The 72,089-nt window shown below is 39.7% G+C and overlaps 2 protein-coding genes and 1 pseudogene across 3 annotated transcripts; 2 read left to right on the top strand and 1 right to left on the bottom strand.

The window, feature by feature from the left end:
* The first annotated feature begins 905 nt into the window (after positions 1-905).
* Positions 906-19,643, top strand: IFNGR1 (interferon gamma receptor 1). Of its 2 annotated transcripts, none has more exons than XM_055137005.1 (7): positions 906-1,065; positions 10,580-10,706; positions 11,791-11,954; positions 13,764-13,921; positions 15,359-15,551; positions 17,567-17,691; positions 18,753-19,643. In XM_055137005.1, the coding sequence occupies exons 1-7, from the start codon at positions 981-983 to the stop codon at positions 19,236-19,238; spliced, it is 1,338 nt and encodes a 445-aa protein (XP_054992980.1). In that variant the 5' UTR covers positions 906-980; the 3' UTR covers positions 19,239-19,643. The 2 variants fall into 2 exon arrangements, with proteins under 2 accessions (XP_054992980.1, XP_054992979.1); XM_055137004.1 differs by having other exon boundaries at positions 18,681-19,643.
* Positions 19,644-33,231: 13,588 nt separating this feature from the next.
* LOC101546974 (protein Mis18-beta-like) lies at positions 33,232-37,119 on the bottom strand (annotated as a pseudogene).
* IL22RA2 (interleukin 22 receptor subunit alpha 2) lies at positions 37,118-46,776 on the top strand. The gene is made up of 5 exons (XM_004609076.1): positions 37,118-37,178; positions 40,941-41,091; positions 44,493-44,671; positions 45,553-45,722; positions 46,627-46,776. Exons 1-5 carry the CDS (start codon positions 37,118-37,120, stop codon positions 46,774-46,776), a joined length of 711 nt encoding a protein of 236 aa, XP_004609133.1.
* The last annotated feature ends 25,313 nt before the right edge of the window (positions 46,777-72,089 follow it).

Genomic DNA, 72,089 nt, shown 5'->3' with positions numbered 1-72,089 from the left:
AACTTAGTCTAGAAGGAGCTGAAAACTTCATTCAAAGTGTTGCAGCCAGTGGCACTGGCACGTTTTGTTGCAAATCTTGTTACAAATGTAGATCCTGACCCAACAGAAGTATGAGGAGATGAGTTGCAATTTCAATAGTTGATGCAAAGAATTGACAAGCAGGTTTTGAGGCAGGAGAGTTTGTTAGTTCCATTGGGTACTTGAGTTTAAGCCTGCAGGTGTTTGGTAAACGCAGAGATCAAGGACTCTGTGGAGTGGGTGAGTGGACCGGGAGAGATTCAAGGTAAAAGATGTGATCAAACAGGAAAGGGAGAAGCTTCGGGGTACCCAAAATACAAAGGCAGGAGGCATTTACGGGTTCCTTCTGCTCTTAAACAGCACGTTCCCAAGGATTTTAATGACCAAGACGTAAAAGGTAGACTATGAACTGTGGCTGACTTGTGGCTTAGGGCAGTTCTCAGTAACCCCAGAACACCGCAAAAACAGGATGAGCAGAAGGCCGTTGAGCCAAGCAGAAAAGATCATTAACTGTTGAACCCAAGTTTCCTCCCAAAGCCGTGAGCTCAAATCGCGACTACAGACTCATTCCCAAAACGCCGTGGACTTGCATGGTCCATCTCTCCAGGGTTTCTGCACTAAAGACCGTACCCCAGGGCCACGCCGGACCTAGCCGCCGCCGTAGTGGATGCCCAGAGACAGACCCGCCGTGGGCCCCGCCTCTCCGCCTCCCCGCCCCACCTCCCCTTTCTGGATCGCAGCCTGTACCTCACGCTTTTCCGCTCTGGCCCCGCCTCCCCGCCTAAAGCCAGGCCTCCAGGATCTATCTCCGCCAATCCGTGGCAGTATTTAGTCTACTATCCCCGTCACGCCCCATGCCGTAAGGCCGCAAGCGGAAGTGACGCAAGCGACCTGCGGAGGGGCAGCGCCGGGGACCTCCGGCACTCTCTCGGGGCCGCACCCGGCGAGCGGTCCGGAGCAGCATGGCTCTGCACCTTCTTCTTCTTGTCCTTTTGCAGCCCGGGAGCCAGGCTAGGATGATTCCCTCGGATCCGGAGCCGACCAGGGGTACCTATTGTCTCTGGCAGCGGGGCGGCGGCCGCGGAGGGCGGGGAGGGACGGAGGGAGCCTCCGGCTACTCTGCTCTCGGGCGGCGGCCGGGAAGGGCGACCGCGGCTCTCCGCGCTTTGCTCTGGCCAGGGGTTTGGTTTGGTTGTGGTTTCCCCTCTCGTCTTTTCTCTGTTGCCCAAGCAGCAGCCCGTCTCTGAGCTCCTCTGTTCTTATCATTCATTTTAAAATAAATGAGTTTCTTGATCATTCTTTGTAGCCGGTGTTCACGCCTGCGACTTAATTGCTCTAGCCTTAGGTTGGAGCCTCAGGGTTTGTGCCCGCAGGGAGTCGCCCACTCAAGGATCCTTAGAAAGTGATAACTTGGCCGTTTAAATTCAGATGTAGAAGTGGTACCTTAAGAAACATCCTCCAGCCTATTTGATGTCACCTTTGTTTTGCCCCTGGGGCATTTTGCTAACTCCGTTTTGATTTTTCTTTCTTTCTTTCTTTCTTTTTTTTTTTTTTTTTGAGTTTTCCCTGGAGAGGAGTGCTGAGAATGAATGCCCTTTCCTCAAACTCCGTTTCAGGGTAATGAGGAGCGCCAGGGAAATGAGTAATCTACCCTTGAGAAAGATAACCCTAAATTATCAGAAACTCCACCCTCCTTCAATACCTTTTTGCTGTCCACATTTGGTAGCTACTAGACATCAGCCACCTTCACCCTTCGTGGACTCTGGGTTAGAAGCTCTGTGAACTGTTACGCTTGCCCTGTCCATGGCCAGCTCTTTAGATAGTAGGTGTGCGAGGAGGTGCTGGAAATAGGAAGTGGAGTTTATATTATCAGGGATTGTGGTTCTGCAACCTGCAACTTCTTTTTGTTATTTCTTAATCAGATGTGTATTCTGAATGGACAGAACAGAGGTCAGTGATGTTATCCCTTTTTTAGCGACCAGCAGAGATCTGCCTGGCTTGTCTAGAGAGGTGACTGATGCTGAGCCTGGGACCTTGGGTGTTGGAATCCAAAGTTCAGGTTCTTAACCTCTGTATAAATTGTCTTTATCTGGAGTAGGTTCTTCATTCACAGTTGCATCCTATGACACTGTGTTAAGAGCTTGAACTTAGACAACGTGTTTTGAGAAAGTGGGATAGTGGGTGTCTGGCTCTGACAAGGGGAGAAAGTAAAGAAATCACAGAAATGCACCTGAAACTGGAAATGGAGAGGCAGAGATGCTTGGGTGTGTGAAAGGGAAGAGATGTGACTGAATGTTAATTAGTGAAATTTAAATGTTTTGTTGTACAACGTGTCCGTGATTTTACAAGGGTAGGTGATGATACAAGATGGAGAGACAGGAAACAGATCAAGAGATGCCTTGTCATGTGTAACAGGCAGCAGAGAAGAGAAACACAGCTTCGGTAAATTAGGCAAAAAAGAGAAGTTGACTGACTCAGAGACGCCAGGCTAGAGTTGGATGGAGAGGTGGAGATGCTCCCTGAGTCCCAAGAAGCAGGAATTCAGAACTGCCTGAAGCTCTCCATTGCTCATTATTATTTGGTTTGGGAGCACATCCCGGAGTGGAGGCTTACTTCTACCTCTGTGCTTAGGGATCACTTCCAGAGGGCTTTGGGAACCATATAGGGTACTGGGGATCGAACCCAGGCCGGCTGTGTGCAAGGCAAGCACATTGTCCTGCTGTACTATATCTCACTTGCCCGTCCTCCTCCCGCCCTGCCCTTGACTGCTTTCTCTACTTAGCAGGAATCTTGGCTGTTGATGGCTTTTGGGATATGGAAGTCTTGTAGCTTTGTCCAGCTAACAGAACCTTGCCAGGGAAACGGTCTGATTTGCCCAGCTTAGATCTTGTGTCTGCTTGCTGTCAGCTGGGAAGGACACTTTGACAGGAGGTTTAGGGGAATTCCCAGAAAAGTAAACAGTTGTCCCTGAAATAAGTACTGGGAGTGCCCCAACAAAATAACATGCTTACTAAACTTTGCTGAAGCTGTGGGCAGCCATTGGATTTAGGGGTGGAGGTGGAGGTAGGGTTTGAGTACCAGGAGTCCACAGCCCCAGCTTAACCACTGGTCATTTTAAAGAGAGAGGGTGGGGCAGGAGATGTCTCTTGAGTGCTGGAATGTGTGTGGTTTGAATGAGGGAGGCCCAGTTTGATCCCCAGCACTGCATGGTCCTCCGAGTATCACAGAGAGTGACACTGGTCCAAGCACTGTACAGTGGTCCCTGAAACGACCCCAAGTCAAAATCAAAACAAATTAAGAAAAGGGAAATGATTTCTGCTGAGTTAGATAGGTCATTTAGAGAGCCCATGGGTTTTGCTGATTGGTTTGGGGGTAGCCTCAAAGGAAGGGGACAGGTTGGGATGCTTGGCTTAAGCCTGGGAGAACACTGAGAAATGACAGATTATTTTCCTTTGTCCCCCCATCCCTCCCAAGCATTAAATTTCCCTCCTTCCTTTTGTTGTTGTTGTTGTTAGTGGTGGTGGTGGTGGTGGTGGTGGTGGTGGTGGTGGTGTGTGTGTGTGTGTGTGTGTGTGTGTATGTGTGTAGGAAGAGTGGATTTGCACTCTCAACTGTGACAGGGCTCCCCACATTTAGTTGTAGTGCTCTTTGGGTCAGGTTGGGGCACATACTTAGGTTGTTACCAAGGATCACAGATGCCACCAAGACTCAACTCTGCACCCCACACATGCCAGGCTCATGGTACACCACTGAACCTCAGCCCTGGGCCTCCACATAGCAGACTGAAGTGGAGTAGAGCAGCTTCACAAGGTGGCAGGGCCAGCAGAATTCAGCAGCCAGTGCTGGGAGGATGCTTGATGACTAGGTTTCTGGCTTGAGCAGGGCTTCAACCAAGTGCCCGGTTCTTCCTTCTTAGTATACGACTCTCCCAAGCCAGGACTTCTTTTGCACAGTTTGAATATCCTTGACACCAGCCAGAAAATTACCTGCTTGCAAGCTACCCAGTAAAAAAATCTCTGGCCTTCAGTATATATACCCTACTATATGTAAACATGGGTGTCCCCAAGTGCCCCCTTTCTAGTGCTTTTTCAAATTATTTGTCTCTTATCTTTTCAAAGTATGTCTCTAGCTAATGTGTTCCCCAAGAATTTAATGTTAAAGTGTAAGATCTCCAGAGTTGATGGGAAACCCGTAATTACAACCAGCTCTTGTTTATCTTCTCTCTTACCATTGTCAGAAACTTAGTACATAATTTTAACTCTCATTGATGCTGGCTTTTGGAAGTTTATCATAGTTGAGAGGAATAGGAAAGCAGGCAAAATAATCTTTCCTGAACATCTAGGTGGCTGAGCATGTATTGTGTTTCATATATGATGCTTAGTTGAAATGGTTTATAAAAATAGTTGGAAAATGTTTAAGGTATATTGATGTAGTTTAAGGTTTATTGATGCTTATCATTTAGTAGGTGCACCATTATTTTAACATATTTTTAAATATTAGATTGTTTTAATAAATTACAAGTTGTATTGGCCTAAGAGGAACTATTCAAATTAATATAAGAAGTTCAAAATAGGCTCAGCAGGAAGCTCATTATTTCATCTTTTTTTCTGCTTTTCATAGACTCAAGGAGTCTGTTTAGTTTTTTTTCTTAATTTCTAAATTGTTTTTCAAGTTAGAACAAATTAGTCCAGAAAGTCTTGACAAATCATTTCATGAAGATTTGGTGTGTTTTGTTCAAATCTATTGCTGTTAAATAAACCCAGTTAGATGTAATTGGACAAGTAGGTGTGAGAATAAATTTCTACTTTCCAGGTAAAGAAAGTAGATGCTAATACAATAAGCTCTAGTTTTATTTGAATGAAAGATACGGGGATTTTCCTTTATTACAAAGCCAGCTACTACTTAGCATAACCAGCTCTACAAAATGAGAAAGTATTTCATTCATACTTGTTGCACCACTTCTGAGGTGAAGAAGAAAGATTGAGTGATTAAAGGATAAAACCAGAATAAAGCTTTACAGCAGATGAGAAGAAAGACAAAGTACTAGTGGTATCTTAACCCAGCTGAGGAATTATAGAGGGTAAAATCAATGTGAAATATTATTGGTGACCTCACTTGAGCCCTTCCTTCTGACATTACCTTTTCCTGACTGTGTAAGAACATATGAGAAGTTGAAAATGAATTACTTTCCTATAAGGTTCACAAAGTTATGGACATATGATTCTTTTCAAAGCCCCCAAATACTGCATTTTTCTCTAAAAATCTCTGTGAGCACTTGAAACATAATGTACTAGAATTCTCAAAATATGCTTTACGCATCTTAAATTTTGAGAGTGCTGCTGAATGAATGAATTGGAAAGTACTATAAAAGACCGGAGATAGATTGTGATTACAAATAATTACAAATTATAAATGAGACGTCAAAAAACTCAAAACCACCTGGCCAGAGTGTTAATATAATAAGTAGGGCATTTTCCCTGCAAGTGGCTGACCTGAGTTCTATCCCTGGTGTCCTGAAGTGTTCCTTGAGCCCTCCAGAAGTGCTCCCTGAGCACCACTGGGTGTAGCCCCAAACCAACCCAAAACAAAAACTCCTCAAGGATCTTGATGTGATATTTTATTCAGGAGTTTGCTAGTGGTAAAAAGTCCCCTGGCCCACATCTTTAGCATGGGGGCTCTGTAGGATCTTTCTTCCTGTTCAGTTGGTTCAGAAAAAAGACTGCTTGGATTTGGAGCACTGATGTTTTGAGTTCGGTGTCAGATCACTTTAGAATCCCACCGAAAAACATAATGTGTGGCTCCTGATTTTCTGATTCTGTTGCATGTCTGTTTGTCCTTTCCACAGAGAGGTGGGTGAGCTCCTTGTCAGTTGGAGCCACAGAGTGAGGAGCTCTGGTGCACTGCAGATGAACCCGTCTTTATACCGCCTTTGAATGTATTGAATACATTTAGTGACATGCTCCTGTTTCTGTCTGGAGAGGCTGTACAGGTGATTAGGGAGCATAGGAGGCCATGGGTACTGTCCCCAGGCCTGGAAGTCTGGACTCAGCCTTACAGTGGTTTGCCTCCCACGCTGTCTCCTTTCCTAGCACTTGTACAGAGTTCTTCTGCCAGCTTTGGTCTCTCCGTTTCCCTCTCCCCCTCCCAATCCCCCTCTTTCCTCTTCCTCTCCTCCCTCTCCCCCTCTCCCTCGTCCCTCTCCCTCATGGGCACAGGAGCCCCCCCATACCCATGTACATCCAGTGCCCCCCACTATCTGGTGGCTCTACTTCATTCTTTGCTGATATTCATGGGCTTTTGTCTTCTCCCATATGCTGTTTTCCTACCTTGATTCTATCCTTTTACCCTACAAAGAGTTGGCTGACGGGTGCTGCTGCTGTTTCTTCTACCTTCCCCCCAACCCTCCTCCCCCCACATTGTTTTTTGAGCCTAATGAAAAAATGGTTCTTTGGAGCTGGGCTCTATTAACTCCTTAGCTGCTAAGTCTAGAGTTCCTGGAAGCAGATCTTAAAATAGTTAACATTTATTCTGACTAGCATGCAGGTTTTCTTCATCAAATAGCCCTGAACCCATTTCCAAAGACAACATGAGTTGAGATGGTTAGGCTTGAATAAGGACATCAGTTGTAGTTTTCAAAGTCCTTGAGGCCGGAGAGGTGGGGAGGAAGAAGAAATTTCAGTGGAGTGTAACCAGCAGATAGTACTACTAGCTGAAAGGACAAACTTAAATGTTTGAAAATGCTTAAGTGTATTTTAAGTATCGGGATTTTCAGGTGAGGAAAAATCTAAGATTTCTGTTTTTTTATGAGATGCTTTTGGAGAAACCACATACATTTTTAATGACATTGGGTAAATTTCTTAGGAATAGTAGTTTGCTGTAAATCTTAAGTTTATACTAATATAGCACAATTTAAATTTGTTTTTGTTTCGGGCCACATTCAGTAGTGCTCCTTTGAGTAGTAGTAGTAGCCAGCACTACTTCTGGCTCTGCACTCCAGGATCACTCCTGATAGGGCTCAAGGGAACATATAAAGTGGCAGGGATTGAGCCCCGGTGAGCTGCCTGCAAGGCAAGTGCTTTGCCTGATGTGCTATCCACTCCCAATTTAAATACTAATAAAGGTAAATAATTTTGAAATGAGAAAACAATTCATGTCTGTCATGGTCTTGGCAGCGATGTTAAAAGGCTGATGCCTAATAACTACACAGTTTCTTTTTTGGTGGCATTAAAACTACAGATTACATCCTGAAGTATAAATATTTTAAGTTTCTCCTTTTAGCTAGTAGTAATTTCTGCTCTGATCTGTTGAATTGTCTCCCACCTACGTGTCTGTGTTGATGCTTTGAAAACTATGATGTAGGTTCTTGTCATGATCTAACCATGTCAAGCTTTTACCATTTAATTCATATTGAAAATTAAAAACTAGTGTTGTACAAGTCAAATATATGTAGTTCTAGAACATATGACTCAGTAACTTCTTAAATATTTGATATTCTAGCACTGAGATATATTGAGATAAACATATATACATACATATATGCCTATCTGTACATATATGATTTTTGTTTGTTTTCCTTATTTACAAGAATTTCCTTTCAAGCATATGTAGGTACATAGTGATAGTCATTTCTGTTAGGAATACTTTTTGTAGGGGGCCTTAAAAGAAAGTGAAGAGCTTCCCATTATTGGAACCTGAGTGCAGGATTCCTAATAGTGTCAGAGAGTTTAGCAACCCAATGGCTTTGGGTGACTTGAAAATTGGGCGGCATACTAAGAGAAGTGTACCACAGTAAGCTGTGCCCCCTAGCTAAGGGGGCTTCCTGGCCTAGATTCACTTCCCAAGCAGTGTTGAAAGTGCCTGAAGTTTCTTCTTGTTCCTTAAGATAAGCTGCCATGGAAAAACTGTTAAAGGAAAGCATGACCCAATGATCTGATAGTTCTCAGCCTCTGGAAAGGCAAAAAGCAAGAACCAAAATGCTCCAATTAATAAAACGTCTTTGGGAAAAGAGGAAGGAAGTCTTGCAATTTGCTGCAGCTTGAATGGAATTGGAGGGTATCATGTCAAGCTCAATAAGTCAGAGGGAGATATTTTACTCTCACTTATCTGCAGTACATAGGGAAACAAAACAAGGCAATAGCATATCAAATGATGACAGCCTTGGCTTTTGGTTGCAGAACTGACATTACTAAGTAGGGTGGGGAAGAATCAAGAGGTGTACAAACAGGAACAGGACAGTGGGAAAGGCTCATGGCCCTGGAGTGCTGGCGAGGGGCTGTAGCTGTCTCCCAAAACCATAGCTGTTAATACTATTGTAAATATGTGACCTAAACTAGAACAATAATAAGACAAAAAACAGAATGTCTTCTGACAGGCATCCAGACCAATAGTTTTCTTAAATTCAGGCACCTCTCATCTGACTGCAAATTTATCTTTGAACATGCTATTATTATTTAGTATTAATATAGAATTGAGTTACAGGGGAGGGCACCTTTGATTTCTTCTTCAACAATTAGAATATAGGCTGTTTGGGAGTAAGTTGAGTTAAGAAAAAAATTCTGGTATACTAAAAAGACTGCGTACTAAAAGGAACCCTAGTGGAAGAAACCTTGGTGCACCCTATGTGCTCCTGGAACCGAGGCAAGAACAAGATGGATCTGGCCTCAGCGGTGCTTTCTGGAAGGTACCAGCAACCATCACTAGTGTTTCCGGAAGAGTTTGTAGAGACTGTGACTGGAAAAGGGTGAAGTAATGTAGCATGTGGCTCTGAGAAATATCCAGCTTCTGAATCTCAGCCTCCGGGTACAAATTGTTGCACAACTTTAGTAAACACTGTTAGACTTTCTGGAAGGAACTCAAGCCTATTTAGAAGAGGAATTCTTGAAATATATTGGTTTATCAAAAACTTGTTTTTAATGTCCTTTTTTCTCCTAAATTTATGAGCGTGTAAATTGAGGCTTCTCGGCTTTGGCACTCTTGGTCGGTCTTTGGACTGGCACATCCCAGAGTTGTGGGGTGCATGGTGGAATATTAGTGATGGCTCTGGTGTTCTCAGCCCCACGCTGTTAAGCATCAGAAGTGAGAAGGCAAAAAATGTCTTCAGACAGTGCCAGGTGCCAGATGCCACTTGTGGGACAAAAGCACTTTCTGTTAAGAACCACTGATAAAAGGGAAAACGGATTTTAAAAAAGGGGAGTGGGAGGCGGAGATAATAACCTAACTGTCCACGGGTTCATATTTTTAACATAAACAACTCAATTCATGTTCCACTTTGCAACTACTTGTTAAATAACGGAAAAGCAAAGTAATGTACTAGTTTGGATTCAAATGCTGGAGCTTGGGGGGTGGGGGATGAAGTAGATCTTTTCTTCAACAGAAAGCAAATATTTGTGCACGTTTAATTAACTCTTGACAAATAGGAAATCTGAAATAACACAGTGGTATACCTAGGAAGGAACCCATACATCAGAATTTCCAATTCAGAGGATATTTATTAGAGGTATTTTTATTTTTATTGGCGCAGGCCTCTTGATGTGTACCTAAGTACTCCTCATTATAATCTAGGGGACTTTATATAGAAATGCATGTATCATGGGAATTTGAAGATTGTCATAGTTATGTTTGGAATCTGACCATGCTGACATTTATTTGTTTTAATGTATAGAAAATGTTTGATGGAGTTTTTCAGATAGGTAGGATTGAATAACCTTTACTTTGGATTCATATTATTATCTACCATTGTGTTTTTATTCATAAAGGAAGGAAGAGAGGGAGAAATTTTCCTAGGCCCAATGAATAAGACTACACTGAGCAGGGGGAAAATGACTTCTCTTAGTAATTAGATTATCATTTTGAATAGGGTCTGATTGCAAGATACTCACAAGGTTTCAGCATATTCATGTATCATTAATGTGTTTCCTAATATTGATTAAAAGATCAAAGGCAAAAAAAAAAGGGATTTTTTTTTTTTAATTCTTGCACACCCCAGAAAGCAAACACTGATGTAATTGGAATTGCCCATGGCTCCTTCAATTATTTAGCATCTATTCCTGTGCTACCGGAAGGGTATTAAAGGTATGCAGCGATATTTGGTGTAGGACCGAGAGCCTGATTTGTGAGAGTGAAACTTATCCTACCTGGGAAAGCCACTTCTCTGGTCATTGAATATAATCTGGGGTATCAGTACTAGAACATACATGATTAGATGAATTGAGGATTATTATTATTATAATAGGCAATGCATTATAGGAGACAAGGAGATTGTATAATGGGCAGGTTATTTGTCTTGCACACAGCTAACCTGGGTTTGATTCCCAGGATCCCATATGGTCCCCCAGAGACTGTCAGGACTAATACCTTCGGGCAGAGCCAGGAATAACCCGAGCATTGCCAGATGTGGCACAAAAACCAAAAAAAAAAGTTTAGAAGTCTCTACTTGAGTAATTTTTTTGGTTTTGGTGAGTTCCATCTTTCTTCAAAGTATGTGTTTAGCTAACTTGGTTTCTTACGATAAGACTTCCTAAGGTTGATGAAAGTTTCTTATTTATGTCCCTTTTACTTTTAGAATCTCTTACAGTGCCAGTACCGACCAATCTCACCTTTGAGGCCTATAATTTAAATACACTGCTACATTGGGATTACCCAAGCATGCAGGAGACTCCTGTTTTCATTGTAATGGTAAAGAGCTATATGTAAGTGTTACTCTTATATTATTTAAGTTCCTTTTCATCTAGGTATTTGTGTGTTTCATTCTGAGAAAGAACTTCCTGTCCTGTTGGTAGCATCTCCTGTCAATATAGAGGTAGAGAAGTTTCACTAACTTGTGATGTTTTAGGATGTGAAAAACAAAGCTTGTGGTTCTGTCTTAAGAGAATGCTTTTCTCTTATTTCCTATGGTATGTATGTTGCTGAAAGATAAAAATATTGAAAACATTTTTGACAAATACTGGGATGATATGTTGAATTCTGTGATTAAATAATGATGAGTTAATGGAATCTGGAGTGATTATATAGTGATTATCTGGTTATTGGGATCTAAAGTTAAAGAGCAAGTTTTCAAAATACACACGAAACATGATGTGTACAGGTCTTGCATTTTTAAGTTTTGTTTCTTGTTTGCTGTTTGACTTTGGGGCCATACATGGTAGTGTCAGGGCTTTTTCCTCACTCTGTTCTCAGGGATCAATCCTGGTGATGCTCACAGGATCATATATAATGCTGAGAATTCAAACTGGGCTTGGCTATATGCAAGCACCTTACCTCTTATACTAGGTATTTGATCCCAGGAACTATATTTTGAATTGAGTTTTAAAGGAATTTGTATTAATCCTTACTGAAGGATGCAGAATATGTTATTTTTGCCCTTCTCTCGGCAGGAGTGGGAGTTGGGGGTGCATTTGGGTCACACTTTTAGGTGTTTAGGTTGTTCCTGAGCTCAGGGTGACCTTTAGTGATTTTCAGGGGACTCTATGTGGTACCAGGCGTCAAACCAGGGTCATCTATTCTTTGCTCTATGATCAGGAATGACCTTGGCAGGTTCAGGAGACTTTATACAGTACCAGGGGTACTGTATAATTGGAGTAAAGTCATTTGCAAGTATACTAAGTACACTAAGGTCATTTGCATGCAAAGTTAGCCTTTCTGTTTTATACTTCTTAAGCTCTTTCTACCAGCTCTGTGGTGTGAATTAAGAGCAATGCACAGACAGAGGTGTTTCAGGTTTATATGTCAACAGTGAAAATTACACTTGGGGTTCTTTATTACGCTTCATTTTAGACAAGGAAACTGGGTTGATGCCTGCAATACTACCCATCATTACTGCAACATTTCCTCCAATATCGAAGATCCTTCAGTTTCTCTCTGGGCCAAAGTTAAAGCTTATGTTGGACAAAAACAGTCTGCCTATGCAGAATCAAAAGAATTTATTTTGTGTCAACACGGTGAGTAGGATATTTGTGCATCAGAATTTTAAATTTAAAATTTACACATTATTTGCTTTTATTAATAGTTGTTAAGATAATCATAAAACTCAAGAAACATCTGGGGGAGTTTAGAGTTTAGATCTTTTTCCAAGCTTCCCAGGTAAGGCTAAAAGTCATATGAAACTTTGCTCCATCAAATCATTCCATTTAATCCATCTTAAACCAAGTCCAAATGTGGTTGTGGTTGACCTCCTCTCCCTCTCTCCCCACCATGTCTTTGTAATGCCCTTTCTTTCCTATGCCTCCCTGCCGCTTCAGTGCTCTGAGACTACTCCTGGACTTACTCTGGGTTTTTCTCAGAAGACCATATGATGCCATGGATGGCATCATGTGAGGCTCCTGAGGCATGTAGGGCATGCTTTCATTCCTATGAGCTCTCTCCCCAGCTCTGATTCACCTTTCTAAGTTCTGTTCACTAGGAACTTTCACCACTGCTCATTTGTCAGCTTTACTTTAATGCATCGATGCTGGCCCTGCAATTTGTGTCCATTAATCCACATTCAAATTTGAGCCTCTGGTAGTGTATGCCAGCATCAATTTATTAAGTCCTTGAGCTTTTAAGAATTTCAATATGTTCAAAAGTTTTAGAGGCCTGTAATTTCTTCAGCCTCCAAGGTTTTCAGCACTACTCTTCAGCATGTCCTTCTCACAGTCTAGCTGATCCATGCTGCAGAATCTACAGTGCCAATTCCTCTTTTCTGGCTTCTATCCTGTCTAGCCTTGGCTCTCTCATACCCTCACTCCTGGGTAAGAGAAGCCCGAAACACTTGTGTGGTCTTTTGTGCGCTGGTCCTTCCATGCCTTGTCTTCTAACTTCACTTTCTTGCTAGTTGAGCTTCCTCCCTCCCTTCAACCACTGTCATGATTCTGCTCCTGCTTTCACATTATGCCTCTTTGGTCCCTGCCACAGCCCTATTGCTCCCTGTCCCTCAAAGTAGTTTTACTTCCGCAGGGTCACATCTTTGTATTCATTTTTAATTTTTTTTAATTTTTTTTGTTTCGTATTTTGGGTCACTCCTAGCAACTGTCAGTGGTTACTCCTGGCTCAATTAGGAATTACTCCTGGCAGTGTTGAGGGGACCATATGGAATGCTGTGGATCAAACCCAGCTTGACTACGTGCGAACACCTTTTACCCACTGTACTATTGCTCTGTCCTTCCTCTCCAGGGGGTCATGCCTAAGGTATCTGGTAACTTAGTGCCCAAAAGTATGGTAGGCTCTAAGGACACAGATGAGTGAAAACAGACCTACCTGATCAGTAGAGATGCAGTAAAATAGAGGATGAATAGATACGCAGTTCAGCAACAGAGCCTCAGATATCAAAGGCACATCAGAAATAGTTGTTGAATGGTTGATTGGTTCTGCTTATCACCATAAAAATTGAACATATTTAACAAAATTTTGTATAGCCCTCATGTTAGATATCCGTAGGTGTTAGAAAAACAAAGCTTTGGTAGAGAGTCAAAGCTAAGCAGGTAATTTAAATGCTTGCTCTGAAATAGTTCTTAGTAGCCAAGTCTTTTAATCTGAATAATTTAGGATAAGGGGGAAAAACGAGCTTCTGATATGTCAAGGTTTTTTTAGAATTAGAAATGAACTTAGGCTTTTAACAATAGTTTTATTGCAATAGAATTATTGCAGTAGACTTATTTGCTTTAACAATAGGTTTATTGCAGTAGGCTTATTTGCTAATTTTGGTAATTTTACATGTTGTACCATAAAATTCCAGGACCAGTAGTAATATAATACTCTTTTGTCTCCCTTAGGAAAATATGGACCACCTACACTGAATATTTTGGAGAAAGAAGACCAATTAATTATTGATACATATCATCCATTAACAATTGTCAATGGAGCAGAGTATGATGATGATACTTGTCTTATGTTTTTGTATCATATTTATATAAGAATAGATGAAAATGAGGTTTGTCTTATTTTATGTTTTTCCAAATTAATTTTTCTGTTGCCAGCAGAAGTTGTTTATGTAGATTATATGAAAGTGGATTGCTTATGAATATTTGGTTAAAATGCATGGATTATATATTTTGATAAGAAAATGGGAATACAGGAATGTTTTTGAAAGAAATTGGTATTATTGAGTACGCTTGAATAGGTGAACACATTTAAGTTATTTTTCTTGCCTTCCAAGGCAGTATGGCACTAAGTTAGGAATTTAACCTATTATAGGTTTCCCCTTTTATCAGAAGATAGAATTTTTTTTCGTTTTGATTTATAGGCTATGTTGGAGGAAATAAAAAATGTTTGAGCATTCCCAGATGCCAAAAATAACCTACCAAATTATCACACATATTCTACCCTTGGATAGCAAGGGAACCTGCACATCTATTTCTCCACTGGTAGAATGAGAATTTTTTTTCTTAAGATAAATATATATTTTATTTATTTTTAATTTCTCTCTCCTTTTTCTTTGTGTGTGTGTATATGTGTGTAGTTCTGGTAACATAATTGAATAGTGTTGACTTTCATAGTTTTGATGAGCAAAGCCTCCCCCATCAAAGTATACCAAATTCTCCCATCTCTTTCCGCATGTCACCTGTGGTTCTTGTCTTCCTCCTTCCTTCTTCCCCAACAGTTTAGCCCACAAAGACAGCGTTTGTTACCATTTAATAATGTATATGTATATATATGTATATATACGTATATTTATATATATACTATATACATATCTTGCTTCCTTTCTCTGTATGCCACAGAGAAGTGAGATCATGCAGTGTTTGTTCTTTACCATCTGACATTTCATTCACTTAACATGATCCCATTTTGTTTCATTCAAGTTTCAGCAAACTTTACATTATTTCATCTTTTTTTTCTTCTTCTTCCTCTTCCTCCTCTTCCACCTCTTCCTCCTCCTCTTCCTCCTCCTCCTCCTCCTCCCTCTCTCCTTCCTTCTCCCCTCCCTCCCTCCCTCCCTCTCCCCCTCCTTCTTCTTCCTCCTCCTTCCTCCTCTTCTTTTCTGAAATACTACATAGTTAAAAGAAAGATGAAACAGTGGGCTGGGATAATAATAGTTGGTACAGTTCTTGCCTTGCACATGACTGACCTGGGTTCTGTCCCCAGTATCGCACAGTTTCATACACTGCCAACATTTGTTGATTTAACAACTGAATAAATAGCATGCTCTTCAAGTTCTTTAATTTATCATTTTAAGGAGCTTACAATTTTAAAGAGCATTTTAATGAGTATGTAGCAGCATGCTGTGTTAAAGTAACAAATTGACTTATTAAAAACATTTTTCAGACATGTTCAGATGTGTCACATTCATATTTTCACAGGTATGTGGGATAAATGTGATTTTTCCAGATTAAAAAACCCTTGTGTTTTCCTTTCCTTTTCCATACAGACCATTCCTATTACATGTGATCCATTTGAGGAAGATTATGAGACTGTGTGCCGCTCCAGCATTCCATTGGGGACACTGAATTCTAACTACTGTGTGTCGGCCCAAGGAGTCTCAAACCCGTGGGGCGTTAAAACTGAAATGTCCCAAGACCATTGTATTATGATTTCCAAAGATACCCATAATTCATTAAACGGTAAGTTTTTGCCATTTTTCTCCATATTACAGGGAGTAGAACTGTAGCACTATCGTCCCATTGTTCATCGATTTGCTTGAGCGGGCACCAGTAATGTCTTCATTATGAGACTTGTTACTGCATATTGAATGCACCATGGGGAGCTTGCCAGGCTCTGCCGTGCAGGCAGGATACTCTCGGTTGCTTCCCAGGCTCTCCAAGAGGAACGGAAGAATCAAACCCAGGTTGGCTGAGTGCAAGGCAAATGCCCTACCCGCTGTGCTATCACTACAGCCCTTACATTGAGTATTAACTAAAATAGAGTAGAAACATAAGAGACCGTGTGTGACTTTAGTAAATTTCTACTGTAATTTAGTAGTTCTATTCCTCAACACTAAAATGTCCATTTTTTGAAACTAAACAGCCAATTTGAAAAGTTTCATAGTGTCAATTAATGCAGGAAAAGAAAAATAGCAGAAACTATGTAGATAAATACGTGTATTATGACTTTGTGAAATAATAGGTCAGATTTATTGCTTCATTGTTCATTACTTAAGTTCACCAAGATACTATGTTACCATTAATATAATACTTTACATACCTTACATTATGTAACAGTTATGAGCTTACAGGTTAAAAAATGCTTGGCAGGACTGCTTTGTGATCAAAACTGTATTCTCAGGGACCTGAGAGATAGAAAAAGAGTTAAGGCACTTGCCTTTCTCTGCAGTTGATCCCTGTTTAATACGTGGCAGCATACATGGTGCCCTGACACCGCCAGGAGTAATCCCTAAGTACCACCAGGTGTGCCCCCAAAACAAACAAACAAAAAACTTGAGCTAGATAACTACTTAAAATTATGCAAAAATAGATATATGTTCATTGAGGTTAGGAACTGTGGATCATTTTTTACAACCCTGGGAGATCTCCACACACAGATTCTGAGTAATAACACATCTTTGGGCCCTGGAATCGAGCCATTTGGCAGGCTTGACCAAGAATCAATGGGAGTGGACCCTGGACCTTCTTGTTTAGGAACTCCACCCCCCCAAAATAGTGTGAATTGAATTGTATGTCCATATGCAGTAAGCTGTATTAAAACATCAAATCCCATATAGAGCACAAGATTACATGAAAGAAATATAATGCAGCTGCCCAGATTTCTTTTTTAAAAAATCTGAATTAAACTGAGCTTATGATATTGTGGCCACATAGTGGCACACGGTAGTGCGTTAGCAGCATTTCTTGCTTAGGTGCTTCAAAATGCAATTTCAGTGCTTCATAGTTCTTTTATCTTCTACTGGGATAACTTTTTCTACTTCCTATAACAGGTGTCATATCAGTTTTAGTTTGGCAGTGCCTTACAAAGCTATTTTTCCAAAGAAGTATCTATAGTTGGAATTACAGGCAATAAAATACCCTGAGGAGGGCCAGTACGTCACCACAATATGTAGAGTAATACCTTTTGGGGAGAGCAGTATGGAAAAATAGTAACTCAGGGTTGTGCTCGTATTTTCTGTTTGTTTTATAAAAATAGCATTAAAAAATATTGTTTTTTATTATTTGGAGCCACACATGATGGTGCTCAGGGCTTGCTTCTGGCTCTATGCTCACTTCACTCCTGATGGGCTTGGGAACGCTATATGTGGTGCTGGGATCTAAACTGGATCACTGTGTGCCTAATCTGCTTTGCTATATCGTCAATACCTACTATTATTTTTTTTGAAGGAGAGAAAAATACAACTCTGGAGTGGGCTCATAAGGGCAATCACTCCGATAAAGCTATTTTAACCACGATGCACCATAGCAGTTTAGATGCAGAATGTGTAGAATTTCAAGCTGAGGACAGTCACACTGATGTCTAGGGCAGGATCTAGATTTCTACCTACTTTGCTGGACTTCTACGTCAGTGTTCTTTTCTACTGTCTGTATTAATTACCAGATGTGTAAATCAGAATATAGACCTGAGATTCTGGAACTGTTTGATGAGTATAGCAGAATTCCACAATTGTAATTTGTGATTATTTTCATTGTAGATTTTTTGATTCCAGTCTTTGTCGCTTTCATATTCTTCCTGGTAGTCAGTGTGATATTTGCATACTGTCACATGAAGGAGATTATTCCATTCAAGAGAAAAAGCATCACGTTACCCAAGTCCTTGGTACTGTATTTTAATGTTGTATAATTGTGTACACTAAATGTTAATTCAAATCTTTTTGGCATTTTCTTAATTTATATTTTGGGGAAAGATGATGTTCATTAAGCAATGTGTCCTCTATTAGAAATCTGCCTGACATTCTGAGTCCAAATCTTTACTACATGCCAGAAACTGATATATGGGATAAAAACAGTCAGGAACTCTGATAAGGGACTTTATGTCTAGTGAGAGAAAAATTGTTCAGTGGAATGTACTGCAATCCTTCAGAGATAAAGATTTCTACATGGGCTAGTGAGAATTGTAGGTTTAGTTGTGACTTTTCCAAAGCCAGTGATGCCTAAACAGTTTGGAAAGGCAGGCAGGTATTCATAGAGTTTCTCAGATGGTTTCTGCTGATGCCCTGCATCAAGAAAGCTTGAAACTTTGAAGATCTGTAAATACAGGTATGCTTGATTATGGCTGCAGTGTAGAGGGATAGATGATCCAAAGGAAGTTCGACCTAGGAGCTTGACATTTCAGTGTGCATCACTTAAAGATCTTTGAGTAAAACAAATATTTGTCTTAATAATTAGATAAATTATTTAATTTCATTATAAAAATATTAGAGTCAAGGGAGAGAATAAAGGCAAATGGTGAAAACACTACATAAAGTTGTTTAGTCTCGTTTTAAGCATATTTTGCATTCATGTCAAAGGTAGTACATTAGAAAACATCACATACTCATTAAATGGTGAGTGGCCTAAAAACCCATTTAAATAGCTTATTCTTTATCTTAGTATATTTTCATTTAAGAAAAAACAGAAAAGGCAACCACCAAATTCTTTGGTATACTGTTAGTTTCACTATGCCATTTTGTCTAACCAGTACTGTGAAAATATGCCATTCAGTTGTTTATCATGCTTAGACCTTTTTTTCAATCTGACGATAGGCATTTAGCTTTAACAATTTGTTATCTTTAGTCATTGATTCGTTGATTTCTTTTATTTTCTTAGGTGTCTGTGGTAAAAAATACCACATCAGAGGAAAAGCCTGAATCAAAATACATATTTCCTGTCACCTGCCAGGTGATCATCCCAGAAAATGAGAAGGTGCCCTCTGAGGAGCTGTTGCCTGCAGCAGCGGTGCCAGAAGACAGTCCTGAGAAAGCAGAGCACACAGAGCTTTGCCGTAAATCTGAAGTAGTGACCACTGACACAGATATTTCTGACGTGACTCCAGAAAACTCTCTGAACCTCGTGAAAGAGAGTTCTCAGCTTTCCAGTAGTAACCAGTCCAACCCCTGCAGCTTTACCTTGAACACCTATCAATCCAGAAGTGGTTCTGATAGTGGCCTGGTAGAATCAGGAAGCTTTGTATCTGACTCAGAATTTCCTTCAGTCAACAAGACTGAAGTGAAGACAGAAATACAAGAGCCCATCCTGGTGCTGAACAATACCACCTCCTTTGGTTATGACAGACCGCACGTATTAGTGGATTTACTTGTGGATGAAGGCGGTAAAGAGTCCCTGATTGGTTATAGACTTACAACAGAATCCAAAGAGTTTTCATAGCATCAGCCAAAATGTTCCAACGCTGAAGCATTAGGAAAAGATTATTTCTTCAGAAATTGAACCAAATGGACTATTAGCCTGTTTGACTTTGTCTCACATGAACCCATCCATCTGATTATCAGTAACACTCTCCAGTTAGCATACTTCTTCTTAAAGTGGTTTATATCCTGATGTCCTTTCTGACTGTCCCATGAGAAATAATGGATTATTTTCTGTGTTTCCGTGTATTTGTTTCCAGAAATTTTGTGTTATCAACTGCTTTCAGAAGAAATTCTGAGAACTTTTTAAAGTAGCATTTAATGTCTAAACCAGGATGAGTTATGATAGGTAAATAGAATCATCTGTATATATTGTACAAAATATTACACTTTTTAAATAAAACTTTTTAAATGTTTTTTCAAATTATTCAAGTACTTAGGTACTTTATTTGCTAAAATAAGCTTTATCCATATTTCCATGTTTTTAAGCTATAGATTTTCCAATCCTTCATATCTAATCTTTAAAACATTCTAAAACCTAATCTAGTCTTTTAAAATGGTCTTTTTATGTGTCTTTGTCAATTTTCAGCATCCAGTATAAAGAATACTATTATTCCATGGTGTTTGGGAATAAAAAGCAGATTTAGTGCCAAGGATATAGTGAATTAGTAGAATACATTTCTTACATATGTGAGGCCCTAGGCTGGTACCATAGCCTAGCAGGCCTACCTTACACGTGGATGACCCGGGTTCAATTCCTCCACCTCTCTTGGAGAGACCGATAAGCTACTGAGAGTATCTGCCCGCACAGCAGAGCCCGGCAAACTACCCGTGGTGTATTCGATATGCCAAAAACAGTAACATGTCTCACAGTGGAGATGCTATTGGTGCCCACTCTAGCAAATCCATGAGCATGTGACACTGACAGTGACAGTGAGGCCTTAGGTTTGATCTCCAGCAAAATATATCAAACAGATATAATAGAAGAGCATGTCGATTGAGGGTCCTGTTGCAGAGACAATGATGGAAGCCACTACAGTAGATGTGGAAGACCAGAGCATCATCCACTGTGAGTAGAGAATCCCCAATGAGAAGCTCAGGATTTATATCTCTCCTATACTAGGAGTTCTTAGGAATTGCTAAGAGGAGAGAAGTTTTAAGATTTGAATTAATGGACCAAAAAGCTTTCTTAAATACAACTCAGAAGGTAATCCCACCTCAAAAGTGCAAATTAAAATTTTATTTTAGTAGTGAAAAAACATATTGCTAAGGGTGCAGTCAAACTGCTATACTCAGTCATCCTAGCAATAATATCTTTATTCTTGTTTGGTTTGGGTCCATACCTGTGCCCTCAAGGGTTATTCCTGGATATATGCTCAGGACTCATTTCTTATGGGCTTGGGACTCTGGGATAGACTCGCCTATTTAGTTCTATCATTCCTTAACACCACTGGTGTACCTGAATTCCCTTACCCCTCCCCCCATTCTCATCTGTCTCTTCTCCCCTTCTCCTTCACACTTTCTTTCCTTCTCCCTATACTCTGGGGTCAAGAGTTGTCTAGGCATCTGCCTTTTAAGCCAGTGCATTTCCTCATCCAGTTGTTTTAAACACTACTTGTTTTTGATGTATACACATTACCTCAGCTCTCAGGTCTCTCCATGTCTGAGACCCTGTTACCAATGTCCTGTCGTATGTCACCTCCAGTTACCTACTGCTCCTCCTCCCTTATGTAGCATTCTCAGGACTCAGATGCAGGGTCACGGCTTAGCCGTGCCTTTCCCTGCCTTTCATTCTCTTGCCTTGCTGCTCTGAATGCCATAGATAAGTGAGAATATTCAGTATTTGTCCTTCTCTCTCTGACTTACATGATACTTAACATGATATCTTCAAGCCTTAGCTCACTAAACATTCCTAGTTGCTTAACTCTTTCTCATTTCCCGCACCCCAAACCTGAAGAGGCTTACTGGATTTTTAATCATTGTCATTTAAAAAAATAATGTATGCACAGTTAGTTTCTGTTTCAAAATCATGAACTTAGAGGAATCTGCTGACAAAGTTCAAGGAAAGCAATGTTTATGGTGAGTATTCTAGTTAAAAACCACAGAGCTGAATGCCCCTAGCTCCTCTTTACTGCTGAAGCAGCACACAGGCACATTTAAAACCAGAGTTGGCCCAAAAAAAAAAAAATCCTTTTGAAGTGATAATGAAGTAATGATTAGAAGTTAACACCTTCTGAAAGGGAAACTAACACATCTTGATTTAAACCTAAGGTTATTTCTAAGTTTCCTAGTAAGTTGTTCCCACCAAAAAATTATTTCTATAATTTCCTCCCTTCTCTTAAAATAGATTGAGATATTTTTAAAGATTAATTAGCACCAGTATGACGACCACAATTATTTGCAAACCTACAGAGTGTAAGGAAGGCCTTGGAGCTGGAGATCTAGGAAAGATACTTGAAATCAGTCTGAAGGTTGTCTACTGGTAAATTCCTTTTCAGTTGCAGAAGGCCCATTGTCAACTGATTGAATAAGCCACAATAGCCAGTAATCCTGCCCTGCATGGGTCCACCTGGCAGACTTTGATGGTGAGATTCCCTCAGAGTCTCCCTGCAGCATTCCTTCCTGTAATCTTACATCTGTGTTCCTGAATCTAAGGCAAATGGTAGAGTTCAAAGTCATCTCAAAAGCTTCCCAGTCTTCAAAACAGCGGAACCAGGGTTGGATTCCTGACACTACCTGGTTCCAAGCATCGACAGGTACAGCCATGGAGACCCTTGAGCACCACTGCTTGTGACCCTGGAGGCTCCCAATATGGCCCTGTGGCCAATGTATCCCTGACACTGCAGGGCCAAAGCAGCATTGCCTCCTCAAGCCCTCGCACAGAGCTGATGGCCAGGTTGGTGAGAAGCGCCAGTGGGACCTCTCCAGACCTCCTGAGCACAGGATTCTGCGCTGTTTAAAGGCTCTTGAATGTTCCACAGCATACAAATCTCAGAAACTGATTACACTCAAATTGTTCACTCAGGAGATGCAGCAAGGCAATATGATCTAATACCACTTGCCAGAATTGCTGCTTCAGTTGTAAAGTTGAGGTCAGGAATACCAAAGTTGAGTGGGCTTGTATATGGAATGTGCTGGTAATGAGAACTAGAGCAATTATGATGCTGAGAATAGAAAAATACTAGTTATAAGTTCTCAAATACTTTCTTTGGGCCAGGGGACACTGCCTATGTTCTTCAAAGTACTCACTGCAGTCTCGCATCCATTCTAGAGAAGTGAAAATCACTATTACCCCCATTTTGTAAATGAAGTGAGATATTTGCTTACAGTCAAGAGCTAGCATAATAACTTGCTCAAGGTCAAGAATTATGGAGTTGAGTCTGAGCTACAGATGTCTGTTATTGCACATTCTTCATGAACCCCTGTACTCTAAAGGGACTGATTTTCTTAGAAAAGGGGTTTCCTTTCTAGGACTATTGGGAACACACTGAACAGTTTTTCTTCTCTGAACTCCATGTTTTTTCCTAGTTTCCATACAATCATTTGTTTTCTTTTAAAATTTTTTTTCTAGGTTTAAACACCATGGTTTACAGAGTTGCTCACAATAGGTGTTTTTAGCATTCAATGTTCCAGCACCAATATCTCACCACCAGTGTGGCCTTAAATCCATCACTGTTCCCAGTTTTCCACTCATCAAGCGTGTCCCCTTACCAGGCACAAAATAATTTATATGCTAATATCTCTACTTAGATCACCATTAAATTGTTTCTCCCTCTTTTGACTTAACAGATAATGCTATCTTCACTGCATATTAATTTGTGTGTGTGGAAAGGTGAAGTTGAACATAATGTAGCAGTACTTAAGGCTTAAACATGGCTCTATGCTCAGGAATCACTCCTGGTGGGCTCTGGGGACCATGTGGGATGCTGGGGATCAAACCCAGGTTAGCTGAGCTTTATTTTAATAGGCAAGCTTCTTTATAGAGATGGAAAGCAGATCCAGTACTTGGCAAAGGTTGGGCCTAGAAGAGAGTGAAATGCTTTTAACTTATCACAAAAAAATGTATAACCCATGTATGATGATTTATTGAAGCAATCATTTTCCAGTATATACAAATAATAGTTTTGGTTATAAAATTAAGAGAAATTAATAAGCAATATGCCAACCATATCCTAGTGGGTTTTTTTTTAAACATTCTTTTGTTTTAGTCTTCCACCAGATGGCTAATATACTAAAATCTGACAGAAATGACTCATTTGTGGTAGGGTACAGAGCTTGCAGTTTCAAAGTGTACGATCTATAAAAGGCAGAAATTGGGGAAATGTAGACTGACAAGAGTTACAGAGGTATTACTTGCAAATCATTGAAATCAGGGGAAGAAAGCATTTTGTTGTTCAAAGATAGTTCTTAAACGTTTAGAGTAAAATACAACAGTTGAACTCTGCTACTGGTTAGGTGGTTGCTAAGAGGCCAAGGTGAGACGAAACTGGTTTCAAAACTTAGTTCACTGGTATATTCTTCTAAAGAATTTCCTGATTCCTCTCTATTCTTTTTGTCCACTCCCTGCTGTATTCTCAACAGAGATAACAAACTTCTGTTACAAAATAAATATTAGCTACAATGCCATGTTTAGTTTTTGACTCACTCAGATAAAGGACTTAACCCACTTTTTGGATAAAAGGTGATGGGGTGTGGCATATGTCCTGTAACTCTGGTAAATAATACCCCACAGCTAGAGTGTTTTATACTTACCTGCTAGGCCCAATGCTAAGCAACTTTATAGTAGTCTCACTTGTCCTTCACAATGAGTTTCTGTCTGCGCTGGCTGCTTAATTAATTATATCTCCACATCACAGAGAATGAGACTAAGGTCAAAGATGAAACTTGCCTGAAATTACATAGGGAATTGCTGTGATGAGTCACTGGAGACAGGAAGTCCTGATTTACAGGCCTCGTGAAGGTCACTGTTCTACACTTGTTCTCTCATAACGTATCTGATGATGCAACAAATGGAAAAACGTTTACCTTACCCACTTCTCCTAGCACTAAGCTTCTCTGACAAAATTAAAGGTGCCAACAGATTCCATTTGTTCTTATGGTAAAAGGGCAAAGACAGCCCTCTGAAGTGTGTGTGTATGTGTGTGTGTGTGTGTGTGTGTGTTAATTCTTGTGATGGAATTCAGTATCTTCTATATACAAAGTAAGCGCTCTACAGAGCTTGAGCTCCATTTCCAACCCTGATGTCTTTTGTATAAGGTTTCTAATCCCATGCATCCCACCTCATAACTAAAATCACTTCTAAAAGGCCCCACCTCCAATAAATATCCCATTCAGAGTTAGAAGGTAACAGAGGAATTGGGAGAAAGTGAGGGCATAAATATATAGTTTATTGCAAGTGGTGATATATTATTTTTTATATCTAGCCCCAAATATTATAGTTTCTTCATTCACACAAATTGAATGTATTTCAGTTTTCTTTTCAGAGATCTATATATGACCACATACATATTCTCAAATCAAAATGTTTATGATAATAACTTGGCAATAAGCTCATCACTGTATCACTGTATCACTGGCATCCTGTTGTTCATCGATTCGCTCAAGCAGGCACCATTCATCTCCATTCATCCCTGTCACGTGCTAGTGTAGCCCAATGGCATTTGCTCACTCCAAGAACACGAAGAACCTGAGATTTTCACAGCCTCTCTCTACTCGTCCTTCCCAACGCTGCCACACTGGGGGCTCTTTCAGGGTCAGGGTAATGAGTTGTGTCATTGTTATTGTTTTTGGCATATTGAATACATCACGGGTAGCTTGCCAGACTCTGCTGTGCGGGCAGGATACTCTTGGTAGCTTCCCAGGCTCTCTGAAAGGAAAAACTGCATCGCTCTCTTCCGAGAGCTTTGTTTTATAGTCTCAGGATCTTGGCTGTTGATAAGATTACATGACGCTGGGGGCAGTTTTGTAAGTGTGACTGCCAAGCTACTGGAAAAATGGGGATCTGTGTGGAGGAGGCCCAGTCCTGATCTGAGCAGGCTTGGAGATCTCAGCCCCTGGTCTTGCATACCTGGGTTCCTCGGTTGGTTCCCTCATGGGTGAGGCTCGTCTGAGCGTATGGAGAGTGGCCTTGAGTATGGCTGTGGCTGGGTTCTGAAGTTTTTCAGCTGATGGAGCTCTGCTTGTGGCAGGGAGGGAAACTCAACCTGCCCCACTTTGAGGGGTTCCAGTGAAGACAGTCTGGCAGAGAGGAAGGATAAGCTCATATCAAAAGTTAATTTCAATGAGTGTTAATTCGAATGCCATGATGGAGAAATAGTGAAGGGCTGGAGCAATAGCACAGCAGGTAGAGTGTTTGTCTTGCATGCAGCTGACCCGGGTTTGATTCCTCTGTCCCTCTCAGAGAGCCTGGCAAGCTACTGAGATTATCCCCCCTCCCACATGGCAGAGCTGGCAAACTACTGTGGCGTATTTAATATGCCAAAAACAGTAACAACAAGTCACAGTGGAGATGTTACTGGTGCCCACTCAACCAAATCCATGAATAATGGGATGACAGTGCTATAGATGAAGAGTTCCCAAATTCAAATGTCTACAGGAACCAGGAAGTCAAGTTAAATAATGTGTGAATGTAACCTCCAGTTGGCTCTCCTTGAGGAGGGACAAACAGTAAGTGACAAAGCGATAAAATGGAGAAAGACATTGTTAATGACAAGCCAACAGGTTGGGAGATGGCAAATTCATGTCCCAGGAAACCATATTGCCTGAATGCTCACAAAAAGCATTTTAATAGGAAAAGAGACAGGAAATAAAGTGTGTATATGTTTATGTTTTTAATTACTAAATCACTGTGAAATACAAAGTTCCAAGGCTCTTCATGATTGAGTTCTATGGGCACAATATTCCAATGCCAGTCCTTTACCAGAATCCACCTCCTTCCTCCAATGTCCCCATTTTCCTTCCCAGTGTTTTTCTATTTCAGAAAGAGCACATATACTGGTGGGCACGAGATTGGCCAATAAATTCCTTTGTGGACTGTTTCTCTGCAAGTCCTATAATGCATTGATACATTTAAAGGAAAATTTCTAATTAAGGTCCAGCTTACTTGTTACCTTCCTTGTACAGACATGTGAGTGAAGTAAACTAAAACTATTTTCCCTTTCTTTCCCACTATTGTTGTTGTGATAAGTAGAAATAACAAACATGCTTTGGCTGTGGTGCATTTGATTATGATGCTCAGCAGAGATGCAGTGCTCATACTCAGCCACATCGTGATTGTTGCGGGTTGAACTCTAAGTTGAAGTTGTGCTTGCAAACTTGCTCACCAGGGTCTCACTCTTTGACTGTGGTGCTCTCCTGCATTCTAGTTCATGTTTAGCATATGTATATCTGAAGTTTGATATCACCTGCAGTGCCAGGTGTTAAAGATAGCAGAGCAACTGGCACCAAAAGTAAAGCCTCCAGGATCCAGCTCAGTACCTGAAATGCTGGGGATAAAATTTTCGGTCTTATACTTGCAAGGCACGTCCTAAAGCACTGAGTCATCAACCAGGCCCCAAGAACAACTTTCCTGTGTGTGTTTTTTTTAATTGAATCACTGTGAGATACACAGTTACAAAGCTACTCATGATCTGGTTTCAGTCACCTATCCCTCCATCAGTGTACATTTCCCACCACCAATATCTCAGTTTCATTTTCCCTCCTCTGCCTGCCCGAGCCCTCCAGCCTGTCTCTATGCCAGGTAATCTCTCTCTCTCTCTCTCTCTCTCTCTCTCTCTCTCTCCCCCCTCCCTCCTTTTGGACATTATGGTTTGCTATATAGATACTGAGGTTATCATGTTTGTTCCTTTACCTACTTTCAGCACACAGTTTTTTTTTTTAATTTTATTGAATCACTGTGAGACAGTTACAAGCTTTCATGTTTGGGTTACAAGCACACAATGATCAAACACCCATCCCTCCACCAGTGCACATTACCCACCACCAATATCCCCAGTATACCCCGCCTTTCCCACCCTCCCCCTGCCTCCCTGGCAGACAATATTCCCCATGCTCTCTACTTTGGGGCATGTTTGGTCCATTATCTACTTTCGGCACACATCTCACATCCCAACTGGTTCCTCCAGCCATCATTTTCTTAGTGATCCCTTCTCTATTCCATCTGCCTTCTCTCCTCTGCTCATGAAGCAGTCTTCAAGCTATGGGGCAATTCTCCTGGCCCTTGTATCTACTGTCCTTGGGTGTCAGCCTCATGTGATGTTATTCTATACTCCACAAATGAGCAGCACACAGTTCTTACCAAATGATCACTGGGTATCATTTGGTAAGAACCAAATGATTCTTACTATCTTCGTCATTTCCAACTATCTTCGTCATAGTGGTCCATTCTCTATCCTAACTGTCTTCTCCCCCAGCACTTGAGGCAGGGTTCCAACAGTGGACCAATCCTCCTGACCCTTGTTTCTACTGTCTTTGGATATTAATTTCATGTGTTTTATTTCACAAATGAGTGCCATCATTCTATGTCTGTATGACTGATTTTGCTCATCATGATACTGTCCAAGTTCATCCATGTATAAGCAAATTTCATGACTTCATTTTTCCTAACAGTTGCATAGTATTCCATTGTATAAATGTACCATAGTTTCTTATACAGTCATTTGTTCTCAGCACTGGTTTGTTTCCTGATCCTGTCTATTGTGAATAGTGCTGCAATGAAGATAGAAGTGCAGATAGCATTTCTGCTGTGTGATTTTTTGGCACTGAGATATATTCCCAGAAGTGGTATTGCTGGATTGTATGAAATCTCAATTTCTAGCTTTTGGAGGAATACCCATATTGTTATCCAAAAGGTTGAACTAGTTGGAATTCCCACAACAATAAAAAAGAGTCCCTTTCTCCCTGCATCCACACCAGCACTGGTTGCTCTTGTTCTTTTTGATGTGTGCCAATCTCTGTGGTATGAAATTATATCTGATTGTTGTTTTAATTTGCATCTCCCTGATTAGCAATGTATTTTTCATGTGTCTTTTCAATATTTGTATTTTTTACTTCAGAAGGTTATTGTTCATTTCTTCTCCCCCAGTCTTTGATGAAATTGATTTTTTTTCTGTAAAGTTCTATCAGTGCCTTATATATCTTTGATGCTAACCCCTTATCAGATGGATATTGGATAAATAACTTTTCCCCATTCCGTGGACTGTCTTTGTATCTTGTTCATCATTTCTTTTGACAAACTTCTTAGTTTGGTGTAGTCCCATTTGTTTATCTTTGCTTCAACTCGCTTGGTCATTCATTTTTCTTATCTTTGAAGATGCCTTTAGCTTCAGTGTCATGGAGGGTTTGGCCTACATTTTCCTCGATGTACCTTATGGATTCAGGTTCATGATGAGGTCTTTAACCCATTTGACCTGACTCTTGCCAGTACCATTTTTTAAAGATACTTTGCTTCATGTACCAAGTTCCTTTGTCATAGATTAATTTTCCATATATCTGAAGCTATTTCTCTGGGCTCTGCGTTCTCTTTCACTGCTCTGAGAGCATATCTTTTTTCCAACACCACATTGCTTTGATTGGTCTATCTTAGAGTATGGTTTCAACTCAGGAAAGTAAAGACTTTCCATCTTTATCATCTTAATTACTTTGGATGTTCAAGAAGTTTTGTGGTCCCCTACAAATTTTAGAGTTTCAATTTCTTGAAGAACGTCTCTGATGCTTTTGATATGGATTGTATTGAATCTGTATATTGCTGTGGAATAAGATGGTCATTTTGCTAATATTAATTCTTCTAATCCATGAACATAAAATACTTTTCCATTTCCTGTATAATTCTTCCACTGCCTTTGTTAAGTTGATTCCTAGGTACTTGATGTTTATGGATATATTTAAATGAAGTTGTTTACTTTTGTTTCTTCTTGTTTTTTATTTGCATATAGAAATGCAACAGATTTTTGTGTATCGATGTTGTTGCCTGCAACTTTGCTGTATGACTTTATTATTTTTTATGGGTTTTGCGTGGTGGGGCCATACCTGGCAATGCTCAGGGGTTACTCCTGGCTCTGTGCTCAGCGATCACTCCTGGCAGGGTCCAGAAGGCCATTTGGGGTACCAGGGATTGAACTCAGGGCTGCCATATGCAAGGCAAATGTCTTACTCCAAACCTAATGATATTTTTGTCTCTGGTAAACTCCCAAAGATTGTTTACTTCTTCCTGTGTATTTTTCCAAGATATCTGACAATCTTTGCATTATACCTTTATTATAAAATGCTTTTAGCACTCACCAGCTAAGTTCTAGGAGAAGAATTCATGAATATTCATCTAGGAGAAGAATTAATGAAGATTTGTTTTTTAAATAACTATGAATAAATGTCCACTCTATTCAAGTTCTAAAATTTATCATTTTAAGGAGCATACAATTTCAGGAGCATTTTAATGGATACATAGCAACGTTTTTGTTTTAAGTATTAAATCGACTTATTTGAAAGCAACACTTCTCAGACATGTTTGGATTCATAACATTTATATTTTCTTAGGTATTTGGGATAAATGTGTTTTTTTCAGATTAAAAGAACCCATATGTTTTAATTTTCTTTTCCATATGGATCAAAGGGTAGCAGCTATGTGAACCACTTGAGAAATATTGCAGCAACACTCTCTGCCACTGCAGCATTTCAGTAGGGACACTGAATTCTAACTACTGTATAATGGAACGTTATAAGGTTATATTCCAAGATCCTTGTATTACCATTTCCAAGGATAACTACAATAGTTTAAAATGTAAGTTTTTTGCCATTTTTCTACAACAATAGGGAGTATTAATATAGGGCAAAAACATAATAGGCAGTCTATGACTTTAGTAAATGTCTGCTCTCTGTAATATTTAGTAGTTCTATTCCTCAACACTAAAACATCCATTTTTGGGGAACAAAACAACCAATTTGAGAAGTTTCTTAGTGTCAATTAACCTAGGAAAGAAAAAAAGATAAGCCATGTGCATAAATGCCCATTTTATGATTATGTAAAATAATAGGTCAATTCCTTCATTATTTGTTATTTTGTTTTACCAAGATACTGTTACCATTAATATAATGTAAGACTTTACATACTTTCCATTATGTAGCGATTATGAGTTTACTAGGTTTAAAAAAAGTGAATGGTAGAAATGTTTAGTGATTTAGACTGTAGACTCAGTGACCCTAGAGATAGTAAAGGAGTTAAGGCACTTCCCTTTCAAGTAGCTGACCCCTGTTCAATCCTCAGCCCCACAAAACAAAAAATAAACTGAGCTAGATAATTACTTTAAATCATTATGCAAAAATAAATATATATTAATTTAATAGGAACTGTAGCTTATTTTTACAACCCTGGGAGATCGCAGCACCAGATTCTGAGTAATACCATATCTTTGGGCCCTAGGACCAAACCATCTGGCATGGTTGGCCAAGAATCAACTGCGAGCAGGTTATGGATCTTCTTGCTTAGGAACTCCACCCAACCCAAGAGTAGTGAATTGAATTATATGCCAGTATGCAGTAAGCTGTGTTAAAATATCAAGTCCCAAATAGCGCACAAGATTATGTAAAAGAAATAATGCAGGTCTGAATTGAACTGAGTTGATATTGTGGCCACATGGTGGCATCACTGTAGCGTTTAAGCATCGGTTCCTGCCTATGTGCTTCTACAGTTTCAGTGCTACATAATTCTTCTATCTTCTACTGTGATAATTTTTTTCTACTTTCTGTAGCAGGTGTCATTTCAGTATGAATTTAGCAGTGACTTCTAGAACTATCTTTCCAAAGAGGTATCTGTAGCTTGAATTACAGGAAGCAAATTACCCTGAGAAGGGCCAGTACATCACCACAGTATACAGGGTAATGCCTTTTGCGGAGAGGATTATGAAAAATTAGTAACTCAGGACTGTGCTAGTATTTTTCGTTTGTTTTATAAAGACAGAATTAGAGAAAATTTGTTTTGCTTTTTGTTTGGAGTACCACACATGGTGGTGCTCAGGACTTACTCCTGGCTCTGTGTTCAGGGATCACCCCAGGTAGGCAAAGGGAGCACAAGGTACTAAGGAACTAACCTGGGTCATTGGGTCATCTATGTGCCTAACCCCTTTACTATTTCTTTGATATCTACTTATATTTTTTTAAGGGAGAGAAAAATACAACTTTGGAATGGGCTAATAAGGACAATTACTATTATTAAAAAGCTATTTTAACCTTATTGCATAATAGCAGTGTAGTTGCAGTCCAGAATTTCAAGCTGAGGACAATTACACTGATGTCTAGGGCGGATACCTAGATTTTCCCCTATTTTGCTGAACTTCTATGTCAGCGTTCTTTTCAAATGATTGTATTATTTACCAGGTGTATAAATCAGAGTAAAGTCCTGAGATGTTCGAACTGCTTGATGAATATAGCAGAATTCCACAATTGTAATTTGTGATTTTTTTCATTGTAGATTTTTTTAATTCCAACCATTGTTGCCTTTTCACCAGTATGTATTTCCCACCACTAATGTCTCCAAGTTCCCTCCCACCATCTCCTCTCACCCCAGTCTACCTATGGCAGGTATGTTTCTTCTTTCTTTCTTTCTCTCTCTCTCTCTCTCTCTCTCTCTCTTTCCTTTTGGACATTATGGTTTGCAAGCAGGTAATGAAAGGTTATGATGTTTGTCTCTTTATCTACTTTCAGCACTCTGTTCTTGTGCAGAATGATCATTCTTAACTATCATTTTCACAGTGGTCCCTTCTCTATCCTAACTGCCCTCCCCTGCTACCACTTTTGGCAAGCTCCCAACCATGGACCAGCCCTTCTGGGCCTTATTTCTTCTGTCCTTGGGTATTAGTCCCATACCACGTTTTTATATCCCACAAAATGAGTGCAATCATTCTAGGTCTGTTCCTCTCCTTCTGACTCATTTCACTCAGCATGGTACTCTCCTTGTCCATCCTTTTATTTAATTTTTTGGCAGTTTTTCAATGTTTTAACATTTCTTTCATTATAAAATTCAATTTGCATGTGGAAACTATATTATCTATGTTACACGAGAAACTATAGATTACCCAGTTGGCTAACTTACTGACCATTGCCTACAGACTATATGTGTACCAGTTTCTCAATATTTTACATTTAAGTTTCTCAATATTTACATAATTGCTTCCCACAAGAAAGGTTGGTCAGTATTCAATCCAGCTCTCTTTTAGATTTATTATAGATCTTTAGGTGAAAGTACTCAAGGGCCATTTCTCTCAATCCCCAAATTTGCAACTAGCTTTTTCAGAAGTATTATGAAACTGACAAGAAGCTAGAGATAATATAATAAACCACATTTCTTATTTTGAGGGGGATCCTCTAGAAGAATCCAGCAGCACTGGTTCACTGACAGCATGTTCCTTTTTCTTTTTCTTTTTAACAAAATAGTCCAGGAGTCCCCTTATTTCTAAACAAACACCTCTCCTGCCACGAGTTCCTAGGGAATGGGCTCGGGCAGCTCAGGCTCCTTCCCACTGGTTCTTACAAAATGTGCTTCTCTGCTTGGAGCAAGCTGGCACTTCAGTTGAACCCACGTCTCTTTGACTTCCTTGTTTTTCTGACCATTTTCCTTCACCCGTTTCAGAAAGTCGTCTCAATTCTTAAGAGTGCTTAATAAAGCTCAATATGAACATTAATTCTCTTGGCAAGAATCTTGTTCTTGACTTGTTTGTTAACATGCCAACAGCATGCTGGGTAACACTGTAGACCCATCCAGCTCTGCCCTGCTAACATCTGTGGGGCATTCTTTTTTGGACAGTGCCCATTCCCTTTATGTCTACGATATCACCATCCTTATATATCTGCATGAACGTTGCCAAAGGAACTCCATGCTTTCTAAAAGATTTAGAGAACGTGTAGCGGGTGCCCCTCTTCTTTCCCTTTGTGTTGGTCATTTTCACGATTTACTGGAAGATAGTAGTTCCAGCCGAAAGGACAGACAGCAGTGTCCTGACCCTCATACTCAGGCTCTTGATCCTGGGTCAGTTTTCTGTCTTGGACTTAGCAGGAGCCATGTCTTTCCGAATCTTCATCAGTGAACTTAAGCGGACATGTGTTAACATTATCTTCTCTTTGAGCTCCAACACCTTCTGTTCGACAGGGACATTGTGAATCTCCATCTTGGACACAGGCATTATGGCTTTTGTTGACAAGAGATAGCACATCATTTTGTCACTGGAAAGGCAAAAGTGGCCTCTTAAGGCAGCCATGGCAGCATGGGTTAAATATAGATGAAAGCCAACGGGAACTTCACAGGAACAACAGAATAAAAGGTTGTAAGTGCTGCCTTTGAGCAAGCCATCGATGCCCACTAGAAAAGGCTCTTCCCAAACCACGTTGTTGGTGACTCTGGAGAAGACCACTGCGTCCAGGGTGGGAGTCAGGTTCCAGGCGAGGTGCACCGAATCGGCGAGCACCGCGTGGCAGCGCGCGCACTGGAACACCGCGCACAGCTCGGGCTGCAGCCACCAACCAAGGCAACCGCGCGCCGGACAGCGGCTCCTCGCTCCTCGGGCCTCAGCCCTGCGGGGCCGAGCAGCGACAATCCTTTCACACCTGGGTGTCCCATTCCATGGAAGTCTTGAAAGAGGGTTCCTCGACCGCCTTCTGAGCACTGCCACTCGAGCCACCCCTCGGAGACGCTGCCCGGCGAGAGCGCAGCAGCCCGGATGGGACCGCCTGTCCATCCTTTTATAAAAATTCATGACTAAATTTTTCCTGGTGACTACTTAGTATTTCATTGTGTAGATTGACTGTAGTTTCTTTATCCAGTGGTTTGTTCTCTGGCACTCAGGTTGTTTCCAGATTCTGGCTGTTGTGTAAAGAACACAGAAGTGCAGATGACATTTTTACTGTGTGTTTTTGGGTCCCCTGGGTATATTCCCAATATGGTATTGCTGGGTCATATGGAAGTTCAATTTCTAGCTTTTTGAAGAATGCCGGAATGCCCATCATGTAAAAATGTTGGATCAGTGGGCATTCCTACCAACAATGAAAGAGAGTCCCATTCTCCAAGCATCTGCGCCACCATTTGTTGTTCTTGTTCTTTTTGATGTGTGCCTGTCTCTGTGGTGTGAGTTGATATCTCATTGTTGTTTTGATTTGCATATTCTTGATAATTAGTTATGTAGCACATTTCAAAAACTTTTTTTATTAGTGAATCACCGTAAGGTACAGTTACAGACTTACAAACTTTCGTGCTTGCTTTTCTGTCATACAATGATTGAGTATCCATCCCTCCACCAGTGCCCATTTTCCACCACCAAAAGTCCCAGCATCCCTCTCACCACCCTCACCCCATCCCCTCCACCCCACCACATCTCTGTGGCAGGGCATTCCCTTTTGCTTGTAGAGCATTTTTTCATGTACCTTTTGGGCTTTATAAAAGCAACTTCTACAAGATGCTACTTCACACTCCTCAGAGAGGGAAAAATCAACCTCGATATCCATAAAGAACAATTGTAATGGCACTAATAAGAAATAGAGGAACTCTGTAGGGATGGTGTACCATGCAGCAGTTCCATAAACCTGCCACAGTTTTCCACTAAGTGTGAAGAATTAAATCTAGGGACTAGAGACATTGAACTATAATTTAGGTGTTCTTGCCTTGCATACAGCTGAACCCAGATCAATCCCAGGTACTGTACTTGTCCCCTGAGCAGGAATGATCCCTGAGCACAGAGCTATTAGTAAGTCCTGAGCACCATTATTGTGCCCCCCTAAAACTAAAACAAAACCAGAAAGCAATATATCCTACGAGCTTAGGGAAAGTAGACAATGGCAAGGCACATATGTACTGTGTGCCCAACTTAAATTTGATTCCAGTACCACATGATCCCCCAAGCATTGCTGGGTGCAGCCTTGGAGGCCTCTGAGTTCTACTATATGTGGTCCTGAAGATCCCCAGCACTGCTGGGATTGCCCAGATGCTCAGAACAACAGGACCCAAGATGTATTGTGTCCTGGGACATTGCATTGACCCCCCTCCCCCCCCCCGCCCAATTGGAGGATCACCAGGCCTCCTGAGCAAACTTGAAAAGCCAAACACACACACACACACACACACACACAGAGCTAATAGCAAGTCTCCTCTGGGACAGTCTAGAAAGTATAAAAGCATGTTCTTGATACAAGCCATTATAACTTAAGAGATAGGACCCCCATGGGAAAGGAGGGGCTAAACCTGTCTGAGGACCTGGTCTGGAATTTATGGAAGAAGCCCAGCAGTCTTTCCCTCAAAGCTCAGAGAACTACATTTTGGGATCTATATCTCTTACTGTGTTTATCCAAATAACTGCAAGTATTAATAAGAAGTAAACTTAATTATTTAATATGTACAAGTATAAGAAAAGAGAAAAGAAATATAGATGTCCCTGGAAGATAGAGCATCTCCTTGAGTTAATCCACCCAGGGGAATTGCCTCTGCTGAAATGTTTTAAATGATCAATCACACCTATGTGCAGTCCTATACCTCAACTCCCTCAGGTGTTCTGTAAGTATGCTAACGGCTCTACATTAAACAGGTCATTTTGACCATCAGTCTGTGGTCCCCTTTCTCTTTGTTCCTCTGCTGGAGACTAGAAGAGGTGGTTCTCGGCCACGGAATGCCTTGCACACCCCCAATTTGAACTCACAAATAACGTATTATTTTAGTGCCTCTAACAACATGTTTTAAAAAATCTTCTTCAGAAATATGACAATAAATGATAGTAAGACACAGCTAACCTAGTTCTATCAAACTTCAAAGAAGATATGAAAAAGATCTAATAAAACTTACAGTGATTGTTCTCTACACTTATTGTTTTGAGGTGCCATTTCATTTGACAGGCTCAGATTGGTGTTAGATTAGTGGAAAGTAAGAGTGGGAATGAAAAAGATGACAGTTGATTGAGACCCAGGCCATCATAATGTAGGAATAAGAAAGGCAGGGGGTGTGTATTGAGCCATAGAGTGTAGTAGATGTAAGATATACGATGGAGGTTAGCCAGGGACCTTCCAGAATGGGAAGAACAGGGAGAATTGATTAGAATGCCCACCTTCTGAAACCACTGCCAATGGCGCTGAGACCTGCAGTTGCAGAGGTTTACAGAAGTCTTTCTGTAAAGTTCTAGTTACTGGCAGTCTCTCTGCCTCCTGTGAAAAGATTCCCTTTCATGTCATTCATCCACTTTTGAACACATTGCCCTTCCTTCCTTTTAGTCTGCCAACCTCAGTGTTTTGCCTTGTCATAGTTAAGGAACTTTATCCCAACTAAAACAAGTTTTCACATCAAATGTCACAGAAAAAAAAAATTGAGGTGATTCTGACGCTCATTTTATTTATGCATTTATTTATTTATTTATTATTTGGGGGGTCAAAACTGGTGGTACTCAGGAACTATTTGCAGGTCTGTGCTTAGAGAACACCCCACGAGGTGCTCAGAGATACATTTGGTGTATCACTGTATCACTTGTCATCCCGTTGATCCTCGATTTGCTCGCCAGTAACGTTTCCATTTGTCCCTGTCGAGTGTCACATTTGGTGGCAGGGTTAAAATCCAAGTACACTGTATGCAAAGCATGTGTTCTGCCCACTGAGTTATCTCTCCAGCCCATTTTTCAACACTTTAGGTGCCTAAGGTTCTGTTTTAAGAAAGGAATGGTGGTTAAAGCCACAAAGCTATAAGAATTCTGAACCAGAGAGATTGCTCTAAGGGTTGGGGCATATGTTTTGCATACAGGAGCTCTGATTTGATAATCAGGTATCACATGTACTCCTGAAAACCAGCAGGCGTGGCCCCCATCCCCCCCAAATAAAAAGGATCTGGCTTGTTTCTGAGCTTCCCTCTCCTTGAGAGACTTTGCTGTCTGAGCAGTCACACTTGCAACCATGATGCTCAAGCTTTATTTTCTAGGCTTCCTCTTCAGTTTCTCCCTGGCTGGTGTGGCAGGTAAGTATTTCATTTCCTTTTAATTATTCACAGCTTTACCCTGTGCGTCTGCCCAGGGGACTGTGGGAACAGCACCTAGGGCTGTTCTGAGCTTTGACAAGTTTGAACTTTCTTCTGCCACTAAATGGCGAGAACCCATTAAAGAGCAGTTTCCATAGGATTTATGAACAGCAACTAAGGAGAAAGCACTCCAGCAGGGGCAGGGAACTTTCTGCAGGACAAACGTATGCCCATATTTCTGCCTGGATTTCATCTGCCAATTTACAATCAAGGAAATGCTGGGAAAGTGGCTGATCCCCTCCTTGCCCCAATTTTCTCATCAATAGAATAGGGATTATAAATAATTGAGGATTAAGTTCGTTAGTATTTGCCAATCATTTTGAGCAGTACCTGGCACAGCATAGGGGTTATACACAATGTGTGAGAATTCTCCTTTGGCAGTAAAAAAGCAGAGATTACTGTGTCATCCCAATACAGCTCTGCACAAAACTGTTAGAACCCCAGTTAATAGATTGGCACCTCTCAGTATGAGGGCTCATGTCCCTGAGATGATGTAGTTGCTCAGAGACTAATAAAATAAAACAATCATTCTCATAAACGTAGGGACTTTAGGAAACTATACCTTTAATCCTTGCTTTTTTTTGGTTGGGGGGGCGATGGGGGTGCGGAAGGGGATAGGCTGAGTTTTGAGTCATACCTAGATGTTCTCAGAGCTTATGCCTGGCTCTTTGCTTAGGGATCACCCTGGCAGTGCTCAGGGGACCAAATGTGGTCCCCGTGATCAAATGAGGTGTGCCATATGCAAGATAAGTGTCCTGACACCTATGATATCTCTCTGGCTCTCTTTCCACCCTTGGACATAGCATACAATGGCAGAACTGAAGTCCTACCAAAATGCCTTGATTTTTCATCTTACCATGCTGGGAATCTTGGCGGAAATGTACTTTAATTCTGAGCTTCCCTATTTATAGTACATAATAATAAAATTCCTGTCAGATTTGGTGTTTGTGAGGATGACCTAAGATGGAAAGATTTGTACATACTTCCCAATAAATGTTTAACATTCACCTGTGTTCTATGGTTAATGGCTGCTAGCCAGGGAAAGGAATGGGGAGGGGGAAAGACAAAAGAGGAGGAAAGTGCTCAGCCCCTAAGATGTTTTCTCTGCCAGCTTCTCACTCCCAAGGCTTTTGCTCTTGTTTTTTGTTTTTTTTTTTTGTACTTGGCGAGAGGCAGGCTCTGGAGTCAGTTCAGTTTCACTTGCCTCTGGGCAAGTTCCTCCACCTCAACGAGTCTTAAATTTCTCATTCTGGAAATGGAAATACCAACCAGACCATTTTTGACTAAAGGATGCTAGGGAAATTAAGTGAGTTAAAGCAGGGAAATGTCCACTGATGTGTCGCTGATAGCAGTGGTGGTGTTAGAAAATAAAAGGAGAAACCCATGGACACTGATGCGAACGATCTATCCTATGGGTAGTAAATCAATTCTAAGCAGAGCCTTTTTTGTCTGGAGAAGCCGAGTGGTTAAGGTTCACACAGTGATCATGGGTTGTTCTCAGCCCTATGCTCATGAGTGAACATTAACAGTGCTCAGAGGACATATCTTGTGCTAGAGAAAAAAGCAGAGGTGGCTGCATGACCACATGCAAGCCAAATGCCCTACCCACTGTACTATCGCTCCAGCCTGAAGGTGTTTTTTCATTGTTATTAATCAGGTAGTGATTCCGATGAGTAAAATCAATGGTAGCATCAATTCTGCAAGTATGTACCACCATTTGATACACTTGCAGGAGGCCCAGAATAAAAACATTAATATCTAATAGTAGTAACACTAGTATATATATGTATATATATATAGTGGTACACTAATATGAATTTATAAATCCCAGGAAGCAACATAGGTCATTTAATATAAATCTTGACACTTAAGAGCTGAAGTCACGGGCTTGGGACTCTTTGTTTCTGTTTCAGTAATATTTGTCTCAATAATATTTGAGCAAAGACTAAAGAAGGTGAAGAAATGAGGTATATGAAAGTTTAGAGCTGTGTTACACAGAAAGGGAGAAAGAATTGCAGAGATGCTCAATGGGACCCACACAGCATGGTGGAGCAGAGCAGGAGGCCACTGTGGATGGTGGACGGTGAGGGCAAGGAGAAGTCAGAGGACAGCCCTCTTGGTCCTTCTCTGTCCAGCTTCCTATCCCATATCAGAAATTTTGTTCTTGTCAGGGAGGCAAAGCCTTACTCTCCTCACATTGGGTTTTCAGCAGGGCCTCCTCAACAAGATTTACAAGAGATTGGCAAGTGAATTTTTTTGTGTGTGTGTGCTGGACAGGGCACAACTCTCAGTACAAGGGAGCAGTTTCCAGCTCTATGTTGTGGGCTCTGTCCCTGCTCCTGGAGGGAGTAGGGGTGAACTTGGGCTTTCTTCATGCAAGCATGCACTCAGCTCCTCAAGCAATCTGTCTATAAGCCAAGACTGAGCTTATTAACACATACAGCGGAAATTATGTGGGAAAATAAACACAAAGTGGTGGTTCAGGATTCCAGCTTATTAGACATCTTCAAACAAGGAAGATCTATTTTTCACATATTTGCAAGGACATTACAAGACAGAGAAAAGCACTGTTCTAAAGCAACAGATTTTAGGCAGGTAAATATTTGGAAGTAGGGTTTGTTGGTAGATTCTGCCATTGTCATTTGTGGGCTGTTAAGAGTCTTATCTTCAATAGGAAGAGAATTTATATTCTGCCTTAAGACAGAAAAGTGGGGAGGGAAAGAACTTTCCCTGACTTTGCTCTTAATCATCTTTATCTTAAAAAATGTTTTTTATGTCACAATCATCTTTGGGGGTGACATATTTAGATTTCTTTCAGATAAAATATTAGAATTTTTTATACACATGGGACTAAATATAGGTGGAAATGGGCTACCCACATTGATCCAAGGAAGAAAGTTGGGAAAAGGCAGTATAAAATGATCCTCTCTTCTGCCCTGATTGCTATAGAGACCCTTCTTTGGAGCATTAGACCTCATGACTGAATCATTCATGCACGGCATGTGTCTGCCCACAGCATGGACCAGAGCATCTGAACAATTTCATAAGGAGGGCGTCAGGAGCCAGGATGCAGGCAGGTTGAGTAGGCCAGCAAAAGTTAACATGAAGTAAGTTAACATGAGAGTTAACATGAAGTAGAGTCAAGAGTGGGCCAGCAAAAGTTAACATGAAGTAAGAGCAGGTCCACGGACAGAGGAAGAGGATACCGACCAGACTTCAGAGGTTGAGTAAGACCCCCAAAAAAGGAGGAACCCATTGCTGGATTCAGGTCCTGGGAAGAACTAGTCCGTAGCACAACGTTGCCTCAGGCTAGTGGTCAATGACAGTGGTCATGCAGAGTCCTGTGAAGGTGGGAAAGTGGCCCTGGCAAAGGTCTTTGCTATCAGCCATTACTTTTCATCTCCATCAGGGAAATGATGAATAAAAGTATTTTTTACTGCCATTTACTTCTCTATAGCTTGGGAATGGTGCAGGAAACTGCTGTATATGTTGGTATTGTCTAAAACATGATATTCTGAAAGTTTATCAGGAATGTCAGAACATTGGAGATTCAAAATGTTGATTTCTTAGCTCTACTTCTGCCATCTGCACTTAGAGTGACAGTTTCAGGGAATCTTGAAGATTTACACAGAAATATATATTGCTAATAAGGATAGTACTCCTATCCAGGGTGAGTAATTTTCCTTCTCTTGCTATTATTAGAAACTCAGCTAAAATGTGAGTCTCTGAAACCTCAAAAAGTACATTTTAAGTCCAGAAATTTCCACAACATTTTGCACTGGCAGCCTGGGAGAGCTTGTACCTTCAACAGCAGTTTCTCGAGCAGCATTTTCTATACTGTGCAGTATAAAATGTAAGTAACTTAAGCTTCCTCCAGCTTAAATAGATGTTTGCTGAGATTCCACCAAAGGGGTTGATAAAAATCATAGTAGAGATAAGAACATCTTTTCTCCCTTGAAGTCAGTATGGTGACACAAAATGCATAATGATGTTCTGTGTTTTTGGAAGAAAGTTCGTCCCAGAAAGACCCAGTACAAAGTTCTTGCAGGTTAAGCCAGAACCTGGTGCCCAGTGTGCTCTCAATATATAGATGTTAAGTAAATATTGAAAGCAACTTATTTCACACGCAGTAATCAATTAAATTGACAATACTGATATTTGAGTAATAGTGTCACAGAGATGAGTGTGTGTAATATCTGTATATCTCTGCATATGTATATATGTGTATATGCTGTGTGGTGTCAGGAATTAAACCCAGGATCCCATAATACAAGGCTGCCGAGCTATATCCCCAGCACTGTGTGAAATATTTATTCTTTAATTAATAATTTCAATTAAAGCTTATAAAGATGGTAACACTAGCACTAAAGTTTATATTATTGATGCATAGTTACTGCACCCCACCACCACCAAAGTGTCCATGACTCTCCTCCACTGTCCTTATGTCACATCTAGTTCAATGTTCTTTTCCTCACACATGTCTTTCCCTTATTGTTTGTTAATAAGCTTTGCAATCTAAGGCTAAAGGTTTGTCATTGTTTGTTATTGTCTATATTCCACAGGTGAATGAAATTATTCAGTATTTGTTCTTCTCCTGTTGACTTATTCTTCTTAACATAAAAATGCCCATCTATATTACAATAAACTATCATTTCTGCTTATCTTACAGCTATGCAATTTGTTTTTAATTTAAAGGTCATTTTTTTTAAGAATGAGTTTTTTGTTTGCTTGGCTGGTGGGGGACATATTCACTGGTGCTCAGGATTTACTTCTGGCTCTGTGCTTAGGGATACCCCTGCTGGTACCTGAAAGACCACATGTGGTGCCAGGAGTTAAACTGGGGTCTACTTTAAGCTAGGCAAACATCTTAACCCCATACTATATATCCAGAGTGGAATTTTAGAAAATTAAAATTAATTTGAAACACTTAGAAAGCTATTCTCAAAATTGAGTAAAATCACAAATTAGAATGTGTTGATGCTTGTTCCTCTTCTATGATTTTTGAGCTATTTCTTGTGGATTATTGCCAAGACTGATATAATCAATGCCTTTCCTGCATGGATGCCTGGGAAGAGAAGCTCCTGGTAGCAAATGGCAGGTTTCCTGACTCAGACATTTCCTGAGCTTTTTCTTAGACTTCTTATTCTTTTACCCAACGAGATGCTAGCTGAACATGAGGAAGGAGATATTTAAGTTTACCTTTCATGATTTTTCACAAGAAATTCAGTTACAACTATGAATAAAAATAGTAAATTTTATTCTAGAAATTAATCCCTATCTTTCATGCATAGGGTAGGTCACAAGATGAGATTTTCTCATTAATTAGCCACTCACTAAATTCGGACTATCACCAGAACTTTCTCAATCTTCAGCCACTTTTTTCTCTGTTTGTTTTGTGTACCAAGTGTAAACTTTGAAAATTTTTGTAATCAATATTTCTCCATTCCACACAAAAGCTTGTAGAGTTGAAATTCTTATAATAAATAGGGATTATAATATGTTTTTGCCTAGCTCCCTTAGATAGTAAAAAATGAGGCCAAAGTTAGCCTACTTGTGGTTAAACATAGGCATAGGATTAGATGTTCTACTATGAAACCAATCCTTTAGGCCCCATGAAAGATTCATTCTTGTAATTATTTTCATAATGAGATTCCTAGATTTCTATGTAATTCTGAATATTTGCATCATTCCTATATATGTGATATTTCAACAAGACAATGGATACTTAAAGTTTTGATATTCTTCACTTCAGTTCAAATCTATTTCCTGTGCTCTGTTATTAAATCTGCCATTTGGGAAAGGACAAACTTTAGTAAAATATCACAAGCAAAAAGAAACCAGTCATTACAGCTAAATTTAGCTAGCAAATACAATGAACCATCAATAGTAATTTAAAATATCAAATTATATTCAATATTATTTGTTGGTTCTTTTTACTTGTCTCTTTTGATTTGATGAAACTATTGTCATGATGTAGTTCACTGAATACAGACATTACCCATATTCCTCTTTATATGACAGATAGCTATACTTCTAACCCTTCAACAAAATATTTTAGAAGCCAGCTCTTTTCTCTCAATCATCTTGATGCATTTTCTCTGATTTGCAACTACAGTGGGTAGAGCGTTTGCCTTGCACTTGGCTGACCCAAGTTCGATTCCTTTGCCCCTCTCAGAGAGCCTGGCAAGCCACTGAGAGTGTCTCACCCGCACGGCAGAGCCTGGCAGCTCCCCGTGGCATATTCGATATGCCAAAAACAGTAACAAGAAGTCTCATAATGGAGACGTTACTGGTGCCCGCTTGAGCAAATCGATGAGCAGTGGGATGACAGTGATACAGTGATACAGTGATTATACTATCAGTGTATCAAGATGTTAATTATATCATCATCTGTTGATCAAATATGTAATTGGTGATCAATCACTGTAAATCATCTTACCTGCCTCTTTGACTCACTACCTTATTTTTCCAAACATTTTTTCCAAATTTTTTATTAAAGCACTGTAATTTACCAAGTTATTCATTTACCAAGTTGAGTTTTAGATATACAATATTGCAGCAACAATCTCACCACCAGTGTCAACTTCCTTCCACAAATGTTCCAAGGTTCATTTGCCCCCGCCATATGCCCCACATGCCCCCCTGCCTCTATCTTGCCCTCTTTACAGGCACTTTCTAAATATGCTTGTAAAAATTTGGGCCTCTTGATTTCATTGTTGTTGACCCCGTGGTTTGAATATTTTACTCTGTCATTCCTTAAACCACCTTTGTGCCTGACTCCCCTGACTCCCCTGACCTGGCCCCAGTTGCTTTTCATCTGTCTCTTCTCCCCCCACCCTTCCATTCTTTCTTTCCTTTTCCTCACTATACTCTGGGACCAAGATCAGGGCCTCCCCTCTTTAAAACATCACCACCCTATTTTTAATGACTTTTCTCCATTTCTTGCATTCTCTAATTAAAGAAATCCGCCTATAACCCTAGTGCTGTTTTTAATTTCCTATAAGGAAATCTATCATTTGTGTTGGGTAAGCATCGTCTGACATGAAAAGTGGTGGTAACTTCTCAGAATCACCGTATTACAATGAGTTAGTGAAGGGGGGCAGTGGACACAATAATTAGAGCCACCAACTGTCCAGTGTAGTGATACTTGAGTATAAATTTCAGCCAATCTGAAAAATTAATAGGCTGGAAAAAAACTAAACACTTTTGATGAAAAAAAAAGGAACTCGGATTTTTGTCTTTTCCTTTCTATAGATATGGAGAGGGATCATGGATAAATAAAGAAAACTGTAGCAATACTCAACAACTCTTTTGTGACCTTACAACTGAGACTTCACTTATACAAGAAGCTTATTATGGGAGGGTGAGGGTGAACTACACTGGGAGGCTCTCAGACTGGGTGATCACAGAACGATTTATTCCCCGTTGGAAAAGTGAGTATATGGAATTTATTTCCACTTGTTCTATTTGCCTTTGAATAGCTCTCATAGAACTTGGATGACTTCCAGGTCCTGTTCTTTGCTTGGGTTTCCACTACCGTCTCATTTTGGACCTAATCCTCAGAATAATGCACAACTTTCCCCAGCCCCACTTAACAGCTTTGAAAAACAAGACACAGTAGACTTAGTTTCCTGTGCTCTCCCAGTCAATGTAACATAAGTTAGAGTTCAAATTCTTCTGAATGCAGAGCTGGTTCTCTATCTTCTACCAGGTCATTACTGCCTAGAAAAAAGGATTGTTTTTATATAGTAAAAAAAAAAAAGAGGTTCATTATCCTTCCTAAACCTGGTGGTTAAGTTTCTGAAAATCTCTCTAAATAATTACTTATTATGGAAATTGAAACTATTAAGTACCTCTCCCAAAGGGAAAACCAAAAAGTGCTCTCATATCCAATTGCCAAAGACATGTTTTCTTCTCCTAACCTTGTCATAATTACAGAATAAAATATTATATATAAATACATATGTAATCTAAAATGTAAATTATAAAGGAAACATTTTCAATTTTGTTTCATTTATTCTAGTCTTCTGAAATTCCATATCCACTAGCTTTTTTGAGTAACTTTTTCAAAGATACTCTTCACTTTACATTCACATGTACCTAGAATAATGAAATAGTTAAATTGGAGCTGATCTTGTTAAATATATCATGATGATCCTGGTTCATGCCTTTCCTTTCTTGTGCTTTGCCCTGAATGGAATCTTTTTATAGTATTTTTGCTGGATTTCTGAGTTTAACAGTGATGTTATTGTGCATATCCACTGAAACATTACATTTTAAAATAATTTGTCAATGCTTTCTTCTCTTTTACCAGCAAAAATAGACTCTCCATCCATGAATGTAACACAAGGTAACCAGTCTTTGTTGGTGAGTCTCTGTGCTCCAAATTTACCTGGTAAAGCACCCAGAGAGAATAGTATGACAATGGAGGATTACTATGAACTAGTATATCGAGTATTTATAACTAATATGTCCCTGGGAAAGGTAAGTTCAGAATAACAGATGTGCCTAATTCTTTCTTTTGTTCTTTAGTCATATGATATCTATCTTTCCACTACTTCCTCTTTTGCTTCCTTACCTTTTTCAATTTGTTCTCACTTTTCCCCTGATAGAGAAACAACTAGAATTTGGTGTTTGTATCAGAATTTTTGTGTGCCTGTGTATGTTTGTTTTTATCTTCTTTTTTCATTTTATCTCCACATGTCCTCTGCATGTCTAATGAAGAAATTAATGTGATTTAATTTTACTTGACAGCCACAACATTTAATTTTTTGAACCTTATTTTAAGTTGTCTTTGGATTACAGCATAATATATATTTGTGGGAAATTGTCTTTGATATTAGAATACACCATTAGTACCTTGATCTTAGCTAAGTGGTTCACTGGTGTCCATTGAAGAGAAGATCTTGGTTACTTTGACTGAAATGGATAGGACTCATTGCAACTAGCTGACATTATTCTAGAAATAACAAACAATATTAAAGATAAACAGCTATAGTAAACAAAATGCTGCCAGATTCTGGAATGATTGGAAAAGAAAAATGGAGAAGATAGAAGATAGGAGTTCCAATCAGTTGTGCTCTGTGTGGCCAATGCTCTAGATCTATAGTTTCATCCAAGTCTACTCTAGTCTCCATACTGTAGTTTGAATTCCTGAAAAAGAGACTGATCATGTGTCTGTCTATTAGCAAGCCTCAGGGGGAATTTATATGTCACCTATCAAGTCATGACTGTCTCTGTGATCTAAGTCTCTGGACCAGGAAGATACTCCTGAGAAGAAACTGTAACCCATCTTCTACTGTACTACATGTCCTTTCTAATAAAAATGGAGCAAATCAGTGACTCATTGAGAACAATTTATCATCTCTTTATTCTCTCTTGTGTCCAGGAAAAAATGGTATATGAAGGAACTCAGAAGATTGCTGAAATTGAGTCTCTAACACCCCACCAAACCTTCTGTGTAGTCGCTGAAATGTATCAGCCGATGTTTGGCAGAAGAAGCCAGAGAAGTGAAAAGAGATGTGTGGAAATTTCTTGAAGTGGTCTGGAATACTCCACCATCTAGAAACAAAAAGTGCTCTGGGAGTGGAAGGGTTCTTGATTGAATGATCTTATTGGAACCTACATTTATATTTTCTTAAAGTAATATTCTCCACTATGCTTTTATAACATTTTTGCTTATCTATTCCTCTTTCTTTCTTTATATTTCACTTGTAAGAAAAATGTAAACAGTAGTCCTGCAAAAACAATAGTGTTTGAAGAAGACAGAGTAAAAAGTTGTGTAAAATACAATAATTTTTGAATGCTACATACCTAAGAATAATCTTTGTTTTAGGTAGCTAAATCAAACTTTAAGAATCAAAGAAGTGGGATAGAGGCTGGAGCCATACTACAGTGGGGAGGGCATTTGCCTTGCATGCGGCTAACCCGGGTTCAATCCCCAACATTCCATATGGTCCTCTGAGCACCACCAGGAGTAATTCCTGAGTGCAAAGCCAGGAGGAACCCTTGGGCATCACTGTGTGTGACCCGCCCCCCCAAAAAAAAAGTGGGACAGCGAGATTGCTCATGGGCTCAAATAAATGCTTTGCATGTTTGGTTGCTTTTTTGCTTGGTTATTTGTTTTATTTTGGATTTTTCTGTTTTTTTTTTGTTTGTTTCTTTGGTGGCTAGCAGTGCTCAACACCTTCTCCTGGCTCTGTGCTCAGGGATCACTCTTAATGGTGCTCAGGGTCCATATGTGGTGCACTGGTCAGCAGTATGCAAGGCAAATACCCTACCTTCTGTACTATCACTCCAGCCCTCACGCATTTATTTTCTACCATGAACTATTTCTAATAAATCATTGTTTTCTTTCAAGTTCTGTTTAGGATAAATAACAGCATTTGAAAAACTTCATGGTTCACAGATTAATATGTAGATAAAGATATCAGCAATACTATCTAAATATCTGAAGATACATTTGAAATAGAATTTCCTTCATGTAACTCACCCCTATGAACCTTAATTTTTCTTTTTAAATTTTAGTTTAGTTTTGTTGGTTAATTAGTTGGTTGACTGTTGGTTTGGGGGCCACATCTGGCTGTAACTTGGTCTCTACTTCCAGCTGGGTGCTTGAGTTCCAACTTGGTGGTGCTCAGGAGATCATGCCATGCTACTAGTTGAACTCAGTGCTTTGCACATGCAGAGTAAGTGCTCTATCACTGAGCCAATTCCCACCCACGTATTCATTTTTAATTATTGCCTTAGAAAGGTATATCCTTATTCTCAAAATCAGATGTAATATTTGCCAGCAACTAAGTATAAAAGAAACCTTAACTCCAAGTCATGTGAATTAATTGGCCCTTCTGGCCAAGGGTCTTTTTCCTTAGGACTTTCATGATCTCTATATACCAAGATCATGTGAATGACAGTTATATTGAGGACATGGGATGGAGGTGGGGGGATAGATAGAAAAGATAGTTTGACATTTAAAGCAAACAGTGTGCTAATAAGGGTGCGAGACAATTGCTAGCAGAGATTATAAGGTCAGTGAAAGTCCTCCCAAAGATCTAGTGGCTCTCCTGCCTCTTAATATAAGTATACAGCCTGAGGACCAATATGAGCAGAAGATGCTGCTTTTTCTCTTAAACTTAGCCTTAGACTTATACATGCATTAAGGTGGGGGTCTTTTGTGTGAAGAGCTACATATTAGAGAGTATGTGGCTAATCTTGTTGAAAATTTCTCTAAAATATGATTTAATAAGTATAATATGTTTTAGGTCATATATAATTGCACAAAATAACAAATAGACTAAAATTATTCATAGATGAATTTAGAAAAACAATAAGGGACAGAGCAAAAGCTAGAGGACTGCTTTTCCATTCAGTCAGAAAAATTAATTTAGCAATAAATATAGAAAAAATAGCTATATCTCTATATTTAGGTTATGTAATTTTTGCTTATATCTCTTGCTTTTTGTTATTTGGGAGTGTCTGAGAAGTAAGGATTTTGTGTGATCAATAGAACTTGAGGTTATGAAATTCAATTGCATTGAACCTGATTTAAAAAATAGTTTTGCTTGCTTTATGAATGTTATTAGGTTAAATCAAATGGAATTTTTATGTTTGTATTGCTAAACTTTCATGCTTAGATGAGTTACTTAGCTATGATTTAGACAATAAACTATTCTGTTAAAATTATAATTGTCATACTCTTTATTGTATTAGGACTATACTGTCGCATGATGTCAATTAATATTTTGATTTTTAGCTTTACATTTAAATGTTTATTTGAGGGTTTTTAATTTTATTTTATCTTTATAATGTTGTTCACAATAGCCTCTTACAGATAGTATTCAAACCGCAATCTCACCACCATGCACTTTCCCACCACCATAAGAGGAAAATGTGTGGTTGTTGTATTTCATTCTGGAGCCATTTAAGCCCTTGTATAAGAGATTACAAGCATGTATGTCAAATCCAAACAATGTGTGCTACTTTTGGTACATCAGTGGGCTAGAGTATAAGAGGTTCTGTGTCGCTCTCTTCTGGGAACTTTATTTCATAGTCTTTGGATCTTAGCCGTTGATGATATTATTTGCGGGGGAGGGGGGCAGCTTGTGGGTGTGACTGCCAAGCTACTGGAAAACTGAGGAGCTGGGAGGAGGTGGCTTAGTCCCATTCTGAGCGAGCTTGGAGATCTCGGTCACGGGTCCCGCATACCTGGGTTTTTCTGCAAGTTCCCTCATAGGTGAGGCTTGTCCCAGCCTGTGGAGAGTGGCCTTGAGCGTGGCTGTGCAGTTCAGTTCTGGAGGTTTTTAGTTGCCAGAGGTTCTGTTGGGGTGGGGAGGGAAACTCAACTCGCCCCCCCTCCAAGTTGCTTCCGGTGAGGACAGCCTGGCAAGGGGTCAGGATGTTCTCTAGGTTTTTTTTTTTTTTAAGGCTGCGATATAAAATAAGCCAGATGAAATCCCAATAAGACTTTTGACACTTCCATTAAGTTCTCGCTAGAAAGTTCTTGCCCTATGATCAAAAGACAACTCTACCTCAACACACTATCAGGTCCCAAACTTTGTCTCCTCCCTGGACCTAACTTTAAAAACAAAACATTTCTCAGTTTCTCAAAACATTTCTTAAAACATTACAAACAAATGCAACTGTTTTTCAGTATAATTTCTCTAACCAGGGTGATCCTTGATTCTTTATCATACTTCAGTTGTAAACTATACAGTGAGTTTTTTTCATTCATGAATCTTAAAACCAAAATTATTATTCTGTCCAGTACCCTGGGTGACTTGATTCCACTTCCCATACTTTCCCAGACTTCCCTCCCTCCCTCCCTTCCTAATTCTCACCACACTCACTTTGCTTTGATGCCTGAACTGTTTTCTTGGTCTTCAAATACAAATGTTCTGGGTCTTTTTCCAGCTGTTTCCTGTTAGTTATGCCTCAATATAACTGTCTTAGATCAGGTCTTTACTGATAGGTCTTTTGTCTATCAATAATGTTTCTCTTTCCAGCCAAGTTAAAATTTTAAATGTATCCTGAACTCTCTCTACCCTTCATTTCCCCGATAGTATTTAAAACATCTGACACACAGTATAGTTTATTTATCTTGTTTGTTTTTGTCTTCCCCTCATTCCCTAGAAGGACAACTTCTCTATCTTTTTCACATCTGTTACATTTTTATTTAAAAGGGATCTAATACTCATTATTTGTTGGATAAATGAATAAAGGTTCTCTTAGTAGACACCTATATTTCTGTTGTTAATAGAACTACTTAAATTTTGAAGGGTGGATGAGAAGCACAGGAAGGAGTATTTTGCTTGTAATTTTTTATGCTTTATGGCAGTGGGAGAGAGGAAGCCATTCTTTACAGAGATGGAGATATGGAGACAAGCCAAGAAGGTTTCTTGAATAATTCTGACATCGTAACAGAGCTATTCTGGAATAACAGTTTCTTCCTCCAATAGAATATTTTATGGGTATTATTTGTCCTTCCCTTATTAGATGAAAGTCAAATTTAGAAATCCCAGATTTTCTTAAAGGAAAATAAGGGACGTGAAAAAAAATTAACTACATTTACAAGAAGGAAGAGAGCGCTAATAAGATCGAGTTAGTGTGTATGTGTGTGTGTGTGTGCGTGTCTACATATGCATGTGTCTGTGTTTCCAGGGGCAGACTATGAGAAAATAGGGAGCTTTATGATCATATGAGCCTATTTTATCTTGTGTTGGATCAGATATTTGTAATTTAAATATGCCAATCATTTGCCTATTGAAGGGTTGTCTATATGAGTGATGAAAGCAAAGGAAGATTCCTATTCCAATGGACACACAATGTATAATACATCAATAATGGTAAAATATAAGTAAATATGGGGACATAGCTAAGTAATGAAGCATACACAACTTCCCCAATTCTTATATTTCTCCAGGAAGATAGGGAATTAGAGCTATTTCAAGAAGCTCAAAGTAAGATTCCCTGGAGGAGAGGTTCTCTTTGCTGTGGCCACAGGGATTGGATTCTCATCTGTTTCTTGAAGAGTCTGAATAAAGCCCTGCTTGATCAAAACTGGCAAGCAAATGGCAATTAACAAGCTCAGTTCCATACCGTATTCCATGCTATGAGAGTGGAGGAAATTACTGACCATTTCTTTGGATATATTCTCCATCTCAAGACTTAAAGCTGCCCAAGTCTGCACTTGCACATACATTATTCATCTCTCACCTTCAGCCTGGCCTGCAAGGTAGTCATGATTATTATAAAACAGGTAGTCATCAACTTTGCAAGTGAGCCTCTGAAAAATTGTGATTTATCCCAGTCAGAATCCATTATCTATCTAATTGAACAGCTTATGCTCCATTTAAACAGAATCTTTAGAAACAATCTGGATATTTTGAGTCTCGGGCCGGGGGCCGGTGCCGGCTCGAGCTCCGCCGAGATTCTACCCAGGTGGCCGTGCCTTTGCACAGCCGCTTTGCTGCTGAACGACCAGGATCCAGAGCCAGCTATATTACTTGGGGTCCCAGCGAGTGCTTGCAGCCATGTCTCCAGACTGTGAACTAAGCGCTTGCCCCATGCTGCCCCAGGAAGGGAAACGATGCAATTTCCAACTTAAATCTCCCTGGACTTAATTACTAAAATACAGAAATCCTAAACCTATACTTTATATCTCTTAATTCTCATCAGTGGAAAACTAATTATCAAATGTTTCCTTGTCAATAGGGCCGTATTTTTTGGGGATAAACTCCAACAAGAATAGTGAGTTCTGTGTTGAAAATCCAACAATAGTGAGTTTTGTATTGAAATATGGAATGTAATCAAGGTAAAGAGAAAAGGAAGTGAAATTTATCAGTTATGCGGGGGGGTGGGGGGTTGGTGGGTGGGGGGGTGGGAGGTATACTGGGTTTTTTTTTCTTTTTTTGGTGGTGGAATGTGGGCACTGGTGAAAGGACGGGTGTTTGAGCATTGTATAACTGAGACATAAGCCTGAGAACTTTGTATCTTTCCACATGGTGTTTCAATAAAATAAATTTTAAAAAAAGAAACAATCTGGATATTTTTTGGTACACATGGATTTCCTTTAATCCTTTGGGTCAAAATTCCTTTTAAAATATCAGTTTTTCACATTTATCTGAGTAACTGTTACAAATTATTCTTTTTTTAAGACATACTATTTTTCATTTTTAACATAAATCCTGTCTTCCACATAATTTTCTTTTCTTTTTCATTGTCAAAGTAACAAAAACCTAAATGTACATTGGTTGGTCTAAAAAAAATGTCAGTTTTCTATGTTAGCTTCAGGAATATTTGTCCTTTTAAGATGTCAATCAATATAGTGACAGACACACGGTGACCTTTAGAACAAAAGCACATGGGTACAAGATCTGACAAGTAAGTAGCTGGCAAATAGCTGTTTTCATGGACAAATATAAGCAGTACCAACAGTACCCATATTTTGTACCTGGTTGGATAGTAGGTCTTTACTGAAAAGATTGAACTCTACACGTCTATTGATGGACTGGAGCAATGGCACAGTGGGTATGCATTTGCCTTGCATGCGGCCCGGGTTTGATTTCTCTGTCTCTCTCGGAGAGCCCAGCAAGCTACTGAGAGTATCCCACCCACATGGCAGAGCCTGGCAAGCTTCCTGTGGCGTATTCAACACGCCAAAAACAGTAACAACAAGTCTCACAATGGAGTGGAGACGTTACTGGTGCCCGCTCAAGCAAATTGATGAACAACGGGATGACAGTACTGACAGACAGAACAGTACTACGTCTATTGATAAATATTAACTAGTTGTAATTTTTTCTCAAAATTGCTTTGAAGATAAGTATCATTAATTTCTATGGTATGTGTATGTTCAAGTGAAAATACAAAAAATATTTTTTAACTGATGTTCAGTGTTTTCAAGGCAAAACAAAAGCAATGATAGGATGAGTTGATTTAGAATGAATTTCAAAGAAGTTCTCCGTCCTCAGTTTGCATGAATTTTTTGAAAAAGGACTGTCTTGATTTTCAATCTAAGTCAAAAAGAAAAACCTGGGAGCACTGGTTTGGAAAATCAAAAACATTATAAAAATGTTTATGTGAAAACGTGTTTGCATAAATATAGGAATATTTATTGCCTGTTCACAGGCAAAAAGTCAAAAGATGTTATCATTAATAGAACTACAATTTTAAATTTACAAAAGTGTATTTTAAATATATATTTCAAATATTTTATATCTTGAAATATTTTTTATCTTCACCTAAATTCTACCAAATAATTATAGTAAAATTAATTTCATAAGCGGAAGATAAAATATTATGGGGTGTCTTAGAAGTTCTTCTAAGGGGTCAGAGCAATAGTACAGCTGGCAGAGCCATTTGCCTTACACACGGCCAACTGGAATTCAATCCCTAGCATCCCATATGATCCTCCCAGTCCCACCAGGAGTAAACTCTGAGCACTTCTGGATATAACTCAAAAGCTGTATCACTGTATTACTGTCATCCCGTTGTTCATCAATTTGCTCAAGCAGGTGCAGAAATGTCTCCATTTGTCCCTGTCTCATGCTAGTGTAGCCCGATGGCATATTGGGGGCTCTTTCAGGAACAGGGGAATGAGGACCATCATTGTTACTGTTTTTGGCATATTGAGTACACCACGGGTAGCTTGTCAGGCTCTGCCATGTAGGCAGGATACTCTCGGTAGCTTGCCAAGCTCTCTAGAATACTTACATGTGGTTAAATTTAAAGAAATTATTTAAAATATGAAGACCATTTGGGGCCAGGAAGACTGCTCAAAGGGTTGAAACCCGGTTTAATGCCCAGTACTACAAGATCAAGCTGGGACCACTGGGAGTGGTCAAAAAAAAAAGTAATTTAAAGAACTGAGCTTAGGGGTGGGGGCCCTCGGCTACAGTTTGGGAAGGGTCCTTGGGACAATGGTGGAGGGATGCAGGTTCTCTGGTGACAGGTGTGGTATCCAAATGTTGCATGTATTAAAAAGTATGATTTTAATTTTAATTTTGCATTTTGGGCCATACCTGGTGATGCTCAAGAAGTTACTCCTGGCTCTACAGTTAGGAATTATTCCTGGCGATGCTGGGAGACTGACTATATGGGACACTGGGGATGAACTCAGGTTGGGCTAGTGTAAGGCAAGCACCCTACTGAATGTATTCTCTCTCGTCCCTTAAAAAGTATGATTCACAGAATACTAAACCCTAGCACATAAAAAGTTAATTAAAATAGACAGAAGAAGCTCTATTTTGGGATTAATGATGAAGTGATTTAAAAAATATCATTACAAATAACACCAAATAGTTTTATTATAAAGAGAAAAAAACATTTCTTTCAAGTTCAAGTAAATTGAAAACATCTTAATAGTCTGTGAATGGCAAGTTTAGATTTAATTAAGCTTGTTAAATACTATTTATTTATGACAGAGCAAATAAATATTATAAATAAAACACCTGATGAAAATGGACAATTTCCCTTGGTTAAAAAAGCTGAGATCACAAGCATTGTTCATACTTACTCAAAAACAAAACAAAATCATTCTTCTAAGATCTTTAATATTTAATTTTTTAATCAATTAATACTTTATTACTTCTTAGGATTTGGGTATCTGGAGACTTTTATTCATTTTTACTAATTGCTATGAAATAATGTAGTCTGAAACAACATTTAAATAATCCATTTAATCAAGATGATAAACTGTTCAAAAACAATATACAAATAATTCTATGGTGCTAATAAAAGTGAGCACTTTTAAAATAAAGCACTACTTAATTAAGTTCATGTAACTATTCTGATAAGCATAATGTCTTTCTTTTTTCTAGGTAGATTACTCAAGCAATTTACTATTGTTTAATCTGAGAGTAGTTTGGGAGCGATAGCATAGTGGGTATGGCGTTAGCCTTGCATGTGGCTGACCCGGGTTCGATTCCTCCATCCCTCTCAGAGAGCCCAGCAAGCTACTGAGAGGACAATGCCCACACGGCAGAGCCTAGCAAGCTACCTATGGTGTATTTGATATGCCCAAAACAGTAACAACTCTTACAATGGAAACATTACGAGTGCCCACTCGAGCAAATCGATGAACAACAGGACTACAGTGCTATTTTACTTTCGGATGAATTTCCATATTCTGGGTAAACTGCCTGCACATCCCTATTTGGGATATATACTTGGCACTTTGCACTCTGGAGAAGTCCTTGTTCTCTCTTGAGGACATAACTCTCTGCTCTTCCCTCCCTTTATTTCCTAAGTTAATTTGATTTACTTTATGAAAAATAAACAAAATGAAAGCTGATATCTGTCTTAAGAATACTTAGGCCTTTTTAGTAAATGGGGTAAATCAAACTTGGTTTTACATATGCATACTATTGATTATTGATATTAGGCTTAATTTAAAAGTTTGTATATCAGTTCATTTTTATGTGGGCTAACATGACAATATAAAATTATTTCTTAAGGTTCCTTTCTCATAAATCTTCTGTCACTTATGTGGGCCTTTTTCTACTAAGTAAAGTAGCTCCTTCAGCTAGCTCCTTTACCTTTGTTCTATCTTTTAGAATATCATTTTCCCCTTTTATTTAAAAGAAAGCCCGTCGCAGGTGTGGAATTGGGATTATGTGCATGAGAAACTATTATTAATAGTGTTGTAAATGTCAGTCAATAGAAAAAAATGTAAATAAAAAGAAAACTCAAGTCGCTTATCCTTCCTTAACCAGACTACTCATTTTTTGATTTTTAGTTTCTACACATATTTTCCCAATGCATTTATTCTCTCATTCTTTTAAAATCATACTTCCTAAGAAGCATTAAAATCAAGGGCTATGAAGAAACGGAATAGGGAAGTGATAAATGCCCAGAGGCGACAGAAACTCGGAACTTGTCTTCAGTAGGAAGCTTCTCACCAGTGTTGGGGAGGGTGGGGGAGGGACCTGGGGACAGTGGTGGAGGGAAGTAGACACCTGAGGAGGACGTGTGCTGAAATAGTTTATGTATGAGCCCCTACTAATAGTATTTTGTAAATCATGTTTCCCTCACACAAAAAAGATTTTTTTAAGAAGGAAAAAAAAATCAAAGGTTATATTCTAGCAGTCTGTATTTTTAAATTATTTTCTCTCTTTTCCTTTAATCATTCAGGGAAGCATTTTTGTTTTGTTTTGTTTTGTTTTTTGCAATTCCTGGGAATTTACATCTTAAATAAATCTAATTAGAATTATTAAGGAGATTGGCTTTTTGGGTTTTTTTTTTTTTAAGTACAGAATTTTCTTTTCCTTAGGAGCCTCAGGGTAGAGTGATAGCACAGCAGGTAGGATGTTTGCCTTGCACACGGCCTACCAGGGTTCGATTCCTCTGTCCCTCTCAGAGAGCCCGACAAGCTACCAAGAGTATCCCGCCCACATGGCAGAGCCTGGCAAGCTACCCGTGATGTACTCGATATGCCAAAAACAGTAACAACAAGTCTCACAATGGAGACATTACTGGTGCCTGCTCGAGCAAATCGATGCACAAGGGGACCTCAGTGCAGTGCTACAGTGCTGCAGTCTTTCACTGGCCAGGCCTGATCAGTCAATTTGCTCATAGTCTGAGATCAGCCATTTTACACAGTCAGGGAAATTTATCTGCGAGGCTTTACCTTGGGTAGCTCTGAGATAAGCATTTTGGTTAAAAAACAAAAACAAATAAATTCATCTCCACCAAATTTTATCTAATAGTGACTATAAATATAGGTGAATTTCTCTGTTCAGAGTCCCTTAAATCTTCCGAAATACTGGGACTATCAGGTATTGGTTCTTCTTGCTTCCCATAGGAGTGGGACTCTGTAATCAGGTCAGGTAGCAAATGAACTTCGGAGGGTTTTAAGTATTGTTTCCACTTATATAGTACAGCCTTTATTCTTTAAATTTTTTTTTTTTTTTTTTTTTTGGTTTTTGGGTCACACCCGGCGATGCACAGAGGTTACTCCTGGTTCTGCACTCAGGAATTACTCCTGGCGGTGCTCAGGGGACCATATGGGATGCTGGGATTTGAACCCGGGTCGGCCGCGTGCAAAGCAAATGCCCTACCCGCTGTGCTATCACTCCAGCCCCTATTCTTTAAAATTTTTTAAAATTTATTTTAACATAGAAAAAAGCTACAACTGCCCTTATTCTTTACCAGTGGTCTATCATAGCTAATTTATTTATTTAATCAACTTAATAAATAAGTTGATTGACCTCTAGGAAAATTAATTAGGTTGCATAATAAATTTATAAAATTGTACTCAAGTTAAAAAGAAGATTGTGATGAAGATGGCACTTTGTTATTAAGGAGGAAAAGCCTCACTAAAAATAATTATTCCAGAATATTGATGGGTCAAAGAGTCACGAATCATGAAATCCCTGTTAATCGTCGATTTCTCAAGCGGGCTCAGTAACCTCTCCATTCGTCCCTTCCCTGAGATCTTAGAAGTCTCTCTCGGCTCGGCCTTCTCAAGGATGTCGCACTGGAGTGTCTTTCAGGGTCAGGGGAATGAGATCCAGCTTATTACTGGATTTAGAATATGAATACACCATGGGAAGCTTGCAAGGCTGTCCCATGTGGGCAGGAAACTCTCAGAAGCTTGCCAGTTTCTCCCAGAGGGAGAATAGGCTACAAGATATCTGTATCTTCTGGGAGCTCGATTTTAAGTCTCTGGGTGCTGACTGTTGATGGGATTACACACACCTGGGTTCCTCTGCCAGTACCTTCATGCGTGAGGCCTGTCTGAACGTGTGGAGAGGGGCCTCGAGCATGGCTGTAGCTAGGTTTCGGTGGTCTTCGGCCGCCAGGATCTCTGCTCAGGGTGGGGAGGGAAGCTGGAGCCCATCCACTCCGAGGGGCCCCGGGGAAGACAGCCAGAAGTGCGGTCAAGAGACTCTCTGGTCAAAGAGTAAGATATTATTTTTCCAATAAATTAGAATTCAAGAGAAGAGTTAGAAATAGATTTCCAATATCTACCACACACTTTTCTAAATATGGCAGTGGATATAATATTAACATTATAATAAAGATATGAGATATTTCTCATCGGTTCATTGCTTTTTGTTAAATTCTCACTCCACTATATACCAGGGAGAAGTTTGCATTCATGAATTCATTTATTTTTTAAGTTGAAAGAAGTTCTGCAAAGTCTGACTCAGATCCACAGTATAATCTGAAGGTTGGCGAAACAATTTCAGCTCAGATACTAAAGATCCACCTTTTGAACTGTAGCTTATGGCTTAACCTTCAGGCAAAAATGGGAGGAGGCTAGACTCATTTGCTTGTGAGAAAACAGATTGGCTGTAATTAGTTTATTATAATCACTAACAGTATCAAAATGGAGGAAAATAAAATTTTCTATTAGAGTATAAACCATAATTACTTTATGAGGATTTGATCAATCTTTCCCCTGAAGACCAAAATAGCCTATAGATAGCCAGAACATTTGCAGAGCCATTTGTTGCTGTTATTATTGGCTTATCATATTATTTGGTTCTTAGTTGTTTATAATTTTGATAGCCCTTGTCATTTGCTGAGTGTCAGCACCAGGACCACCTAGCACTGCTTCTTGATGCTGCCATCACTAACTCCTTTATTCTCGAGTTCAGGACAAAAATACTTGTCTATTATTAAATATTTTTATTATATTTAGGTAACAGAATTATAATAGCGTTCAAATTTCAGGTATTGACGTACGAAGTTATTGTACACCACCACCAGCTCTAAAGTGCGCATGCTCCTCGCCTGCATGCTTAGCTCACCTGCAGTCCAGCATCGCTCCTTCCCTCCAGTGAGCTCTCCCAAGGTCCAATATTTATAGCTTTTTTTTTTTTTTGCTTTTGGGGACACACCCAGAGGTGATCAAGGGTTAGGTTATTCCTGGCGCTGCGCTCACGAGTCACTCCTGGCGTTGCTCAGGAGATCATGATGGGATGCTGGAGATAGGAACCCGGGTCAGCGGCGCACAAGACAAATGCCCTACCCGCTCTATCGCTCTGGCCCTGATATCAATAGCTTTTAAACAGAGTCATTACTCTTTCACAGTGAACACACAAAGGGAGGTTATTGATGACTGTTTAAATATGCCTTGGTTTTAAGAAAACAATAAGGCAACTATATGCACATATATTTATATTTTTGATATATCGTTGCAGAAATTCCCATCAAAAGCCAGTGAAAAACCAAGCAGCACTCCTTGAGAAGTGGTAAGAAAATTAAGTGGTTAAATAACATTAGCAGACTCAGGCTGTTGAGCTGGGTTCAGAACAAAAGCAAGAGCTCTGGAGGCTGGACTGATAGTTCAGTGGATAGGGTATTTGCTTTGCAATGGGCTAACCCAGGTTTGGACCTGGCACCACATAGGGTCCCCAGATCCCTTCCAGGAGTGATCTCTGAGCATAGAGTCAGGAGTAATACCTAATCACCTGTGTGTGTGTCCCAAAAATCTAAGGAAAATAAAACTCCAAAGCAAAACTAAAGAGCTCAGTTTTATAGACCATCTGATGGGGTTTGGGGCATTTGCAGGCAACTGGCAGGAGAGTTCAGAGGCAGAAGTTCCAAAGTATTTTGCAAAGCAGGTCTGGATCACCTTAAGTAGATGAGCATATTTTGCTAAAGTTCGCAGACACCAAGGTTGCAAAGTGAGACTATGACCATCTCAAGGATATCACAAATGCAGTTCATGGTTAAATTTTGTCTCCCAGACTTTTCTGCCCGTAGGGGGTTCCTGCTCCCAGATGTGTTTGCTTGAAGTTAGCCTGTTTGACCTTCAGGTTCTTGATTTTTAAAGGAAGCAGATGTCATTCTTCTGCAATGGTATAAAAAGTGCTCACACATATGCACAGTGACCTCACAAGAGACAGATCTGGGACACACTAGTCCCTGGATGGAAAAGGGAACATGAATTTAAAGTAAGTTAGACAAGAAACAAATCAATGGGCTTATGGCCCTGGCCCCAAATCAGAAAACAAATCAAAAAGCAGCACCAAAAAGTACAGTAGAAATGACATCTACACTTGTATGTTTATTGCAGCACTATATTCAATAACCAGAATCTGGAAACAACCCAAGTACCTAAGAACAGATGACTGGTTAAAGAAACATTGGTATATCTACACAATGGAATACTACGCAGCTGTTAAAAAAGATGAAGTCATGAAATTTGCATATAAGTGGATGGACATGGAGAGTATTATGCTAAGTTAAATGAGTCAAAAAGAGAGGATCAGACATAGAATGACTGCACTCATTTGTGGAATATAAAGTAACATAATAATAGACTCACACCAATTAGTCTAAGAATAAGGGTCAGGAGGATTGCTACACAGCTTGGAAGCCAATCTCAGGTACTGGGGGAAAAGGCAGCTGGGATAAAGAAGGGAGAACTAAGTAAATGATAGTTGGAGGGCTCGCTTGGTATGGTAGATTCATGCTAAAATCAGACTATGGACCAAATATAATGTCCACTTAGTACCTGTATTGCAAACTATAACACCCAAAAGGAGAGACAGAGTAAGAGGAAATGTGCCTGCCACAGAGGCAGGGGGTGGGTAGGAGTTGGGGTGGCAGGAGGGATACTGGGAACATTATCCCAGTAGTGGTGGAGAATGGGCACTTGTGGAGGGATGGGTACTTGACATCATATGACTAAAACATGATCAAGAAGTTTAAGTCTGTAAATGTATTTCATGGTGATTCATTGCACTGTAGCACTGCACTGTCTTCCCATTGCTCATCGATTTGTTTGAGTGGGCACCAGTAATGTCTCCATTGTGAGACTTGTTGTTACTGTTTTTGACATATTGAATATGCCACGTGGAGCTCTGCCATGCAGGCGGGATACTCTTGGTAGCTTGCTGGGCTCTCCGAAAAGGACGGAGGAATTGAACCTGGTGAACCGCATGCCAGGCAAAAGCCCTACCTGCTGTGCTATCACTCCAGCCGGGTGATTTATTAAATACATTTTTTAAAAAATCAGGCTCAATCTGCTAGGCTGTAGTGCATGTTCTACATGTAGGAGCATGGCATCCCTAGCACCCCTGTCCCCTGAGCAATGCCAGGAGCAACCCCTGAGCACTGAGTCAAGAGAACCTCTGAGCATTACTCGGCCATTCCCCATCCCAGCAAAAGTAGCTGAGTAACAGGGTTGATGAAAGTGTTTCCTACTGCTGAGATTTTCTTGAAAGGAGCTTATGAGGCATACTCTCAGACGGGACAGTTTAACTGACTTGTGAAGTTTTTGAAGATTTATGGACATCTTTGTACATTTGCAAAACCTGTAAAAGATATTCAAATACTTAAATCATGTCTCCTTTAATCATAAAGTGATCATGTTTTTCAATGTTTTGATTTTATTTTTTATATTTGATTTTACAATAGTGACAAAGCACATATCAATACGCCACCACTACTAAAGTGCTACAACACCCTCCCAGCCCCGCCACCCCACACACTGTCCCTATGAATCGAACATGTACTAATGATATATTAAACTCATCCCTGGACTGAAGTTATAGTACAGGCATTAAGGTGCATGCCAAAATCGTTCAATTCCTGCAATGCTTAGTCCTTTGAACACCATCAGGTGTGGCCTTAGAGAACACCATTGGGATTACCCAGATAATCTCTGAAATTTCTGGGCTCAAATAGCACTGTATCCTCATGTTCTCACAATGAACCATAAGACTCGTTAGTTCAGAATCCCTGAGAAGGGTCCCAGGTATCCTGAGCATGGCTTTCCCTCCCCAAAATATTAAACAATAAGTAAGTAAATAAATGAATGAGACTCATTTAAAATGAGGAAAGTAGCAGACAGTTATAGTTGGCTTGACTTCTGATTGTCTTTATGATTTTCCTCTGCCATTCTCTTGACACATTCCTCTTTTTGTCTTTTAAATTACCTAGATTTGATTTCTATTGTTTACAACTAAGATACCTTTCTAATTAAATACATAAATTGATGTATCATCAGTTCCAAAGGCAGTCCTTCAGAGAAAGGAAGAAAATTTGGGTGAATTATTTAACTTTGTTACAAATTAGGTGAAAATATAACTAAGATATGAGACTACAGTAACCAATAGTCAATTTCCTCCAAGATAGCTTAAAATAAATTGATCCTTAGAATCAAGATTTCGGCCCAGACAAGACCCTGAACGACCCCACACAAATGGCTCCTCTGCTCCTGAACAACCGTGATCCCAGAGGCCCACTAAGTAGTTTCGGGACCCAGCGGCTTCTTGCAGAAATGCCTCTAGACTGTGAACTAAGCTACAGCCCCGTGCTGTCCCAGGAGGGGAAAGGTTTTTGTCCCTTGGCTTTTCCTTTCAGTGGCAGTGGTTGCATGGCAACTGCCATCTTTTAGAGCCCACTAAACAGAGGTACGAGCTTGCAGTGATGTGACTTCTGGCAGAAATTTCTCTGGACTTAATTACTAAAATACCAGAAATCCAAAACTGTGCATCTGCAATAGCAGCCGTGCCACCTCATATGCTCTTCATTCTCGGCAATGGAAAACAAATTATCAAATGATGCCTTTTCGGCAGGTCTGATTGTTGGGGGGAAATTCCAAGTAATAATAGTGAGTTTTCTGTTGAAATATTAAATGTAATCAAGGTAAAAAGAGAGTAAAGTGAAAATTATTAGCCACACTGGCAGCGGGGTTGGGTGGGATGGGAGATATCTTGGTGTTGGAACATGTGCACTGGTGAAGGGATGGGTGTTTGATCATTGTATGACTTAGACTTAAACCTGAAAGATTTGTAACTTTTATGATGGTGATTCAATTTTTAAAAATCAAGATTTCAAATGGATAATAAAATCTAGCATAGACCTCTACAGTCTATGCACAGAACCACTGGTTGAAGGGTTTAAGTTTTAGGGCTGGAGAGTCAGACATAAACCTGGTTCCATTGGATTTGGTAAACTATGCAGCTTGCAGAGGGTAGGAAATAAATTTCATAAAATTCAGACAACTAATTGGTCAAGTGTTAGAAGATCTCACATTGTGTGACACACATGTCCCTAAATTAAGGGACAGGTTTTCTAACATGTTTAGTCTATAAGACAAGAAATTCAGATAATTGAATGAACCTAAATATCAGTTTACTGTATTTTGTAAACAAAGTTAAAATGAATAACTGCCAACACACCCTACATAGAAGCAATGAGGAAAAGAATTTAAAAGGGGGGAAGGTCTTGGGAAAGGGAAGTTGGACCATACCTGGATGTGCTCAGGGATTACTCCTGGCTCTATGCTTAGGGTTCACACCTGGAAGTGCTTAGGGAACCATATCGTGTTCCAGAAATTGAACCACGGTCAGCCACATGCAAGGCAAGAACCATAAAACCCTGTACAATCTCTCTGATCCAAGAAGGGTGATTTTTTTAAAAACATATATATGTATCTATTTATATATAATATACTATATGTAACAGGGTATTAGTGTGTACTTATTTTTTGTTTGTTTGTTTTCTTTCCGATTTCTTTGTTCTTCCACCATCCTTTACGTACTATCCACCTGAGTACCCAAACCAGTAGATTCAACCTCATCCTTCTCACCTCTGTATCTCATGTTTCATATCTAACCCATTTCTGAGACCTAATATTCCCTCAAAAACGTTTCTTAAATTCACCTCTTTTTCTCTATTTCTACCAAGTGCCCTGGATAGAACTGTTAAATTAATAGAGATTGTAACAATCTTTTCTCTTGCCTCTGCTTCCTTGCTCCTTCCAGCAGAATGAAAATGAGTGTTGAAGGTGCTAAAAGCACCTTGAAAAAACTGTTTTTTAAATATTATATTTTATTATTTTATTTTTGACTTTTAGACCACATTCAACAGTTCTCAGCCCCCTGACAGCACTTTTTAACCAAGATGCAACCAGAAACCTACATGCAGCAGCAGCTGGAGACAGCACATTTGGAAGAGACTTGGTTGTGGTGCTCACACATATTTGGTTGTTGTGTGCCAGGGACACACAATGTTTTGGTGTCAAGGACCACACAGTCTTAAAGGCAATGCCAGGAATCAGCCCATGGCCTTGTGGCAGCAAGGCAGGCACTCTACATTCCAGGGCCTATTTTAAGGAATGAGATACTCGGTTCAGAAAAGAAGAAAAAACCATAGTGATTTTGAGGGCTGGAGTGATAGCACAGCGGTAGGGCGTTCGCCTTTCACGCGGTCGACCCATGTTCGATTCCTCCGCCCTTCTCGGAGAGCCCTGCAAGCTACTGAGAGTATCGCACCTGCACAGCAGAGCCTGGCAAGCTATCCATGGCCTATTGGATATGCCAAAAACAGTAACAATAAGTCTCACAATGAAAGACCTTACTGGTGCCAGCTCGAACAAATCGATGAGCAAAGGGATGACAGTGACAGTGATGTTGTAATGTTTATGCCCTTGAACACAATGCGAAATTTTTCAAAAACAAACACTCTCAAAATCAATACTATCCACTCCCCTAACCAATCAGCATTGAAAGAGGGAAAAGTCAAAACTTATCTTTATATCAAAACTTTTGAGAATGTTTAGGAGTGTCATATCTGTCTTTACTTGAGCTGGAGTTAATCTCCTTTTCAGTCCAAGAAACACACAAGCAACATATATTTTCCCCTTGGAATATTTTGGATACCTTTCTAATCTCCAAATAGAAGGATTGACTTACCCATTACTTAGTCCCATTTTATTTCTGTGAAAGAGCATCTTGGTGGTCTATAAAATTACATATAATAATAAAGTGTGTTACAACAAGGTGATAAATTTAAAAGAGCAATGTGAAACCCTGTAATCTTTAAAATACGTTTTCTTATATCAAAAACAGACATAAATCACAGAGTCAGAGAGGAGGGCACCAGATTTCACCAACACCGAAGGCTATCCAGGTGGACTGATTACAAAGGTGGCCAGTTACAGGTTTCCAAAAGGAAAAATTTACTTCATGTCCTACTCCTCAGGCAAAATCAGGATCATACGTTTTATGACAAAAGATTATTTAGTACATCTACCGTTTTTCAACAAAATGCCAAAGATAAATACATTTTTAAAAAACATCAATGAATATATATACAAACATAAAAATCTAGTCTCACAAAACCTAAAGCCTACAATACTTGAAGAAATACGTGTCTCAAAGTTAAAAAATGTTCTTAAAAAGTAGGGATCTGAGAATTCTGTGATTAATGAGTAAAGATTATTATTTCAAAATGGCCTGAATCTGTGATTGAAACTTGGGTCTATTAACTATTTTTTTTTAATTTTATTGAATCACCATGTGGAGGGTTACATAGTTCTCAGGATTATGTCGGTTATACAATTCTCAAACACCCTTCCCTTCACCAGTGCCCATCTTCCATCACCAACCCCCCCGTATACCTGCCGCCCCCTCCCACCTCCCCAGTCCCCACCCTTGTAAGTGATAAGTTTCACTTCGTTTATGCCTTATCTCGATTACATTCCATGTTTCAACACACAACTCGCTACCGTTGTTGGGGTTTCCCCCAAAAAAGGAAAAGACAGTCCTATTGCCAAGGAGGCATTTGATAGTTCTCCACTGCTAAGAATATAGAGATATTAAGTCCCGCTGTTTGTTACATAACTTTTCTTTTTCCCCCTTGCCCCGCGCCACCGAGTTCACGCCTGTTTAGTAATCGCCACGCTGCCTGACAAGGGAAAAAAAATCGAAAAGGATGGTTATTTCCCGTCATCGGCAGGCGTGGGGCTCTGGCTTAGTTGATAGACTAGTAGAGTGTCTGCAAGCAGTTTCTGGAACCGAAGGGCTTGGCTGGTATCGGCTCCGGCTCAAGATTCCACCAGCATCCCACTGTTCCATGTACATAATTTTTCCCCTTATATCCCATTCCCACGCCACCAGGTCTGTTTGCTTAATGGACATCACACTGTAGTTGACGACACGCCGCGTTTCTTCCCGAGAAAGAAGAAAATTTCTTCTCAGCCGGCGTGGGGATAGTTCAGTCTAGAGAGATGGCTACCACTTTGATTGCCTTCAATATTTCAGCAACAGACTTACTATTCTTGTTAGGATCTCCCACAAAAGTCCGACCCATTAAAAAGGGACATATTACATATTGCTGATGCTAAGATGACATTAGGTCGCGCGGCCGCTGCTGCGGCCGCGCGGTTTTGGGTTTCTGTATAAAGTCCAGGGAAAGTACAACCAGAAATAACATCACTACAAACTTTTACCCTTTTATGGTGCTCATAAGATGGAGAAGCTTAGAGAGAGGCTCGGCGTCTCCATTTTGCGCTCAGGAAAACCGAGAATCCTGCGCTGTGCTCAGGAGGGAGGAGTGGAGAGAGAGAGAGGTTAAAAGAATTGGGGGATGCCCGGTTCCCACTGTTTCACGCACCGTGGGGTCTCTGGTCCCATGCCGGAATTAGTTCAGTGGGCTGTTTGGAGTCCAAGGGCGCTTCCTTGGGCTCTTCCATCATGCTCGCTCCACAGCAGGGTCCAAAGGGCGGTCTATTAACTATTTTAACTTTGAACTTTGTGACCAAAGGACGTATGAGTTCTACCCAGGAACCAAGAGTATCACCTACTCAGTAGTGGCCTTTGTTTTCTTTTAGGATCCTTCAAATTATGAAATTCCTAATGAAATAATAAACGTGTAGCTGGTAGGATTATTGAAGCTCCAAGAAAATGTAGAAAAATGAAATACTGAGAATCTAAAAATAAAAATGACAAATAATATGTAATCATTATTTATGAACTTTTGGTTTTATAGTTTTAAATTTGATTATACAATGTAAATGTTAATAAGCTTTGTAAACTGATTAAATAAATAAAATAACTGGCACTATTTTCCTTTTTTAAGAAATTTAGAGCATTAATGAACCTTGAATTTTAATTAACATTTAAAAGAAGAGAGAGAGAGAGAGAAGGAAGAAAAGTGCCTAATGTAGAGACAGACTGGGGAGGAGGGTGGCAGGAGGGAAACTGGGGATATTGGTGGTGGGAAATACACACTGATGAAGGGTTGGGGGCTGGAACACTCTATGACTAAAATCCAACCACGAACAGCTTTGTAACTATATAGACATGGAGAGCATCATGCTAAGTGAAATGAGTCAGAAAGAGAGGGACAGACATAGAGGGACTGCACTCATTTGTAGAGTATAGAATAACATCACATGAGGCTGACACCCAAGGACAGTAGATACAAGGAGCAGGAGGATTGCCCCATAGCTGGAAGCCTGCTTCATGAGCAGAGGGGAGAAGGCAGATGGAATAGAGAAGGGATCACTAAGAAAATGATGGCTGGAGGAATCAGTCAAGATGGGAGATGTGTGCCGAAAGTAGATAATGGACCAAACATGATGACTTCTCAGTGTCTGTGTTGCAAGCCATAATGCCCAAAAGTAGAGAGAGAGTATGGGGAATATTGTCTGCCATGGAGGCAGGGGGAGGGTGGGAAACGGGGAATAAACCAGGAATATTGATGGTGGAGAATGTGCACTGGTGGAGGGATGGGTGTTTGATCATTGTGTACTTGTAACCCAAATATGAAAGCTTGTAACTATCTCACACTGATTCAATAAATTTTTTTAAAATATTGTCACTTTTGGACAAAGAATGACTACTGAGGAAGATCTAGTAAATAAATTAGTTTTTAATTCAGACATAATACAAGAATGATACTAAAATAATAATAGTAATAATAATAAAATATTTATTAATAATAATAATATTTTATTAATAATACTAAAATACTAGCACAAATACCACAAACACTAAAACGAGAGCAACCAGTGCTTGCGTGGATGTGGGTAAAAAGGGATGCGCTTTCACTGTTAGTTCTCAAAAAAAAAAACCATAGACATAGAAAGATTGCGCTCTTTTGTCAAATATAAAGTAACAGAATGGGAGACTAATACCCAAAAATAGTAGAGATAAGTACCAGGAGGTTTGCTCCACAGTTTGGAAGGTCTCCAAATGCTGGGGGAAAAGAAAGCTCAGATAGATAAGGGACAACAAAGTAAAGGGTCTTTAGAGGGCCTGCTTGGGATGGGAGATGCGTGCCGAAAATAGACTATAGACCAAACATGACGGCCACTCAATACTTGCATTGCAGAGCACAAAACCCTAAATGAGAGAGAAAGATAAAAAGGAAATGTGCCTGTCACAGAGGGCAGGAGGGGGGAAATGGGGTGATGAAAGGGACACTGGGAACATTGGTTGTGGAGAATGGGCCCTAGCGGTAGAGAATGGGCACTAGTGGAGGGATGGGCATTCAATCCATTGTATGACACAAAAATTTGTAAGTTTATAACTGTACTCTATGCTGATTCATTAAATAAATAAATAAAATTTTTAAAAAACAGAGCATATATTCTTGAGAGAAAATAAACTTAATTCTGAAACTTTGCTCCTTATACATCACTTTTTACTATTAGTAAGGCAGCTAGAGCTTCTAAAAAGAAAGCAAAGATAGGCTCAGGAAGCAACCTCTGGCAGCACACCTTCTCAAAGGCCTAAAGCCTTGAGTTCCCTCCCCAGCATCACCCACATGCCGGGTGTGATCCAGACAGTACTGCTGTTTATGACCCCCAGCACCTATATCAAGGGCACACCTGGGCAAGCACCACAATCAATTATGCAGCCCCAGTTCATCACAACAGCAAATGTGAAAGAAAATTTTTAAATAAAAACAAGGTTTTCAAAGTTGTCTGTGGACCTTTGTAGGAGAGAAGTTCCTTAATTTCAGTTTTAGAAATATTGTGAGTCAACAGATATTCCCAGTTTAAAATGGTATTTATGCTCAATAAATCCATTGATATAAAAATATCTTTAATTAGGGGGTCAAGTGGTAATATAGAGGTTAAGGTGCATGCTTGCATGTGGTCAACTGATCCAGACAAACCCCAACCCTGAAGGAACCTGACCAACATCACCATCCTCTGGCCCTTGTGTTGATTCACCAAGCCAATTGATTAAGAATTTCTGGGAAGTGTTTTTGAGCCATCTAATTTTCTCTTGGGAGATCCTCCCTGAAAAAATGGCAATCATATAAATATAATATAATCACAGTAATGTAACAAATCTAATCTACCAAATCTCATAGTTTGCCTTTTAGCCTACTGTAAATGTGCTCAGAACACTAGCAACAGCCTACAGTTAGGCAAATTCATCTAATTCAAAGGTCCAATAAGATGTTGAATATATATATATACATATATAATGTAACTTATTCAAGTACTGTATTAAAAATGAAAAAAATAAAAACAACTGGTGGTTTCTCACCCATGTATATTGCTTCAGTACCATCTGTAAATTAAAAAAAAATTGTAAGACAAACCATCACAAGCCAGGATCTTCTCTATTAAAACCTGCACTGTTCATAAAAAGGTTCTACTGAGAGACTAACAGAGCTTCAGTGTAATTCTATCATTGAGTATGGTCAGGATAGTGATTTTCCCAAGAAGCTGTCATGGTCATTGGGTTTTATGTCGTCTTGAAGGAACTTTAGAAAACAGCAATAGCTGTGGATTTTGAGTAATTTACCACTAGCTGATTTCTTTAGAGAAAAAAAAATCCACTGATTGTCCCTTAAATATGGACTGAAAACTTGGTTCTGTTATAGAGATGTTCATTACTATAAATAAGATCTTGATGCCTTCCTCTTGGATTTTCACTGCATCCTTGAAGATAAGGAGCCTGTGCTTATGAGTCAGGTAATATAACAACCTTCATCTTTCTCTACTGCATGGACACACTGAGTACACGGCCATGTTGAGAAAAAACACTGATGTGTCTGGGAAGAGTTAAAAAGGTCACTGTCACTCTCACTGTCACTGTCATCCCATTGCTCATCGATTTGTTCGAGCAAGCACCAGTAACGTTTCTCATTGTGAGACTTACTGTTACTGTTTTTGGCATATCCAATACACCACGGGTAGCTTGCCAGGCTCTGCCGTGCGGGCGCGATACTCTCGGTACTGCACCCAAAAGGATATAGAGAACAAAAAGGAATGCCCTTTCACAGAGGTGAGGTGGGGAGAGGGGGGAGGGGTGGGGACGGTGGGAGGGATGCTGGGACCATTGGTGGTAGAAAATGGGCACTGGTGGAGGGATGGATACTTGACCATTGTATGACTGAAATGTTAAGCATGGAAGTTTGTAAGTCTGTAACTACCTTATAGTGATTCACTAATAAAAAGAAATTTTAATAAAAAATAAACAGCTAAATAAATGTATATGATATATAATTTAAAACTACCTTTAATTATAAAAAATATTTAAAATTTTTTTTAAAAATTAAAAGGTCACATGTTCTCAGGGTGTTTCTCATCTGTTGGTACTGGAGATATCCAAGCTAATTTTGCTGTAAGAATATGGTGGGGTTTGATCTTGATCATGTACCCCTGGCTCATGACTTTGTAAATCTAAGAGAACACCTATTAGAGATAAAAGTTCTGGTCACATGATTAGGTGTTCAGTCTCTGAAGGGCATGCTAACAAGCTAAAATTAAGCTAGATTTAGACTGGCTGTTTGCAGAAGAGGCTAAGATTTTGCTTTAAAAACCTAGAAGACTTAACTGTGTGAGTACTATCAAGTCCCCTTACTACATACTTCTTGTTGGGTCTCCTATCTGATGTGACTCATTCATCTAATTTTTATCCTATTTTGGTTTGTTTTGTTTCTTGTTTTGGAGCCACATCTGGCGGTGTTCAAAGCTTACTCCTGGCTATATATTGAGGGATCATTCCTGGTATGTCTGTAAGAGTCCAAGTTTTTTGTCCTACTTTAAAGTCTTTCAAAGTTTCTTAGAGGCTGGCAGAAAATATGAAACTCCTGGTTCAGAATCAAAGGACTTTTATACTCACAGAAATAGAGCTAGCCAAAATATCAGTATCCTGTATTGTTTTAAAGTTCAATAGACCTCAGTTAGGATATAATATAGTATGACTGTATCACTGTCATCCCATTGATCATCAATTTGCTCGAACAGGTGCCAGTAATGTCTCCATTTGTCCTAGCCCTGAGATTTTAGCAACCTCTCTTTACTCGTTCTTCCCAGCAGTGCTACATTGGAGGCTCTTTCAGGGTAAGGGGAATGAGACCCATTATTGTTATTGTATTTGGCATATCAAATACACCACAGAGAGCTTGCCAGGCTCTGCCATGTGGGCAGGATGCTCTCAGTACCTTGCCAGGTTCTCTGAGAGGGAGAACTAGGCTATAAGAACTCTGGGAGCTTTGTTTTATAGTCTCTGAATCTTGGCCATTGATGGGATTATATGGGCTCTGGGGGCAGTTTGTGGGTGTGGCTGCCAAGCTACTGGAAAATATGGGGTCTGGGTGAAGGAGGCCCAGTCCAATCTGAGTAAGCTTGGAGATCTCAGCCCCGGGTCCCACACACCTAGGTTCCTTTACCAGTTCCTTTATGCATGAGGCTCATCTGAATGTGTGGAGAGTGGGCTTGAGCATGACTATGGCTGGGTTCCAGAGGTCTTTGGCTGCCGGGGCTCTGCTCGGGGCAGGGAGGAAACAACCCAACCCCTCTGAGGGGCCCCGGTGAAGATAGCCAGGTTCAGGGCGAAGAGACTCTGCATTGCTCTCTTCCAGAAACTTTGTTTTATAGTCTCTGGATCTTGGCCATTGATGAGATTACACGGCACCAGGGGCATTTTCCAGTAGCTCAGCAGCTACACTCATAATATAGTATAATATTTAAATTTAATGTGGTATCTTCAATAGAGTCCAGGAATGGAAAAAGGGGACAAAGCTAAGAAAAACTGAATAAAGCATTAATTTTAAGTAATTATATCAATTTGGGTTCATTAATTTTTACAAATATTTCTCCCTAATATAAGATGCAAACAATAGTGATAAAATAGACATGAG

This window comes from Sorex araneus, chromosome 4 (assembly GCF_027595985.1).
Source record: "Sorex araneus isolate mSorAra2 chromosome 4, mSorAra2.pri, whole genome shotgun sequence".
NCBI classification, from domain to species: domain Eukaryota; kingdom Metazoa; phylum Chordata; class Mammalia; order Eulipotyphla; family Soricidae; genus Sorex; species Sorex araneus.
The sequence above is the reverse complement of the archived record's forward strand: the minus strand, read 5'-3'. Positions and strand labels throughout refer to the sequence as shown.

What these genes read in the sequence shown, in the direction of transcription:
- IFNGR1 (XM_055137004.1), top strand. Translation starts at nt 981, where the DNA reads ATGGCTCTGCACCTTCTTCTTCTTGTCCTTTTGCAGCCCGGGAGCCAG. An exon ending in GGATCCGGAGCCGACCAGGG is followed by an intron (nt 1,066 to 10,579) that starts GTACCTATTGTC and finishes TTTTACTTTTAG; the next exon opens with AATCTCTTACAGTGCCAGTA. An exon ending in GTAATGGTAAAGAGCTATAT is followed by an intron (nt 10,707 to 11,790) that starts GTAAGTGTTACT and finishes GCTTCATTTTAG; the next exon opens with ACAAGGAAACTGGGTTGATG.
- IL22RA2 (XM_004609076.1), top strand. Translation starts at nt 37,118, where the DNA reads ATGATGCTCAAGCTTTATTTTCTAGGCTTCCTCTTCAGTTTCTCCCTG. An exon ending in CTCCCTGGCTGGTGTGGCAG is followed by an intron (nt 37,179 to 40,940) that starts GTAAGTATTTCA and finishes TGCTATTATTAG; the next exon opens with AAACTCAGCTAAAATGTGAG. An exon ending in TATACTGTGCAGTATAAAAT is followed by an intron (nt 41,092 to 44,492) that starts GTAAGTAACTTA and finishes TCCTTTCTATAG; the next exon opens with ATATGGAGAGGGATCATGGA.